Below are 56707 nucleotides of genomic sequence, written 5' to 3'. Positions count from 1 at the left end.
TTTAAGATTTTGGGGGAAAAGTACACTGGGGATTTAACCCAAGGACACTTTACAACTGAGCTATATCCCTAGTCCTTTTTCATTTTGAAATCGGGTCTTGCTAAATTGCTGAGTCTGGCTTCAGACTTACCATCCTCTGTCCTCTAACTCCTGGGTCACTGGGATTACAGGTATTCTCAGTTGTGCCTAGCCCCACCAGATTGTATCATGAAACTTATTTAAGTGATTCTGAAGTAAGGTAAAAGAATAAATTGGGGGCTGGGGCTCATTGGTAGGGCACTCGCCTGGCACGCATGAGGCACTGGGTTTGATCCTCAGCACCACATAAAAATAAAAGGAATTGTGACAACCTACAACTAAAAAAAAGTACATATTTTTTTTAAAAAAGTACAATAGACCTAAAAAAAAAAAAGAATAAATGGTTAGGGTATTTCAAAAAAGCAGGGAGGTTAGGACTTGGCCTGCCAAATGTCAGGACTCACTGTGAAACCATATTAATTAAAACAGCAGTTACTAGTAAAGAGACATAGTCTGGCATTTTCTAGTATTGGAAGGTTTCCATGTGACCTTTGTATTGCTTACATTGATGAAAAGTGGTTCAGTCCTTCAGAAAGCTTGGCATTATCTTTTAAAGTTGGCTTTTAGCACATCCTATAATTCAGAAACTTCATTATATACCCAAGAATAACTTGCACATAGATTAAACAGGAGACGTGAACTGGGAAGAATTCTCATAACACCATGTACAAAAACAGAAACCCAGAAATTACCCAAGCCCTCAATGAGGAAGAGCTGAACGAATAAAATGTGACATAGTTATTCAATGGACTATCACATAGCACCCAAAACTAATGATCCATACTGACACAAAAGATATAATGACACAACAAAACAAAAATATGGTAAACAAAAGCAAAAATGAAGTGTCTTAAAAATACAGTAAGGTTGGGTGCAGTGGAACACACCTGTAATCCCAGCAGCTCAGGAGGCTGAGGTAGGAGGATTGTGAGTTCAAAGCCAGCCTCAGCAACAGCGAGGCACTAAGCAACTCAGGATCTGTGAGACCCTATCTCTAAATAAAATATTTTTTAAAAGGCTGGGGATATGGCTCAATGGTTGAGTGCCCCTGAGTTCAATCCTGGGTACTAAAAAAAAGTATAATAAGAATTAACAATCAACGGACAAAATATTCCCTTATAAAAAGGTTGGAGGTAAGGCTGGGGATATGACGCAGTTGGCAGAGTCCTGGCCTCTCATGCACAAGGCCCTGTTCAAACCAAAAGAAAAACGTTGGAAGTATAACTCGGTGATAAAAGTACCACCACCACCAAAAGAAAAACGTTGTAAGTGTAATTCAATGATAAAGTACATAGCACGTGTGTGGTCCTTGGTTCAATCCCCAACACCCCACAGGAAAAGTTAGAAAATACATTTTCAAGTAACAGATGAAATTTATATCAAAAGAAGAGGTAGTGGTGAAAACTGTCAATATCCTCAGGTGGAAGGCAGCAAGGGATGGGCTAGCAAATGGGAACTTTATGGGGATGATAGCTTCACTATACTCAGACGACTAACAGTCAGCACTCTGCAGAGAATGTCATGAACCAAGGATTATGATTAATCCATTCTCTACCTTAAGTCCAAAGTATTAAAAAGTTAATTATATAGCTGACTTGATGACCACATTTGAAATTGGAGTTTATGCATGAAACTGCTGTAGAATCAGCCTCAATATTCAATTTGTTTTTCTTTTTTTGTCACAAAAATCCATTCATAGTCTGCAGGCTTCACTACACCTGAACACTAAAACCATAAATCACATTCTCTCATACTTTGTTCTTCATATATTCATTTGTCTGGAATTTCTGTGTCCAAGTCTAGCACAAAAATGTCTTTCCCCTAACATGAACTGCATAGTGCAATCTTGAAATTATTCCTTTATTCCAAGCATATGATACGAAAGCCATTTTTTTTCCTGACGTGGAGACGGTTTATACGTATCTGATAATGAATGGCTAAACTACCCTTTTTTTAAGTCTGTAAGAAACATCCAAACAGATACGCTAGAGAATTTAAGAAAGTCTTGGGTATTTGTTGTAGCATCTTTTCAGAGACTGGCTTCCTATTTTTTTTGTCCCTTCTTATTAATATGTAAGCATCAAGATTAATTCAGAAGGCCAGTAGAATGGAAAGTTAGTTAGGAATATGGAGATGAGATGGATAAAATCTAACAAAAGACTTTTAGCAACATCAGGAAATCTTTTGGCATCCCAAAAGACCACTAATATACTTATAATATTAAAAAGTGACTACCAGAAAAAAAAAGGGGCCATTACTGCTGATCCCAGGGACATTAAAAGATAGTAAAGAAATATTATGAGCAAAGCTATACCCACAGATTTGATGTTAGATAAAATGGATCCATTCCTTTGAAAGGCAACATTACCAAAAGTAGTACAAAGAGAAATTATCTTTGCAGGCTTGTGTCTATGAATCACACGGAGTATGGTGGCACATGCCTAGAATTCCAGAGACTCGGTAGGCTGAGGCAGGAGGATGACAAATTCCAAGGCCTAACTTGGCAAGACCCTGTCTTGAAATTTTAAAAAGGGTTGGAGTTGTGTGACTCAGTAGTAAAGCACCCCAAGGTTTGATCCCAGCACCCCACCCCACCCCACCAAAAAAGAAGAAAAAAGAAATTCAATCAATGGATTACATTCCAGAAAAAAAGAAAGGCCTTGGTGAATTCTACCAAACACTTCAGATAGAAATTATACTAATTTTTCTACATTCTCTTCCAGAAGGTAGAAGCAGAGAAAATACTTCTTAAATTGTTTGGTGAGGCGAGCATCATCCCAATACTAAAACGAGACAAAGACATTACAAGATAATAAATCTGTGATGAGGAAACTACATAGTCTCTCCCTCTGAGACTGAGAACAAGGCAAATATGTCCCCTCTCACCAGTCCTATTCCTCATTGTACTAAAATTCTCAGCTAATAAGAAAAGTAAAGCTGAACCGACTGGTGAGAAAGAAAAAAGCTGTCTTCATTTGCAAATGGCATATTGTCTATACAGAAAAATGTGAAAGAAAACAATATAAAAACTGGAATTAATAGGCAATTGCAGGGGCTGGGATTGTGGCTCAGTAGCAGGGCACTTGCCCTGCACATGTGAGGCACTGGATTCGATTCTCAGCACCACATAAAAATAAACAAATATGTACAACTCAAAAAAAAAAAAAATATATATATATATATATATATATATATTTAGAGTCAAAAAAATTTTTAAAAAATAAGTAATTATAGTAAGATTATAAAATAGTCTTTTCCATAAGCAATGAAGTAAAACTATTTACATAGCATTTACATTGTATTAGGTATTATAAATAATCTAGAGATGACTTAAAGTGCACAGGAGGCCAGGTGCAATGGTGCACACCTGAAATCCCAGAGATTGAGGAGGCTGAGGCAGGAGGAATTCAGGTTTGAGGCCAGCCTCAGCAACTTAACAAGGCTCTAAGCAAGACCCTGTCTCAAAATTTTGAAAGGGCTGGAGTAATAAAGCACCTCTGGTTTCAATCCCCCAGTACCAAAATAATGTAAATACGCTACATGCAAATGTTACACCTTTTTTAAATAAAGGACTTAGGCATTCTCCAATTTGGGTATGCAAAGGGGGTCCTGGAATCAATCCCTTGCAGATAACAACTATGTTAAAGGTCAAACAATTTCATGATGTAAAAATCTTCTCTCTTAAAGCTCTGAGCTCAATAAAGTTTATTGTACACATTTTGAAATGGACATCCCGTGTTTGATATATATACTGTACTTTTTTTTTTTCAGTACTGGTGTTCAAACCCAGGGCCTTTCATATACAGGCAAATGCTCGACCACTGAACCATGCCCCACACCCACCATACATTTCAGCATCAGAGGATATAGATCATGCAAACATGCATGGTATTTTGTTCTCTCAAAGGAGCTGAAAATTTAGAGAACATTGGAACTGAACTTAAGTAATTCAAGGACAAATGAACATTGTAGGGTGGGGGAAGGAAAATGGATGGAGTGCTAGGAAAAAGAGGCCCCTCCAATGCCCAGGCTGTGTCCACACACTGCTTATCTGAATGGCAACTGCCAGCTTCAACCCAAGATTCTACCCTTAGACAACAATCTAGGAAAAAGGAGACATCCTAGGCACTCAGATCTTTACTGCACCATTATTATTAACCATTTAAAACATTGCAACTTTCTCAATGAAACAATAAGAGAATAATGTAGAAAAGGATTGAAAAACTGAATCTAAATGAAGTTTACAAAGGTGGAAACATCATGTGCATACAAATAGTATGGCTGTTGGTTGGTGAAATTATGGGCAATGTTTTTTTCTTTAATTTTTTTTTAATTCTTGTAATGTACATGCCCAATATACCCCCTCCCACAAAGGGTAAAGAAGAAAAGAAAATAGAGTGTACTTGCAAGTTACTTCAAATGTGTTTTCCAAACAGTGAACATCTTTGGCATTTTCTGATACTATATATAATTAGCAGGTTGGCAAATCTTATTTTAAAACTACAAAATCATACTCCCCCTTCAACCATCTCATCCCTACATCTCTTCCTCCACATACATCTATCCCACCCTCTTCCCCAAAAAAAGGTTTTTGGTTTTCTCCTTCCATGGCTTTTATTTAGGACTTCATTAATTTGTGTGCATCCAATGGAAGTTCCTGGTCCAATTCCTGAAAAAGGAATTGAAGATGCCGAATTACCACTGTATTCCCAGAGTCTGACATTTAATAAGAGTGCATTGGCTATTGCTTTGTTTTCCTTTAGTCAATTGTTTTATATCAATTACTTAAATATTTAAAGCCTCTCTTAGTGGAGTGCCCCTGTAGTCCCAGCTACTTAGGAGGCCATAGTGGGAGGATCACATGAGTCCAAGAATTCAAGACCAGCCTAGCTACCATATCAAGACTCCCATCTCAATAAAATAAAAATTAAAAATGAATTATGGAACAACTATTCTGTACCAAGTGTTTTACTGGGTATTGATAAAACTGCACACAGAATAAGAAAAAATTCCTACCTTTAATGGGAGTCAGTAGGGCCAGTACAGAACATGTAAATAATTATCTGTCTTGCAGACCAAAAGTAGCTAGAACAGGGAGTGGTGTACATGCCTGTAATCCCATCAACTCTGGAGCCTGAGGCAGGAGGATCACAAGTTCAGTTCAAGGTCAGCCTCAGGAATTTAGCAACATCCTCAAAAACTGTATCAAAATAAAAATTAAAAAAATAAAAAGATCTGGGGATGTAGCCCAGTGATAAAGTGTCCCTGGATTTAATCTCCAGTACAAAAAAAAAAAAACAACAACAACAACAACAAAACAAAACTAGAATTCAGTAGGTACAAAGTATTGCCTGGAATGCCTTTTTAAAAATATTTATTTATTTATTTATTTACTTATTCTAATTAGGAATATATGACAGCAGAATGTATTTTGATTCATTGTGCACAATTACAGCACAATTTTTCATTTCTCTGGTTGTACACAATGTAGCGATGTAGCACCACATGTGCAATCATACATGTAGCTAATCATACAAGTCCATCTCATTCCACCATCTTTCCTGCCCCTACTTCCTCACCCCACCCTCCACTATGCCCAGTCACAGTTCCTCCATTTTTCCCCTGTCCTCCCCCCATTTTGGATCAGCATTCACTTATCAGAGAGAACATTTGGTCTTTGGTTTTTGGGAATTGTCTTACTTTGCTTAGCATGATATTCTCTAACTCCATCCATTTACCTGCAAATGCCATAATTTTATTCTCTTTTAATGCTGAGTAATATTCCATTGTATATATATACCACAGTTTGTTTATCCATTGATCTATTGAAGGGCATCTAGGTTGCTTCCACAGTTTAGCTATTGTGAATTGAGCTGCTGTGAACATTGATGTGGCTGTGTCCCTATAGTATGCTGATTTTAAGTCCTTTGGGTATAGACCAAGGAGTGGAATAGCTGGGTCAAATGGTGGTTCCATTCCAAGTTTTCTAAGGAATCTCCATACTGCTCTCCAGATTGGTTGCCCAATTTGCAGTCCCACCAGCAATGTAAAAGTGTGCCTTTCTCCCACATCCTCACCAACACTTATTGTTTTGTATTCTTGATAACTGCCTTCTGACTGGCATGAGATGAAATCTTAGAGCAGTTTTGATTTGCATTCCTCTAGTAACTAGAGATATTGAACATTTTTTCATATATTTGTTGAGCAAATATATATCCTCTTCAGAGAAGTGTCTGTTCAGCTCCTTAATCCATTTATTGATTGGGTTGTTTGTGGGTTTTTTTTTTTTGTGTGTGTGTGTTAAGTTTTTGAGTTCTTTATATATCCTTGAGATTAGTATCTATCTGATGTGAGTATGGCAAAAATTTGTTCCCAAAATGTAGGCTCTGTCTTCACCTCATTGATTATTTCTTTTGCTGAGAAGAAGCTTTTGAATCCATCCCATTTATTGATTCTTAATTTTATTTCTTGTGCTTTAAGAGTCTTGTTAAGGAAGTCAGGGCCTGATCCAATGTGATGAAGATTTGGACCTACTTTTACCTCTATTATGCGCAGGGTCTCTTGTCTAATTCTTAGGTCTTTGATTCACTTTGAGTTGAGTTTTTTGCATGGTGCGAGACAGGGGTTTAATTTCATTTTGCTGCATATGAATTTCCAGTTTTCCCAGCACCATTTGTTGAAAAGGCTATCTTTTCTCCAATGTATGTTTTTGGGACCTTTGTCTAGTATGAGATAGCTGTATTTATGTGGGTTTATCTCTGTGTTCCAAACTCATTCTATGAAACTAGTCTCATCCTGATACCAAAACCAGGCAGAAAGAAAATTTCAGACCAATATCCCTGATAAACATAGATGTAAAAATTCTCAATAAAATTCTGGCAAATCACATACAAAAATATTTAAAAAAATAGTGCACCATGATCAAGTGGGGTTCAGTCCAGGGATACAAGTTTGGTTAATGTACAGATATCAATAAATATAATTCATCACATCAACAGATTTAAAGATAAGAATCAGGGGCGGGGATTGTGGCTAGGTGGTAGAGCATGAGCCTTGCACTTTTGATCCTCAGCACCACATAAAAATAAATAAAGGTATTGTGTCCATCTACAACTAAAAAAAATTAAAAGTATATATATAAGAATCATATGATTACATCAACTGATGCACAGAAAGCATGTGACAAAATACAGCACCCTTTCATGTTCACAACACTAGAAAAACTAGGGATCATAGGAACATACCTCAACATTGTAAAAAATAAGTAAAAGTAAAATAAGTAAAAGTAATCTATGCTAACCTCAAGGCCAAAATCATTCTAAATGGAGAAAAACTGGAAGCATACCCTCTAAAAACTAGAACAATGCAGGGATGCCCTCTTTCACCACTTCTATATAACATAGTTCTTGAAACTCTAGCCAGGGCATTAGACAGACAAAAGAAATTAAAGGGATATGAATAGGAAAAGAAGAACTCAAACTATCATTACTTGCCAACAACATGATTCTATACTTAGAGGATCTGAAAAATTCCATCAGAAGATTTCCAGAATTAATAAATTAATTCAGCAAAGTAGCAGGATGTAAAATCAATACCCATAAATCAAATGCATTTCTATACATTAGTGATGAATCTCTGAAAGAGAGATTAGGAAAATTGCCCCATTCACAATTGCCTCAAAAAACAAAAACAAACAACAACAATAACAACAAAGAAAAAAACTTGGGAATCAATTTAACAAGAGGTGAAAGACCTCTACAATGAAAACTACAGAACACTAAAGAAAGAAATTAAAGAAAACCTCAGAAGATGGAAAGATCTCCCATGCTCCTGGATAGGCAGAATTAATATTGTCCAAATGGCCATACTACCCAAAGCACTATACAGATTCACTGCAATTCCAATTAAAATCCCAATGTTATTCCTTATAGATATAGAAAAAGCAATCATGAAATTCATCTGGAAAAATAAGAGACCCAGAATAGCCAAAGTAATCCTTAGCAAGAAGAGTGAAACAGGAGGCATCACAATACCAGACATTAAACTATACTACAAAGCTATGGTAACAAAAATGGCATGGTATTGGCACCAAAATAGACATGTAGACCAATGGTACAGAATGGAATTCCTTTTAATAAGGTGAAGAGTTCAGACATTCCCCTATTCCTTTTTTTCTACCAGAAAACATAGGGAACCTACCAGAGCAAGCCAGACCACCTACCACTGCCAGAGACTGCCCTTCATTCCTTCTCCCAAGGGCAGTCTTAAAAACACTGAAGTTCACTCGTGGCAGAGCCATTTAGGGCTGGAGGTTAGAATCAAAGTGCTGTACCCATATTGAGCAAATCCCTGGGTGATCACTGGTAAGGCTTCAGTGGAGGGGCACGGGAATCATCTCGGAGCCTAGGAAGGGGTCTCACAGCTATCCCTATGGGCAATATTCCCTTAGCTCAAGCCCTCTTAGCCCACATTATCCTGTGACAATCTTAAAGAATATATTGCTACTCCTTCCAGACTCTCCTCCTTTAAAGCCAAACTGCAGAGCAGCCTCTCTAACCTAGCAGTCTTTGTGTCACTTCTCAAGAGAACTTCACAGAACCCTTGCTCAGGCTGCCTTCAGCTTTTAATTTTGCTAGAATCTGCCAGCATCCAGGTCTTTTAGAAGTGTGCCTGAAACATTCACATAAATACCACATTTTCAGGCATGTCCCCAGTGTCCTCACTTGAACATTGTCACAAAATGTTCTAGTACATGAGTGATTAGGCAACACCTTGAACCCACACTAAGAGCCTGCCTTTCCCTTCTCTCTTCCCCCTTCTTTTTTTTCCCTTCAATCCTTTCCTTCTACTTCTCTTTCTCTTCCTCTATTCCTCATTTACACGAATCATTTACAATCCTAATACATAACTCAAATTATATGTTATTTGGTTTATATTTCACTTGTGATCTGCAAGTGATGACAGAGGAAGGAAAAGTGGGAGGAACTGCTTGGGGACTTGGGATCTGCTATTGACAAATGTGTGCTTTGAGAAAGAATAACTTAAAGTGATTTAGAGAGGAGGTCAGTGGGTGAGAAGAGAAATGGGGCAAGATACTGCAGGCAAAGGAGTAGCAATATATTCTTTACTTCAAGGTTGTCTATCACTATTATTCATTTTTTAAATGTTTAGGAAGGGGAAAGGTTACTTTTACAAGTCCTAGGATGATACTGCAACTTTTAAAAATATTCTTTAACTACCTTCCAGGGCTGGGGTTGTGACTCAGTGGTAGAGTATTTGCCTCACATGTGTGAGGCACTGGGTTCAATTCTCAGCATTGCATATAAATAAATGAATAAAATAAAGATCCATCAACAACGAAAAAATATATTTAAAAAACTACCTTCTAGGATTTGGGTTTAAAATGCCAAATTTTTTATTTTATTTTTATTTTTAGTCATTCTGCTTATTATGTCCAGTAATTCATTAACTTTTGACTGTAATGTTATGGGAACATCCAAAATAAATTAATTGAAAGTGTTTTAAATATAGGCTTATGTCTTGATAAACTATTGTGCACCTTATACCACTTGTAATTTTAAACTTGTTTTTAAAGAATGATTTTGTTAAATTTCTAAGAAATTGACATTTATATTTTAAACTTGTTTTCCATAGTGATGACCCCTTTACCTTAATAGTTTTCTTTTTGATTGCCTTCTTCGTGAAGAAAAGCAAAACCCAGAAATAAAGGAATAGCTGACTTTCTGGCTGGATATTCCTGATAAAACAAACAAAAAACATTGATCACTAACTGTGCCAGGCGTTATTTAACCATTACAGTAATAGTGGAATACATATTACTTTACCCCTATTTGAGAGATGATTAGAGAACTTGACCTAATGTCAATGCCTAATTAACTCTAGTCAAAGTGCATCTCCAACCGGTTAATCTGAGTCCGTTTATCTAAAATATCTGCATTGGAAAGAAGAATAAGGTCTAAGCTTTTCTTCCCTAATTTCTTTCCTCCTCTTTCATTTTATTTTTTTCCCCTTTTCTCTCTTTAAACACACGATATAGTCTTTGTTTGCCAGGCACTATTCTAACATTGTCACCTAATTCTTATATCAACTGTGTGAAGTAGTAAGTATTATCATCAACATACATTGTACAGAGAAGCTGAGACAGAGACAAGGCAACTTCATATTAACACTAGAATGTGAAATAAATAGGTGAGTTATATTTCCTAGACTTCCAAACAGGCGCGACTGCCCCTTCACCAATACACCACTGGAAATGTCACAGCAGAGGGATTAGCATGGTTTATGCAGGCGGAAAGTACGCAACTGGAAGCTTCTTCCAAAGCCGGAGGCAGTCTCTGGGGAGAAAGGGTCTTGTTTCCTGGGGGAGAACAAGAGCTCTGTTGAGCTGAAGAGCAGGCGGCAGCGGGGGAAAGGGGGGAGGCAGGAGTCACCCAGGGCAGAGGCCTTAATGCCAAGCTGGGTTTGTCCTCAGTAGAACCGAGGGCTCGAGCGGCCAATTCGAACAAGGTCTACCGAAGGTGGTAGAGTCACCGAGGGCGCGCTGCTGACAGCGGAAGGAGTGGGGACCAGGGAGCGATTGTGACGTTACGCGGATGGGGCGGGGCTTCTGGAAGGCGGGGCTACTTTGCGGAAGGGGCGGGGCCTTGAGAAAGCGTGGAGGTTGGGCATGCGAAGGGGTGAGACTCCTGGCGGGCAGGGCTGCTTGCGAAGGGGCGGGACGGGGCGGAGATGGGGCTTGCGGAGGGGGAAGAGCCCTAGGAGGGGAGGACCAATAGGAGGGCAGGACACTCGGGGGCGGGGCCGGGGCGGAGTCGGGGCGGGGCCGAGTCACCGTGTGGGTGTAGGGAGGTCCGGGACCCCGGGCCAGAGTCTACAGGGGGCGTGGCCTGGCCTAACTCCTGTAGCTCAGTCCAGTCACTCTCCTCTTACTCAGCCCACTGCTTGCTCCCCTACCTGGTGCTCTTCAGCATGTCTTTCATCCCAGTGGCGGAGGATTGTGACTTCCCCATCCATAACCTGCCCTATGGCGTCTTCTCCACCCAAGACAACGTGAGCTGCTGCTCTTCGACTCCGGGCGCGGGGAGGGCGTGGAGTGGAGGGGAGCGGGGGCGACTTGAAGGCATGGGTCATTTTTTCTTGAAAAGCGGTCCATGGAGAGTGCTGTGGTATCAAATCCCGCCTGGCTCTGCACATTGTTTAACCTCTCAGCCTGTTTCTGCAGGGTTGTGTGGCATTAAATGCAAAATGAAATAGAATTTGCAACTCTCCCTCCCAGACAAGTCAGCAAGTACGATTATTGTTGCGAGAAGAGGAAGCACACAATCCTGTTGCCCAATACAGAATTGCTGGGGTGTTTTCTTACCCCCAAAGAAGCCAGCTTACAGCTGATCATTCATGTCTCTAGTTAACTTCTAACCCCAGAACCCGGAAAGTATCAGTTAACCCCCAAGTGTGTGTGTGTGTGTGTGTGTGTGTGTGTGTGTACTGGGGATTGAACCCAAGGGCGCTTTACCACTGAACTATATCGCCAGCCCTTTTTAATTTTGAGACAGGGTCTTGCCAAGTTGCTGAGACTGGCCTCAAACTCGTGATCCTCATGCCTCTGTCTCAGGTAGTTGCTGCCCCCCACCACCTGTGCTTGGCTAACCCCAGCATTTTTAGCAGTTGAAAGAGATGCATGTATTTCCTGGCCTAGAACTGTGTAATCTAAGTGGTCAAGTCTCTGCCTCCATTTGGAATTCTCTCAGCTATTATGGGCTCCCTGGCTTCCCTTGTGGTTCCCTGGCTTCCCTTGCTAATTAGAAGCCCTTTGAGTGGGTGGGGGAAACGAACCTTGACTTTTAAATATAGTGTGGTTAGAAATAAATCTTTGAAAACTGGACGTTTATCAGCAAATATACAAGAGGGTCTCCTGGTGCAAAAAGCAGATTCCCTTGCTTGGATTTGTGAGTAGTATTTTGTTCTTAGGTCCCTGATCCTACTCCTCATTCGATTCTGGGAGCCGTAGAACCCCCAAATCTGCTTGCACCTAACAGTATTTAGGAAATGTTTGCTAAATGGAGCCCTGGCTGTTGGCCCCTTCCTGGAAACTGGGTTCCCTTCCTCCATGGCTGCTCATTGACTCCAAGGGTCCTGCCTGCAGTGAATGACTTAATCTAGAGGAGGTGACTTGTGGTTTTAAAACTGACAGATCTCATTGGATGTTACAAGGACACAAAAAGTGCCCTGAAGAGACACACAGATGAGACATGTTAAAGCTTAACCTGTGTTAGCCAACCAGTGTCTCTGATGCCAGTACCCTCCCTCTGCCCTCCTCTAACATTTGCCCTTAGCAAATAAGTCCTCACCTTTCCTGAGGGCACAAATCCCTTAAACCAGAACATTTCTGAGATGCTAGCACCCACTAGTAGGGAGCTCTGATTTGCTTTCCTAGGAGCTATCTGGAATTAATGCCTTTTGGTATGTGACTAGGGACCTTCAGACCTCATGCCCTGCAATTGCTAGAATGTTCAAGGCAGCCTCTAAGGATTTCTGGGAGAGAGCACCCCTTTCCACTGACCTCTGATAAAGAGTGCTGTGACAGAGAATTGGCCCATTTGACCTTCCAGAAGCTCAGGGCCTCCAAGCTTATATAGACCTTATCTAACTGTGTCACTTAAGTGATTGGAAACCCCATTTGTGGTGGCTGCCTCTCTAGGGTGCCCTGGTGGTCAAGGCAATAACCTCCTTTCCCCTAGGTCCATAGCTAGTCCTTAATTTGAATGGAACAACAACAACAATGAATTAATCTAGTTATCATTTTATTTTATTCAACCATTGCTTAGGAACCCCTAATTTGGTCCAGATGCTATGCTGGGAGTTGGGGATCAAAGATATAGGAGACACCTTCCCTCCAATGTCTGATTGCTCATGGAATACTAGTGAACACATAATGATGTTCTCTGTGAAAGCAGGGATAGGGGCCTCTGAGAAATGGGCCAGCAAGAGTCTGGAGGTTGATTTGCTTAGTGCCTTGGTAAAGCCCCTGATTTGGCCCTGCCTCTACTTCCTGGATTCTGTTCTTTTCAGCCTTAATGGCTACCTTTCAGTCTTTCAGACACACTGAGAGTTTCCTGCCTCAGGGCCTTAGCACTTGTTATTTCTCCTACCCAGACTACCCTTCCTTCTAGTCTGTATATCCTTATTTCTTCTCATTCTTCAGGAGTCAGCTTAAATGTCAGCCCCTCAGAAAATTGTCCCTAAGCATCCTGTGAATGAGCCCTTCCATCCATGGTTGGTATCTCCTACCACACCCTGTGTTGCCCTTTGCTTCTGGAGGGCAGGAACCAAGTTGCTCCTCTCTCTCTCTCTCTCTCGTGATTTTGCAGCATTCATGTAGTACTAGTGCCAAAGAAATGCTTCATAAATGTTTGTGCTATGAATAGTGTCTACTCATGTCTATTCTTATGTTAAGAGATTGACAGATACTAATTGAATTCTCACAACAAACCCCCATTATTTCCCCCCGTTTTACAGATGAAGAAACTAAGGCTCAGAGAGGCTAAGAATCATGCTTCGGATCTCATAGCCAGTAGAGGCAGATTTGGGATTGGCCTTCACATCTGTCAACCTCCCAATTTCATAGTTTCTCTTCCAATGATGCAAGTCAGGGGGGATGTCTTTTCCTAGTTTATTTGCCTCAAGTTGAAGGGGAAACTGAGGCTCAGAGCACCAGGGACTGACTTTTCCAGGGTGAATGGGATAGTAAGTGATGGAACAGGCCAGGAGCCCTTATAGTTTGACACTGAAGAAAATAATTCTAAAGGTTAAAAGTATATGGATCCACTCTATCAAACTGGTTTTCTGGGTCCTCAGGTCACACTTTGGAACATAAGGGCAATAACTTGCCATCTGAAGCTTCTAGGTTTTCTTCACAGTTTCCAAAACTAACAACCCAGTTTTATATTAGATCTTAAAGGTTGCTTAATACCTTCTTACCTTAAGCTAGATGTGAGGGTAAAGATCAGAAGTGGCTCTAGGATCTGCCTTGCACATTGGCTGAATGTATGGCCACTTGGATCTAGGTAGCTCAGCTCTGTGTCCTTCACAGCAGTTGCCATATTCCAGAGGGTGAGACTAAGGCCCAGAGAGTTAGCAGAGCTGAGAATGAGTAACCAGGCTCTCCAGGCAGCCTCCTCCAGGGCAGATGTGCTTGTGAACTCTGGGCTAGGGGAGGGCATGGCTCTGGTGTACCCTGATCCCAGGGGCTAGCGAGTATTCTCTCAGTCAACCAAAATGAGCAGCCAATGGAGATGAGGCCAGCCAGGAATCCCACTTCTCAGCTCTCTAGAACTAAAAAGGCAAAGGGGATGGTTTAGGAGATCTGGAAGCTGGCTGAGGATAAATAGAGCCCTATCGGGTAGAGTCTGTAAGCAGGCTCTCCATTCCTAGTTGACTAGCAAAGTTCAGGATTGTGGGGTCAAAAACCAGGTTTTGCCAAATATTTGAAGCATCTCATTGGTCAGAGCTGATGCTGAGATTTTATGGTGCAGAAAAGAATGCCCCTGACGTGGTCTGCACAGTGTGGCTTTGTGCAGCTTCCCACGACCTGAGCTCTCCTCTATTTGAGCCCCAGCAGAGCTTGTTATTCTGTGCCATCTGGCTTTCAGCACTGTGCGTGGAACACTCACTGCTCTGCTGCACAAATGAATTGCCCTGAGTAAAGGCCTGGTCAAAGCAAAAAAGAATCCAGCTGCCTGGTAAGGTAGTGCGCTCCTCACCACTGGAGGCATTTAAGCAATGTCTGGGGAACTTTTCAGGGGAAGTTCCTGAGACTGGAAAAGGGGCTTGGACCAGGCTGCCTGTTCTCACTCTACTCCAAGGGGTAAGATTTACTTGACTTGATTCCCCATTGAGGGAACATAGATTTTGGTTTGTTTTGTTTTTGGTACCAGGAATTGAACCAGGGGTGCCTAAGCACTGAGCCACATCCCTAGTCGTTTTTATTTTTTATTTTGAGACAGGGTCTTGCTAAGTTGCTTAGGGCCTTGCTAAGTTGCTGAATCTGGCTTTGAACTTGTGATCCTCCTGCCTCAGCCTCCTAATCCACTGGGATTATAGGCATGCACTACCAAACCTGGCAAGGGAACACAGATTCTTTTTCTTTCTTGTCCTGGAAACAGAGAAGGGAGCTGGGATAGGATGCTGAGGATCCAGTCCCTTAGTTTCCTCACCATAAGGGCAATCTAAAAGGGGGACCCACAGGCTTTTGACTAAATGCGCTCAGCCTACCAGAAGCTTTTGCCAGTACTGACTATGCCATCTTCCTCCCAGCCAAGGCAACGGATAGGAGTGGCCATTGGCAACCAGATCCTGGACCTCAGTGTCATTAAGCACCTCTTCACTGGGCCTGTCCTCTCCAAACACCAGGATGTCTTCGATGAGGTAAGACACTGTGACAGCTTGTCCCTGATCTCAGAAGTACTGCAAATAAACTAAATACTTTGCCTCCACTTTTGACAGAGGTGGTGCCTTCACAGGCCTCAGGTTTTACATGGATAAGGCTGGGGCTATTCTGAGACACAACACCTGGCAGGTAGTAGCCTTGGGATACCCCAGGATGGCTTTTCACCTCAAGGAGGGTTCCTAAGTGAAAAGACTATTGGTGTCTCTGCAGCCTGGGTCTTTCCCAGCGGCCTTTGAGATGAGGCTCTTCTGTAACTCTGGCTCCTTTCCTCATCAAGCTGTCCTATCGGGACAGGCAGACCACTGAGGGAAGGAGCCATGAGCCCTGGCCTCCAGGTCTACAACACAGCCTGGCAGGAGTCAGTCTGATGTCCTTGTGTGATGAATATGAATCTCCTTGTCAGAGGTCAAGTCCTTTGATATCCATCTCTGTGATATCACATGAGTAGGAAGCGGAGTGGGATCTATCTGTTGAGCTCCTTTTTCTTGCCGGGAGCTTTACACACTCCTATCCTTCAGTCCTCCCAACCACCTTCTGGCACAGGAATCAGAATCATCACTAGATGGATGGAAACACCTGGAATGAGGCATAATTCTCCCAGGATCTGCGGCTGGTAGTATTAGAACTGGGACTGCCTTCTGACCCTTAACATCCACAGGTGCTGTCTCTACCATGCCTCATTGGCTAAGAAATCCCTTCTTGGCTTTTCAGGAGCCTTGGGGAGAGGATTTAGGTTGTTCCATGCATCTGTACACTGGAGGAATGGAGTCCCCTGTAGCTATAGACTAGGCTGGGCTTAACAGGCTAGTTTCCGGAGAGCAGCTCATGGGCTTTGACAGTTGTGTACACATCCATGAGGGGATGAAGCAGTGTCAAGAAAGGTGATGGCTTTCTCCAGCTTGATACATAAGTGACAAAATCAAAAGTAAAGATCCTGAGCATTTGAGTGAACAGAGGAGTCAGGGCCCAGGCAAGGTGGCTGATCTCTCCTGGGCAAGAATGCTTTCCCATGCATGAACTCCTTTCTCCCTCTTTTGGTCCTAGCCAACTCTCAACAGCTTCATGGGCTTGGGCCAGGCTGCCTGGAAGGAGGCAAGAGCATTCTTGCAGAACTTGCTGTCCGCCAGCCAAGCTAGGCTCAGAGATGACATGGAGCTTCGGAAGCGGTGAGGAACATATGGACATTGGTGGGAAGGTGGGACACTGCAGGGGAGACAAGGACTGGGGGATAAGCAGCGCCACCGAGTCATGACACGGCTGCCTTCGCCCTTTTGAGTCAAGCTGGTCTCCATGCAGCCCCTGCTGGACTGCATATTTGTGGGAGGGTTCTAGTATCTGGATGGGAGCTGCCAGGTCAGGCCCAGAGGCCCTCTCCCTTCCTCTTTGGCATGTCCTTGTCTGGTTTCTAGAACAGAAGTTCCTACCTCCCTATTCCTATTTTCTAGAGTACAATATAGATATAAGACATTTTGACTCCAGTGCCTCCTTCATGGTGGGGCCTAGTCTAGCCTAGAGGCACCCACTGGAGATGGTGATCAAGATTTGGGGGATGGGCTAAGCCTGCAAGCGGGCAACCAGAGCAGGGGCCCCACTTTACTGTTTGCTTGACCTTGAAGCCCTGGTTCTATGTTTCAGTGCATTCACCTCCCAGGCTTCTGCTACGATGTACCTTCCAGCCACCATAGGTGAGTACTGTCTCCACTCAGGCAATGTGAGCAGTTTAATGAGCTGAGAGGGCTGGCCAGGTGCCTTTGTCCCCTATTTGGGTTGGGGAGGATCTGGAGTAAGTTACCCACTCCAACACTGACCAGTCTCACAACTCAAGCCAGCATTGGCTCAGGCTGTCTCAAAGCTTGCACTCTCCTAGGCGAGTTGCAGGCTGCTCAAGTTCATGACTAACCACATGGCTTCCTCTACCACGCGGCCTGCGCAGTGGTTTCATTAATGAGGTTCTGGCATTCAGTTAGTTAGAAGAGATCAAAATAAAACACACAGACAGTACCTTATTTTAATGCTAGGTCCGAGACGGCTCGGTCTCCCTGTTTCCCTGCCTCCAGCCGCTCAGCAGGGCAGCGAGGATTACTCTGGGCTAGCAGGAGAGAGAGAGAGCGAACACGCCGGGGATCAGCCTTTTATTTGGGGGAAACAAGAGATTCAGGGGAGAATTCCATCCAATGAAGGTTGAGGGGGGGCTGTACTCCAAGGTCAGGGTCAGTGATTGGGTCTCCAGGGTCAGTGGTTACGCACACCCCCACACGGATGGGCTCTCTCATCAGGAAAGGGTCGGGATAACTCCGACACAGCCAGAGTGCCTCAGGCCCTTAACGGGAGTCACCCAATCACGTGTCAGAATGGCTCCCCACATATTCCCCCTTTTTATTCTTAACAATGAGGCGGCGGTTCACTCTCTGGAGTCCCCGGATTCTTGATTGGAGGACTCGCCATCCTATAGTTACAATACAAAAGAGAATTAACAGCAAAGAGAATAATCCAATAATGTACCAAGCGGAGTGTTTAAGAATATTTCCAGGGTTGAATCCATTTAACTCCTTCAATATTTGATTAGCCAAAGAAGAAGGATCTGAAAAATCAGCTCTATTATTTTGAATGTCTTGGATATGGTGATGAAGTTCCAGAATATCCAAGCTATTATTACTATTTTGCCAAATACCTAATAAATGGTTTTTAACCTTCTCCCAATCCCAGAGAGAAGCATTGTACTTGGCAGCTGTAACACATACATACTTATAATTAGCATGGCATTTAAGCCTTTCCTTAAATTTTAAGGCTGAAAGTTCATTACCAATGTTAATAACAGTCGCCTCTAAGGCGTTTAACTTAGTCTCAATCCTTTCATCAATATTTACTTGATTACGCAGAGCCTTGGAAGTATTTTGAGCTAAATTATTAAGAAATTTTGCATGCTGAATATTCTGAGACAATGTCAGAGATGCAGAGACGGTTGAGGCAATAAATGAGACCAGTGCTAAGACACCAACAATTATGACTCCAATAGCACGTTTAGGTCTTGTTAGCTGGGCATGAATTTGCTGCAGGACTTGTAAACCAGCATCAGCATACCATGGCTCTGAAATATTAGCAGGTAATAAAACAAAAGAGGGCTGATGAAGTATCAGCACTCCTTTTCCTCCATTATACCTAGAAATACAATTGGTTAGGTTGCACTTATTACAAGTAACAAAATATCTATCACCTATCCATCTAACTTTTACATTTCCAATAATTAAAACATAAGGAGATTGGACACAGGCTCTTAGGCCATAGCAAGATCCCTCTTTACAGTTCTTGCCGACAAATTTTGGTAAAGGTTTGTCTGAAAAATGTAAATACTCTGAGGCAGCAATTAAACGCCAAATATCTCTTTGAATGCCTCCTTCACTATAAGTCAAAATATTACTAACAAATCCTGCAGGTGTTATAGCAGAATTTCTTCGTAATTGTCTCTTATCAATTTTTGGAGACCAGTCTAAAATATACCCACTAGCTTTAGACACCTTATGTAGTACAGGAAAGGTATTTACACAATCCATCCATTTAGGAAAGGTGCCAATTTCAATTATAGAACTATTTGGACAGTGGGGTACCGGTGGAGGTTTTGCAGAAATGACTGGCTTGTTATGGGAAAGTCCCATCTTAATTATTGATCTAGTATTAGGTTTTAAGTCTCCATAAATAGAATTATTTGTCAGTCTAGGTTTACCAATCGCTGTCTTTTCTTCAAATGATACTTTCAGACAGCCAGCATGTTTATCATGTGACCAACATAAAGGTAATTGGGCACTGTAGCCAGAATAATTAAATCTAGTCACATGACTGGGAGTAATATGAGTATCTGTAAATCCTCCCATCATGAATGAGTCATTAGTAAATACTGGAATAGATTCTCCAGTCCACACAGCTGGGTGTACCAGGGGTGGATCTGGGAAATATGTCCAATAAGTGTCTACTTGATTCCCTTTTACCTGACAGCCCAGTAGGGCAATTATTGTCGCTACCATCAAGACTGGTGTCCTGTTCTTTCCTAGGCGTCGAAGTATTTGGGAAGCCTGGGTTGTCAATTTCTTCACATCTTTCCACGAAATCAGCTTCTCGGCTGGTTCAATCTGGTCTTTCTTCATCTTTTTCCGATATCTCCTCCTTCTGGGTTGTGGCTCCTCCGTGTTTATCCTCAGTCGCTTGAGTCTGGGTTCTATTTCCTCCATGTCTGATGGCACGTTCAGGCACCCAGATGGGACGAAAAGCACCTTCTGGAAAAACACAAGCATGCCCTCGGCCCCATGATATTACCGGATCTGGGCCCTTCCACTGACCAGTCTGTAAATCTTTCCACAGAACTCTGCCTAATGGGCCTGTCACCGAGGGAGACATTTGCCTCTCAGCAGCAGTGTGACCTTCTGTGTCACAGTTTAAAAAATTTAAAACAAATAAGGCATGATTAAGGCTATTTTGGGGAGTCATTATCTTATTTCCCCTTTTTAATTTTTGTAATTGAAGCTTAATAGATAAATGAGCTTGTTCTACAATGGCTTGACCTTGGGGGTTATAAGGAATTCCTGTTTTATGATTAATTTGAAACTCTTGGCAAAATTGTTGAAAAGCAGAGCTTACATAAGCTGGAGCATTATCTGTTTTAATCTGCATAGGACATCCTAAAACAGAAAAAGCTGCTAAGCAATGAGAAATTACATGTTGAGTATTTTCCTTAGTACGTGCTGTGGCAAAAATAAATCTAGAATAAGTGTCCACTATGACATGCACATAACATTGCTTACCAAATTGAGGAATATGAGTTACATCCATTTGCCATATCTGATTTGGTTTTAATCCACGGGGATTTACCCCTGATGGTAGAGATGGAGTGTAAATAACACACTTAGGGCATTGGCTTACAATCTGACGAGCTTGTTCTCTGGTAATACTAAATTTTTTACGTAAGCTAGAAGCATTTTGATGATGCAAGGAATGGGAAGCTAGGGCACAGTCATATGAAGACATCTGTTGACAAAAAGCTACTAATTTATCAATATTATCATTACCTGCAACCAAAGGTCCAGGGAGGCTAGAATGTGCTCGGATATGTCCAATAAAATATGGGTACTTCCTCATTAGCACTGTCTTTTGTAAATTATGAAATAATTCAAATAACTCCTGTGATGAAGTAAACCCAATAACTGAGGTTTCAATATTTTTGGTAACTCTGACTGCATATAAGCTGTCAGAATAGATATTAATAGGCTCATTTGAAAAATAATCTAAGGCCAAAATCAGGGCTTGAAGTTCTGCCCTTTGAGCTGAAGTATAAGAAGTTTGTATTACCTCTGTGTGAACACGGCTGAAGAAACCTGCCTTACCAGAGCTGGAACCATCTGTGAACACCGATAAAGCTCCCTCTATTGGATGGGAAAGTACAATCTTTGGAAAAATAAGTGATGTTAATGATGCAAATTGTACAATCTTATCACGAGGATAATGGCTATCTATCTGGCCAGGGAAATCTGCAAAAGCTATCTGCCATGAACTAGAAGTTTGAAAAAGCCAATTAGTCTGTTGAACAGAAAATGGAATAATTATGATATCAGGCTCAGATCCAATTAATTGTAAAATCCTAGTTCTACCCTTAATCACTAATTGAGCTGTAGAATCATGAAAGGGAATTAATGTCTTTTGAGGGGAATGAGATAAGTAAATCCATTCAATAACTCCTAATCTTTGCCATATGGCTCCTGTTGGGGTATGCTCAGTTGGAAATATTAATAAATACAGTATTTCTTTAGGATCTATTCTAGTAAGCTGTGCATTTTTAATTGCAATTTCCACTTTCCTTAAGGCTGCTTTGGCCTCCAAAGTTAGTTGACGTGGAGAGGTTGGAGAAGGATTTCCTTGTAATATCTGAAATAAAGGACTTAACTCAGAAGTAGTTAACTTTAAGGATGGTCTTAGCCAGTTAATATCTCCTAATAGTTTTTGAAAATCATTAAGGGTACGTAACTCCTTAACTCTTATCTGAAGATTTTGAGGACGGATTGTACTCCCTTGAATTATCTGACCTAGATATTGAAAAGGAGATACCTTTTGAATTTTTTGAGGAGCTATACTTAAACCCAATGTTGTAAGTGAGGTCTCTAACTGAGTAAAAATTTCTGAAAGTACTTCTGAATTAGCATGGGCCAATAATATATCATCCATAAAATGAATAATGTATGCATCAGGGAAGCTATTTCTAATGGGATCTATTGCCTGATCAACATATTTTTGACACAGGGTAGGGCTATTATGCATTCCCTGAGGAAGGACTTTCCAGCAGTATCTTTTAACAGGTTCCTTAAAATTAACTGCTGGGACAGTGAAAGCAAATTTTTCACAATCTTCAGGATGTAACCTTATAGAGAAAAAACAGTCTTTTAAATCTATTACCATCAAGCTGTAATCTAAAGGAATGGCTGTGGGGGAGGGAAGTCCTGGCTGTAATGATCCCATAGGCCGAATTGTCTGGTTTATTGCCCTTAAATCCTGTAATAATCTCCAATTTCCTGACTTTTTCTTAATAACAAAAATAGGTGTATTCCAAGGGCTAAGTGTTGGTTCAATATGACCAGCTTGAAGTTGTTCCTCAACTAATCCATGAATTATTTTAAGCTTTTCCCCTGAGATGGGCCACTGAGAAATCCAAATAGGCTCTTCTGTGAGCCACGTAATTTTTTCAGCTGTTTTAAGGATCGGGGAAGTACTCAGTGCCCCTAATAAAAATTTTGTCCTGAAGTATTTACTAATCCTTGCCGTGTAGACTGGCTTGTAAACAGATATTCTTCCTGAAAGTTTTCCCTATCATCTCCAGGAAAATACCTCTGATTAATTTCTTCAACTGACCTTATAGAATTTGGGGTGACTAGTAGCAGTCCCATTTTGGCTAGTATATTTTTTCCCCATAGATTAGCTGGTAAAGACTCTAACACATAAGGCTTAAATATTCCACTGTTCCCATCAGAATCTTCCCAACGGAGATAGTTAGCACTTTGAGCAGGCTGTGAAATTTTTCCTATTCCTTCTAGATTAGCTGAGGCTGTATGCAGAGGCCATGTCCTGGGCCAAAACCGGCTGGACAACACGGAGCTATCAGCCCCTGTGTCAATTATTCCTAGGAAATTTTTATTATTAATTTTAAGTTTTAATAAAGGGCGTTCTTGTCGCACTAACTGGGACCAATATACTCTGTCCGGCGGTTTAGAAACTGAATCTGCCGGCAGGTGCCTTTCTGAGACACAAGGCAATAATATTAATTGAGCAAAAATATCCTTTGGGGTGAGTCTTAGGGCATAATTGGATCTTACAGTAACATATAATTGCCCTTTAAATTCTGAATCTATTACGCCAGGTATTACTTCAATAGCTCCCTTTAAATTATTACGCCCCAAAATTAAACCTACAGTATTTTCAGGAAGCGGCCCGAAAATCCCAGTAGGGATTTGTGTTGGTCCCGTTTCAGGATCTAATTCAACTGTCTCTGAAGGTCCTAAGAAAACTGTCTGTGATCCATGTCTCTGTTCCGGTAAAAATCGCGGACTGTCCTGGTCGGCGCCGCTAGTGACGTCACACTGTGCGATGTCTCCCCATATTGTTTCTGGGCCCGGGGAGGGGCCGAACGGAAGTTTTTTGTCCCCTCGCTAGGAGGAAATACTTGTGGCGAGAAGGCGGGCTCATCCGCGCCACCCGAATCAACCACGTGGCGCCGAGTCCTGCAATATCTATTATCGCCAGTAGATGGAGCCCTAAACCTAAATTTGCGTTGGCGACATTCGTAGGCGAAATGACCGGGTTTTCCGCAAACGTAACACTTGCTGCGGGACTTCTGAACTGAATTTTGTGGCCCCAAAGTTTCCTTTAATACTGTTGCTAAGGCTACCGTTTGCAACTGAGTGGAATCTAAGTCAGAACACAAGCGAATATACTCAGAAATTGTTCCTTTCTTACGATGGGGGCGGAGAACATCTTGGCAAATTTTGTTTGCGTTCTCAAAAGCCAATTGTCTAACTATAAATTCGCTAGCTCCTGGGTCTCCGATGGACCTGTTCGCAGCCTGATATAGTCGGGCTACGAAATCTGAATAAGTCTCACTGGCACCTTGTCTGATTTTGGTAAGAACTAAATTGGACTGGTCCTTGGGGACAATTTGCCTCCAGGCATGTTTTGCACAATCAGTTATTTGATTGTACACTACAAAATCATAATTTAACTGTCTTTCTAAATCAGCAAAATCTTCAGTCCCTAAAAACATCGTTACTGGCGTTTCTATGCCCTGTCTTCTGTTTCTTTCTGCCTGTTCATTACAAAAATCAGTCCAGTAAGTCTTCCAAAGTAAGTAATTTCCCCCGCTCAGACAAGATCTGGCTAAAAAAACCCAGTCACTAGGAGGAAGGGGTTGTGAGCAGATATTTTCTATCAGACTCTGAACAAAAGGCGAATTTGGGCCGTACGTTTCACATGCATTTTTTAATTCCTTGATAGTTTTAAATGGAATTACAGCATGAATTCTAATTCTCTGATTTTGCTCATCAGTTTGCTCAAAAACTGGAAAGAGGTGAAAACCAGTAGTATCCTCCCCCATTTCTTGAGCCTTCTTAATACCTTGCTGAACTGGGGTAAGAAAAGTCATCTTTAATTTAGCACACCTGTTAAATTTGGTTCTTCTAGCAGGCATCGGCCGAATTGTAAAGGCTTGGGCAGGTGGTGCTAAATGCAATCTATTAAAATTTCTCTCTAAGTCCTGAGTTTCTATGTTTAATTCTTCTTCCTCAGACTGCGAGCTGCTATCAGACTCTGTACTATCACCATTTGGAATTTGGGTTTCTAACTCACGTGGCTGAGAAGAAACCTGAGCCCCGCTAGGAGTTTCCTTTGTATTTTCCTCTCCAGGAAGATTGGTTACCACTTCTGGAGGGCTCTCCAAGATTAGAGATGCTTCTTCTTTATCATGCTGTTCTGTATAATCTGTCTGCGGGCTAGCTTGCATATTTCTAACCTTTGTTTTAGCTCCTAGCGCTTTTGTTTTAAAACGGCTCAAAGGAAAGGAAATTAACTTAGCCTCAGGCTGATTTTCCATTTGAATAGACCTAATGGCTCTTTGAATACCTTTCAGAAGCTCTTCTGGTGGCCACGGACTCTGGTCCATGTATTCAAAGAGACAAATTTCTAGGGCCGTCCAAGTTTTCTGTATATTCTCTATGCCTCCAGGTATTTCAGTAGAAAGATAAACTCTCTGTAACTTTCTTCCTAATTTCTCCCAAGTAAGTAAATTTGGAGACTCTTGGTCACAAAACCAAGGACAATATTCACCTACAATCTTTAAGAATTGCAATAACTGAGTTTTCTTTATCTGTTTTCCTTTCTGATTAATTATACTGTCTAAAATAGTTAGATACATTTCCTTATCCGAAGAAGTAGAATTTCCCATTTTAAGTAAATTAACGTCTCTTTCCTTCAATATTTTCTGGTACTTTTGTGACCCAAATGTCATTTCTTCCTTTCTCTTATCTTATTTCTTATTTTCCTTATTCTCTTTATTACTTTTGTGACCCAAATGTCACTTCTTCCTTTCTCTTATTTCTTTATCTTCCTTATTTCCTCTTTATTTCTTTATTTCTATTTCCTTATCTTCCTTTCTCTTTATTTCTTTCCCTTAATCTTTTTAGCGCGCGCTCCCACTCAATCTAACTAATTCAGAATGCCCCACGTTGGGCGCCAATTCTACCACGCGGCCTGCGCAGTGGTTTCATTAATGAGGTTCTGGCATTCAGTTAGTTAGAAGAGATCAAAATAAAACACACAGACAGTACCTTATTTTAATGCTAGGTCCGAGACGGCTCGGTCTCCCTGTTTCCCTGCCTCCAGCCGCTCAGCAGGGCAGCGAGGATTACTCTGGGCTAGCAGGAGAGAGAGAGAGCGAACACGCCGGGGATCAGCCTTTTATTTGGGGGAAACAAGAGATTCAGGGGAGAATTCCATCCAATGAAGGTTGAGGGGGGGCTGTACTCCAAGGTCAGGGTCAGTGATTGGGTCTCCAGGGTCAGTGGTTACGCACACCCCCACACGGATGGGCTCTCTCATCAGGAAAGGGTCGGGATAACTCCGACACAGCCAGAGTGCCTCAGGCCCTTAACGGGAGTCACCCAATCACGTGTCAGAATGGCTCCCCACAGCTTCCTGTGCAGCAGATTGTTTTTTCTTCCCAGAGAGCTGTGGGGAGTGTGCTCTGAGCTGTTAAGGGTGAGTAGTTTTGAGGAAGGCGGCCAGAGGGCTGTGCAGGACACATTTGTGTACTTGGTAGGCTGTCTGGTTGGACTTTGAATCAAAAAGTTGGAGTGACTTAGCCTGAAGCAAGGAGAAGCAGATCAGCCTGTGGCCAGAGGCACAGGGGCTTCATTCTTGTCTATCAGCCCTGGGGGAGGCCACAGCTATTGGGTTTGCCTGGGCACCAGTGTGCTAAGAGGCTGGCTGGCCCTGCCCTCCAGAGGACAGGACTCTCTAGGCCAGCTCTTCAGTTGACTAAAGTCCTTTGTGCTGGAGGCTTGGCAAATGCTGGGTGGAGGGTGGGGTGGGCCTGGCATGTCACTTGCTTTCCCCTCATGCACTCAGGGCAGCGTTCTTTTTGACAAACTAGTTGTTTTTCAGGGATTCCTTATCATTTCTGGTTGATTGATGGTCCCATTCCTTGTTTATTTTGTCACTGACTTATTCTTTTGATAAACATCCCAGCTCCTGTTTCTGTGCTTTGGTACTAAAGGTGGGAAAGAGCAGTCAAGACTCAGTCTGTTCACCCCTTGCTCAATCTGCCTTTAGGTTTTGCTTTCTTCCCTCATCGTTCCCCATTTATTTCTATGTGTTGTCTGGACTGATGGATTGGGGTTCTCATTGTGGGTTTTTGTTTGTTTGTTTGTTTGTTTGTTTGTTTTTGTTTTTTTTAATAGGAGATTTAGGAAGATAAACAAGCAAACCTTCCCAACTAGATTTTCCTGAAGATTTCAGTAATTCATTCCCCGAATGAGAGAGGATGCTTACAAGCCACTTTGTTTTGTTTGGTTTTTGGGTTTTTGGTACCATGGCTTGAACCCAGAGATGCTTAAGCACTGAGCTACATTCCCAGCACTTTTTATTTTTTATTTTGAGACAGGATCTTGCTAAGTTGCTAAGGGCCTCACTAAGTTGCTGAGACTGGTCTCAGACTTTCAAGCCTCCTGTCTCAACCTCCTGAGTCGCTGGGATTATAGGTGTGTGCTCCTACGTTTAGCACAAACCACCCTGTTGAGTTCATGGGAATCAGCAGGCACTGACTGAACACCTTCAGTAAACAAAATCTTATTCTTAAGACTGAGGGAGGGGCTGGGGATGTGGCTCAAGTGGTAGCATGCTCGCCTGGCGTGTGTGCGGCCCGGGTTCGATCCTCAGCACCACATACAAAGACGTTGTGTCCGCCAAAACCTAATCAATAAATAAATATTAAAATTAAAAAAAAAAAAGACTGAGGGAGAGTCAAACAAAATAAAATCTGAGCTGGGGCTCCCTGAAATGGCCAATGTCTAGCAAAGATATGCACATATGTAACTGGTGCATCAATTGGAAAGGAAGCCTGCCCCAAGATGGCTCGGGTGACAGGATTTAGAAGAGGTAAGGATCCTGCTAGAGAGAGTGGGGAACTTCACACAAGGGTGGCCTCAGTTAGTTGCTAGGATTTGACCACACAGAGACAAGAGAGGTGGCTCCAGAGCGTAGGTTCAACTTAGGCATAGGGCAACCAGGGCTGTTCCCTGTATGGAGTCACAAGCAGTTTTGTGTGCGTAGCTGAGAAGGAGATTTGAACTCCTTCTCAGAACTCTGAGAAGGAGATTTAGCCGCTTCGTATTCAAATTCCACTGTGTTTCAAAATGATTTGGCTCCCTATTTCTTATTTTCTTCCTAGTTGTGGGGCACGGGAGTGGGGTCTAAAAATGAATCTTAGTGAGGCTACTTTGTGCTGCATTTGGTGCTATTGCAGCCAGAAGACTTTGAGCTTTGGGATGTGCATACTTGTGTGGGCATGCTTACAGCCCCCATCCTGGGAACTGAATGTCCTCCATCATCAGGGTCACTGATGGCCTGCCTTGGGTCTTTCTTCTGCAGGAGACTACACTGACTTCTATTCCTCTCGGCAGCATGCTACCAACATTGGAATCATGTTCAGGGGCAAGGAGAATGCACTGATGCCCAATTGGTATGTCCTGGACCAGATGCTTGGATAAGTTCAAAGTCTGTCCATTTCCAACAGTTTGTTTGTTCCAGGCCCTCTTAGGTCAAAGCAAACTGGGGATGTAAACCAAAAATGATGAAGATGTTGCAATCTGTGCAAACAATGGCCTCAGCCTCTAGTCCTTTCAGCATGAACTGTGGACCTGCTGTGGGACTATGGGGTGGTCCTTTAAACTCCTATTCTCTAAAGAACAGAGATTAGAATTACATTCCCTGAATCTCTGGGTCCTTCTATGTTCTTTCATTTGTAAGCTATTATGGTTCTATTGGCATATCTTAAATCCTTGCATTCTCTATATTTTCATGTTCTGATGAATGAGAATCCTTAAGTGTTCAAAAATTTGATCCTCTAGTAGTTCTTTAAGGGCATTCAGGCCATGACAATTTTTTCTTTTTTTTAGTTGTAGGTGGACACCATAACTTTATTTTGTTTATTTATTTTTATGTGGTGCTGAGGATCGAATCCAGTGCCTGACAGGTGCGAGGCAAGCACTCTACCGCTGAGCCACAACCCTCCCCCCTCAGGCCATGACTATTAACCCCATTTTCCACCAGAGGAAACAGCCTCAGAGAAATATTCACTTACCTGTGGATAAACAGGAGACTTGCTCTGCCCTGGGAGAGCCAATGCCCAAGCCGAGAATCCAAGCCTCAATCCTTGCCACTTGTTCTGTGTTGTCCTCTGGATGTTGACAGTCAGAACTGAAGAGGGCCAGGACATGGCAGCAGGCATACTCCCAGAGAGGCCATGCCAAGGGGAAGGACCTGTTAGACCAAGCTAAAGCTTGAAGAGGGGAAAAGAGAATAGGATAATACCCAAAAAGTCAGCAGCAAGGACAGAGGTGCAGAGCAAGGCATGGGTAAGCCCGGGACTAGAGCCCAGGCTCTCAGCTCCCACTGAGATGGGCAGATATTAGAGACTCTGGCCTTATGCAGGCTCTGGGCTGCCTTTGCCCCCACCAATCAGAACCTGTCTATTTGTAACATCCTTGGAGGTGATGACCCAGTGAACTGTCCAACTCCGAAGGAGCTAGCTGTCACCAGGGTGCCAGGACTCCAGCAGGCAAAGGCCAGGGGTGGCAGGAAGTGAATGGGTTGGAACTGTGTCTGGAACCAAGTGGAGAAGTCTCAGCCATTCACAGCCCATTTCCTTCTGCAGAATAAAAGCAAAGAGGTTTTCTCTAGTGATGTTTATGACAAGGTGACCTGTGGCTGTGCCTTTTTTACTTTTTGTACATATTCTTTATTGTAAAGGTAGAACAGATTGAATATCCCTTATCTAGAATGCTTGAGATTGGACGTGTTTTGAATTTCAGATTTTGAAATATTTGCTTATACATAATGAGAAAACTTGGGATAGAACACAAATCTAAGGACAGAATTCATATGTGTCCTATATACCTTATAAACATAGTCTGAAGGTAATTTTATACTATATATTAAAATTTTGTACTATACATAAATATATATATGTATAATTGTTTATATTTATATATATTATATATAATATCCTTTAAAATTTTGTATGATACAATATGTATATGTATAATTGTTTATATTTACATATAATATGTATAATGCCATATATTATACATAATATATTACATATATAAGATGTTATAAATAATATATAACATGGGCTGGGATTGTGGCTCAGCAGTAGAACGCTCGCCTAGCACGGGCGGGACCCGGATTCAATCCTCAGCACCACATAAAAATAAAGGCATTGTGTTGTGTCCATCTACACCTAAAAAAAATAAATACTTAAAAAAATAATAATAATATATAACATATTATATTATAGCATTATATTATATAATAATTAAAATTAATAACACAATATATTATAATATTAATAATCAATAATATAATGCATTATGATTAATAATAATTAATTATATAAATTAACATGAAATTTTATTCTATAATACATTATAATACTTAATATATTATAATGATTAATATAATATATAATTATACAATATGATATTATGTATTATATAATTATATAATGTTAATTATAATATATGATTATATACAACATATAATTATAAATTTTATATGTAAAAATATGCATATATATATATGTGTGTGTGTGTGTGTGTGTGTGTGTGTGTGTGGTGCTAGGGATTGAATCCAGGGCCTTGTGCATGCAAAGCAAGCACTCTACCAACTAAGCTATATTCCTAGCCCTCTATAATTTTTTTATGTTTATGTATATGTATAATTTTTTTGGCAGTGTTAAGGATTGAACCAGGACCTTAAGTATGCTAGGCAAGGGCTCTACCATTAAGCTATACCCCTAGGCCTATACAATATTTTCAAAAATTTTGTTCCTAAAAGAGTTTCACCAGGCACGTTGGTGCATGCCTGTAATTCCAGCAGCTCATGAGGCTGAGGCAGGAGGATCATGAGTTTAAAGCCAGCCTCAGCAGTAGACAAGGCTCTAAGCAACTCAGTGAGACCTTGTCTCTAAATAAAATACAAAAAAGGGCTAGGGATGTGGCTCACTGGTTAAGTGCCCCTGAGTTCAATCCCTGGTACACTCACAAAAAAAAAAAAAAAAAAAAAAAAGTTTCATGCTATGGAATTTTCCACATGTGGTGTTATTGGTTTTTAAGAGTTCTTAATTGTAGAGCATTTCAGAATTTTAGTTATTGAATTAGGGATGTTCAACTATATGTTTATTATGATTAACCCAAACACTACAGAAAATACATAAAGCAAAACATTTATAATTTAAAATGTGTACACCCTTTCACCCACAATTGTGCATCTATCCTACAGACTTAAATGCACTAGTGTGATTATATTCAAGAGCAAGAATGTTTCCTAGCAGTGTTTCTAGTCCTCAAAGCTAGAAGCAATCTCAATGTTTGTTGGTAGAAGAATAGTTGAAAAACTACTCTCTTCCCTTATGAAGTCCTTTGTAGCTGTTGAATTATTTAAATAGAGACGTGAATGATATACATTAAAATTTCATTTAATGAAATTAAATTTAATAAAAGAAAATTTTAGAATATTACATAAAGTGTGCTCTCATTTTGATAAAAAGGCAACAACATATATGCACATATACACTCTTTTAGTTTCCTGTAGCTGTTATAAACAAACCTGATGACGTAGACCAACAGGTATACAGTCTACGTAGTTCAAAAATGAGTCTCTGGGCTGGGGATGTGGCTCAAGTGGTAGCGCGCTAGCCTGGCATGCGTGCGGCCCAGGTTCAATCCTCAGCACCACATACCAACAAAGATGTTGTGTCTGCCGAGAACTAAAAAATAAATATTAAAAATAAAAAAAATAATAATAATAAATGAGTCTCACTTGAGCCAACATTAAGATGTAAGCAGGGCTGGTTCCTTCTGGAAGCTCCAGGGAGAGCCTGTTTCCTTTTCAGTTTTGTAGGCCACCTCTTCCTTGCCTTATGACCCCTTCCCTTTCTCCTCTCATATCTATTCTCATAGTTCCTACATCCTCCTTTAACCTTCTACCCTTTGACTTATAAGGACCCTTAACTTAATCATATCCTTTTTGCCATATAAGGTAATATCCATGGGTTCCAGGGATTTGGATCTTCTGAGGGGAGCCATTTCTGAACTTAATACACACACACACACACACACACACACACACACGCACACGCACACACATACACACATGTGCACACATACACATCCATGTATATTTTATATATTTTTATGGACATATTTATAGGATACATACATATCTGAGTAGGCTGGTCTGAGCAGAGAGAAAGGCACAGAATAATAGCCCAACATAGTTCTCCTCAGGGTAATAGCTGGATGGGGAGAACAGACCAAATATTCCAAAATCTGAAGAAAAGTTGAAATCTGAATTGCTTCTGGTTCCAAGCATTTCTGATAAGGAAGTCAACCTATATGTTTTCCTTTAACTTGGCTTTCTCTCTAGATATAGCGGTCTGCATTTTTACAAAGACAAACATGTTATTTGTTCTCTTTATGGCATTTACTTTATTGTCATGTTTAGAAAGGCAATTTTGAAAATATTTTTTGTATTTTCCCCTAATGCTTGTAATACCTTTCTTTGTACATGTAGATCTCTAATCCATCTGGAATGTCCTTTTATGTTCAATGTGGGCTGTGGGTCTGTATTTGTTTCCTGGGGCTGTTGCAAAAAAAAAAAAAAAAAAAATACCACAACAGGTTGGCTTTTAACAGCAGAAATTTATTCTGTCACAGTTTTAGAGGCCATAAGTCTGAATGAAGGTGTCAGCAGGGCACCCTCTGAAGCTCCCAGGGAACCCTACGCTCCCTTGCCACGCCATCCTGTAGCTGCAGGCATTCCTGTGGCTACAACCCTCCTATCTCGGCCTGTCTGCACATGGCCGCCTCCTGTTCTCCATGCTCCTGCCTCTTATAAGGACACTTTGGGTATAGGGCCCACTCAGATAACCCAGAATGACCTCATCTTATGATCCTTTACTTAATGACATCTACAAAGACTCCTTTCCACATTTTCATGGGGGTGAGGATGTGGCCATGCCTTTTGGGGAACTTCCATTCACTGCACCACAGAGTCTAACTTTTCCCATTGTCCAAAACATTCACCAGTTTTATTTATGATATACTGCATTTCACCTCCAAGTGGCTCTCAGTGTATTCAGTTGACCCCCCACCCAGTGCTATGCTATTTTAAATCTCTTCCTAGTGTTTTGATATTTATTTCCTCCCCCACATTTCTGTCTTACAAACAGAGCCTCTGGCAGTGTTCCCATTGCCTGGGATGACTCTCACTCTGACCCTAGTTCCAGGGTCCCCTGGGATTAGGTTGGGAATGGACCACAGAGGAAGCAGCAGAACCTTGTGGTCAGAGAGACCTGGATTTGAATCGCTTTGCTACCTTTTCAAACTGGGTGACCTCAGCCAAGCCAGGAGTGTTCTTAGAGCCTAAGTGTAATTTTGGTTTTAAAACCATATGTATATATTGACTCTATGTTCCTTTTTAAAGTTTATTTTAAAATAAGTATGAGCCAGGTGTGGTAGTGCATACCTATAATCCCAGCAACACAGGAAGCTCATGAGTTTGAGGCCAACCTGGGCACCTTAATGAGACCCTTGGAAACTTAGCAAGGCCTTGTTTCAAAGTAAAAAAAATCAAAAAGGACTGGGAATGTGGCTCAGGGTAAAGTGCCCCTGGATTCCATCCCCAGCACAATCAATCAAGAAAGAAAGATATGTAGCTCTATTAATAAAGTGCTTGCCTTGCATGCACAAGGCCCTGAGTTCAATCCCCAGTACCACACACACACACAAAAAGAAAGAAAGATATGTAAGAGCTTTGATGTCCTGCTCTCTCCCTCACCTTCCTTTATCAGGCTGCACTTACCCGTGGGCTACCATGGCCGTGCTTCCTCTGTTGTGGTGTCTGGCACCCCAATCCGAAGGCCCATGGGACAGATGAGACCTGATAACTGTAAGTGACCCCCATCTCTAGACCCTGCCTGTGCCCAGCTCTCTGTTCTCACACAGTGGGTTCTGCAGCTTGGCACTCACAACAGCTCCTTTTATCCTGATGTTATTCCAGCCAAGCCTCCCGTGTATGGTGCCTGCAAACTCCTGGACATCGAGTTGGAAATGGTAAGCTGGGCTTTGCGGTGTGTTTGTTGTTTTGGGCAGTGCTGGGGATGGAACCCAAGGCCTTATGCATGCTAGGCAGCTACTCTTCCACTGCATTACACACCTACCCACCCCACCCCTGTGCTGTGTTGTTTTATTGACATAGGGATCTCCTATGGCAGGAAAGTGTTTGGTGGGATGGTTGCCCTGCATGATGAGCTGTCCACACACCTTCATCCACATGGGTAGCAGTTCTGCTGTTGGAAGTAGAGTCAATCTGGGTCATTCACAGATTCCATATTTCCAGATTTACCCACTTACTGAAATTTATTTGTAACCCCAAAATTGACACTCAAGACCTTTTGTGGCCACTCATGCCCATGAAAAGAACAGTGAAAAATTTTAGTCTCCTAGAGTGCAAGTTCCCTGCTGAGGTTGAACTTCCTGTTTCTGCTCTCATCCTATAAATGCGTTCTTTTCGTGGTCTATTTAGTGCCATGGTTTTCATATTTTCATGCTTTTTTGGGTAAATTTGTTATTTATAACAGCCCCCGCGTACAGTACCCAAGTGCTGACTTGTGTTCCTAAGTGCAGGAAGGCTGATGTGCCTTACAGAGGATGTGTGGGTCAGATAAGCCTTTTTCAGGCATGAGTTCTAGCGTGGAGGGCAGGGGGTTTGATGTTAATGAATCAACAATATATATCAAATAAGTGTCTTTAAACAGAAATACACATACACTAAGGCTTTATAGTTATGACCAATTCATAAAAATGTGATTAGAGGCTTATAGGAACCTAACTGTGTATGCCCCTTAGGAACATTGACTCAGTGATTGTTAGTTCAGTGTTCTGGTGACTTCATAGAACATAACTACCTTGAATTACAAGAATCCACCAGAGGGCTGGGGTTGTGGCTCAGAGGTAAAGCGCTTGCCTAGCATGTATGAGACCCTGGGCTTGATCCTCAGCACCACATAAAAATAAATAAAATAAAGGTATTATGTCTAATTACAACTAAAAAATAAAGAAAGAAATAAGAATCCACCAGAACAGCCCTATTGCATTTATGGTTAGATCTATACAAGCTCAAAACAGTGGTCATTTTGAGACTTCACTTTTTTTTTTTAACTTTTTGAGATAATTATTTGAGATCTTTAACATGCAGTTGTAAAAAGTAATACAGAGAGAGCCTGAATACCCTTCATGCATCTCCTCCTTGGTAACATTCTGCATGTCTGTGGTACCATATGCAACCAGGATATTGATGTGGGTACAGTTGGTTCCATCACCCCCTCATGCTGCAGGACTGTCCTTCTTAAGAGGGACACTGAACTCAGAGCAACCCTCAAGGTGAGCAATCAAAAGAGGAGCTGAACTGGAAGAAGGAGGGCAGAGGGGACATTGGCAGGGTCCTTACTGTCTCTTGGGTTGTTGGATGATAGATGGAGCTGGGCCCAAAGCAGGAAGTGTAGGCAGGCAGACTGAAGGGTTCTCTCACTGTCAGTACCCAGTGTTTTAGCGGTGTCTCAGGAAGCTCTAGCATCTTATCCTTGCAGATGTAAGGGAAGGAGCCAGGGGGCCACCCAGGCAGGCTGTGGCAGTGGGAATCCGGGTTTGGTTAGATGCAAGCTGGAGAACCAGTGGACTTCGCTAGAGCTCCTTGTAGCTGCCATCCTACCCTGAGATTTCTTCAGATTTGGATCTGAGGAGGGAAATGGATGGTCATCTACCAAATAGTCTCCCCATCAGTAAGGGTGTTCCCCACCAGCTCTCTGCCTTCCACAGCCTTTTTGAGGGAGTCTTTGGAGACTCCAGGAAGAAGACCCCCCTGCCCCAGTTAAGATGCCTGAGCCCAGGTTTAGGGCCAGATTTTCCTTCTGGGAGAATGAAATACTCATGGGCAGATGCTTCTCCTGTTTGGGTCTCTTTTGGTGTTGGGCAGAGAAAAGACAAAAAAGTTTGAATGTGGATAAATGGTTGGAGTAGGAGGCACAGATAGTCTGAACTTGAAAGTGGTGGAGTTCTCTGTGAGATAGTGCCTTTGGGTTATTTTTGTTTGTTTGTTTGTATGTTTGTTGTTTTTAATCCTGATGAAAAATTTTCAGTGTGTAAACACTGTCACAGAACAAATTAAACTGTGATTCTAGTTGACAAAAGTAGCTTATTTTATGTACTTTGGAAAGAGATTCTCCTGTTTTTCTCTTATAGATGTCTGGCTATTCTACAGGCTCACAGACATCATGTTGGTGCTGTTTTCTTCTGAGGCAGTCGGGTGACAGATTGGGCATGAGATGCGCCTATCAGACAGGTTGCACTGCATTGAAGGAGCAACCTTTTGATTTTTTGTGACATGAAGACAAATCCTAGTATTTTCATTTTTCACAAGCCACATATAGCTGTCAGATCTTAAAATGCAAAGCACAGGGCGAGAGGCAAGGATCAGAATGGCCTGGGATGTGCTGAGTAAAGGGAAGAAGCTGCTGCAGAACTCAGGGTGTGAGGAGGCAGGCACTGGCACATTGCCACTCATGCTTTCCCAAGGTGCAGTCCTTGACTTTGAGATAAAGTGAATTCATGCCAGGCCCCTGTGTCAGGCCTTGATCCCTGGCCATGGTTTGGAAATATTTGACCTTCACTCTCTAGGTGACAAGTGATCTGAGGTGGCAGGTCAGCTGTTCTAATTACCTTTCCCCATATCAGGCTTTCTTTGTAGGCCCTGGGAACAGATTCGGAGAGCCGATCCCCATTTCCAAGGCCCATGAGCACATTTTTGGAATGGTCCTCATGAATGACTGGAGTGGTAATTACTGGTGGCTGAGCTTACTGTGAGCGTTGTGTTCTGAAGGCAGCTGAGGAGGGGGTGGATTGGGACACTGTCCCAGAAGCTATAGGTTGTTTCCTGGGTCCGCTGTTGGTCACAGGCAACAGGTGGTACAATGACTGAGGTGTGGATTTGGGTATCAGACAGACTTCCTGGCTCTGAGAACTTGGGCCAGTCACTTAACCTCTCTGAACCCCAGCTGTCTCAAATGTCGAGAAGCAACCTAGCTGACATAACTAATATTTATTGAGTGCTTACGTGTTAGATCCTGGGCTCAACACCTGACGTGTTCTCTCCCACGGATCCCTATAGGCTATTAGTAGTATTGTGCTTCCCCCTTGGTGAACAGAGGCACAGAGGGATTGCAGTTAGTTGCTGAGCTAAGACATGAAGCTCACCAGCCTGGCCTCTGAACCTGAGCTCTCAACACTTTTGCCATATGTCGGAGGAAGATGGTGCCAGAGGTCCTACAAAGTACCTCCCCGCCTCTGCCTGTTCACGGGAGATATCCTGACCATCCATTGGCCATTCTTCTTTGCAGTAAACTGGCACCTTGACATTGAATGCTCTAGCCCCTTTGTCCTGGGGCAGCCTGCATGAGGCCAGAGCCCCCATGGGGAGGGCTGTGCTGAATGTCTTTGCTCCCTAGTCAAGGGAAGGAGGGAGTCCTGGGGCCAGTCCCAGTCAGCCTTGGTAAGCCTAGGCCTGCCCTTCTTCCTTTAGCTCGAGACATCCAGCAGTGGGAATATGTTCCTCTTGGACCGTTCCTCGGGAAGAGTTTTGGAACCACCATCTCTCCATGGGTGGTGCCTATGGATGCCCTCATGCCCTTTGTTGTGCCCAACCCAGTACAGGTAAGCACACCTACTGCAGGAGGCTCCCAATCCAGGGCTCAACTTTCTGGAAGCCTGCTGCCAGCTGAGCAGGCACACCAGGTGTAGAGACCATTGAGAGGGAAGCGTTGTGCCCACAGTGTGCCCACATTGTGTCCACAGTGGAGTTCCCTGACCATCCTGGTTGCGGTGACCTCCAGGCAGTCATTCCTCCAATCATTCTCCCTTGTGGCTTCCCTGCCCTCTGCACAGTTCTTAGGAAAAACAGAGAATTTTGTAATCTCCAGAATCCTCCCAGGCCAGAGGATCCCAGCTCCTACCACCTCATTGCACAACTTCCCAGGTTACCTTGAAATATGTCCTGTACCAATGGCGCCCCCTGGAGGCCAACTCATAGAATGTGGTTTGGAGTTGAGCTTTGATGGTGGGATCCCTGCAGCCTCCTGTCCTCAGCACCCCTATCCAGGCCTGGGTTTGTGGTCTCACCCCTCACTCCTTAATCTGCCCCACCTTCTTGCCAGTGCCTCACTAAAGTCACCTATGACCTTAGGGCCAGGACCTCTTTGCAGTTCCTTAGTCCCTTACACTTTTCTTTCTTTCTTTCTTTCTTTTTTTGAGTACTGGGGATTGAACTCAGGGACACTGGGCCACCGAGCCACATCCCGAGCCCTTTATTTTGTATTTTACTTAGAGACAGGGTCTCACTGAGTTTCTTAGCACCTTACTTTTGGTGAGACTGGCTTTAAACTACTTGCAGTTCTCCTGCCTCAGCCGCCTAAGCTGCTGGGATTACAGGCATGCGCTGCACCTGGCTTCAATCCCTTACTCTTCCTAGGCATTTTCTTACCCTTGACTTCTGGGGATGCATCCTATCCCCCTTTATCTCTGGATCCCTGCAATGTCTCATTCCAACTCTATCCTCTAGGGAGAACAGAGCTCCCAGTCCTTTGTCCTGCTCCCTCCACACCCTCCCTGGGGCCATCTCATCTACCTTCTCTCATACCCTCTGCTGTCATCTCAATGTTTGCACTTTTTTTTTTTTTTTTTGGTACTGGGGATCAAACCCAGGGTGTTTAGCCACTGAGCCCTTTTTTAAAAGTAATTTTATTTACTTATTTTTTTATGTGGTATTGAGGATCAAACCCAGTGCCTCACACATGATAGGCAAGCGCTTTACCACTGAGCCACAACCCCAGCCCCTCCCTAGCGCCCCCCCCCTTTTTTTGAGACAGGGTCTCATTAAGTTGCTTAGGGCCTTCCTAAATTGCTGAGGCTGGCCTTGAACTTGTGATCCTCCCTCCCTCAGCCTCCTGAGTTTCTGGGATTATAGGTGTGAGCCACCGCACTTGGCTTCAACATTTCCTCTCTTAAAAAACAAACTGGAGTCATTCCCTGAAAACCAGCTCCTCCTGAAGTTCCCGTGGGCTCTCACCATGCCCCTGCTCTCCTCAGCACTCCTGCCACAGCAACCCCACCCTACCATCATTTTCAGCTACCAGGACCTGGCTCTCCCTCCCTCTCAATGAGTCCTGTGGCCACTTCCTCTGTAGCCATGGTAGCCATGGTCAGTTGCTTTTCTGACCCACCAGGGACCACCTGGGCTACTACCTCCTGCTGCCTCCCCCCTCCAGCCTCATCCTTTGTCAAGCTGTCTTCAAGGGCACTGCCCTGTCCTGAGATGTCTGGGCTCTGCCTACCTTGGCCAGCCCTTCCCAGTAACTGTCACCACTCTTGTCCCTTCTGAACTATATTTATTTAACATTTTTCTCTAAAGCAGCTCCCAGTTCAAAACTTAAGTAATGTGTTGAGAAAAGGAAATTTATATCCCTACCAGCATCCCTAGCCACATCATTAATCATAAAAAGAAACACAGGGGCTGTGGCATGGCTCAATGGCAGAGGGCTTGCCTAGCATGTTCAAGGCCCAGGATTCAATCCCCAGCCCTGAAAAAAAGAAAAGAAACAAAAATAACCATTCAAATCACCAAACATGATCTCATGTCCCTCAAGGGATTCCTATGTCACACTTTGGGGAAGTACTGCTTTTGGCCAAAGCGCTGTCTTTCTGGCACAGCTGTCAAAGCTATCCCCACAGCTGGCTCCTGCACCAGGCAGGACTCTGCTTCTGCTGGCTGCCCCGACCCTCTGTCTTCCGGGAGGCTCACCTTGCCCTTTGCCTTGCCCTAGCCTTTCCTCACAGGCTTCTTTCCCCATCTCTGGCCTCCCACTGTCCCCTTTCTCCAGCCCTCCCTATCCTGGCTTTCTGGAGCATCTCTGGGTTAGACCTTATAACTTTACACCTACTGATGCCCATCCCTTGGCTTCTCTTCTTAAGAACCTGGCACATATGACAACCCTGACTCCTACTGTCCAGCTAAGGTCCCAGAACATGGTGTTAGGTCCCTAGGAAGGAACACTCCTGCCACATGGGGCCTCGGTGAGCTTTGTCCACCTGCCAGCAACCTCTTTCCTGTGCTTTGCCCTCCCAGGACCCCAGACCCTTGCCATATCTCTGCCATGACCAGCCCTACACATTTGACATCAACCTTTCTGTTGCCCTGAAAGGTATGTTGTGGGGTGGGTGGGTGTGCACGGGGCTCAGTGGGCATGTGTGCCCAAGTGCCATTGTCCTGATGGTTCCTGAGCTTTGGCAAGGTGGAAAGGGAGGTGTCTGCTTCAGCCCTGGAAGCATGTATGGTTTTGTAAGGGAAATAGGGAGGTAGGGGACATCCTTATGCTCAAAGGGAGCCCCAATGGGCCCACGTCACATTGACTGAGATCCCAACTACTTGGGCCAGAAATCATGGAGCTCAAATCCCATCCTTCCCTTGACTCCCTTCTGCAGTCTCCCATACAGGGTTCTGGTCCTGCTCACATACTACTACTGACCCTATCTTCCATCATGTACGGTAGATTTCATCCAGTGCCTTTTTGAAAGTCTGGCCTTGAAGGCCTGCGGGTGAGAGACCTCAGCCCGCTGGGGCCACGCAGTCTCTGAGCCACATCCTGAGCCAGCCCCGAGAGCCTTGCAGACAGGTCCCATGTCCTGTGCTGCTCCCTGGACTCCATAACAGATCAGCAGAATCTTATTGAAAATGAGTCAACTCTGTGTACCATGGTGGGGGGTCCAGGCTTGACCCTGCTCCTGCCCAACTTGAAGCTTAGGACCAGTTACCAAACCTGTCTTCCCTAGTTCGTCACACGAAGTGGGATAACAGTGGCATCAGCCTGTGGTGCAGTAGTGAGGGCTGTGTCAGTCAGTCCATGTGAGGGTCTGGACCGGCATCTGTGCTTAGGCAGAGGCAGGGTCTCTTTCCAGGCCCCACTCTGGCCAAGTCTCCATCTCCCTCAGTCTCTCCCTGGAGTTCTGTGATCTCACATTGGGCTCTGCTGTGTCTTTCCCACTGCTGGCCCCAGAGGGGGTTCCTAGCAGGAGACTCGGTGCCCTTCTCAAGAAGCAAGGAACAGGAGGCCCCTAGAGCAAAGCGCCTTGTGGCTGCCATGGCCCTCCAGGAACTTAGCTGGTCCTACTCTGTCATGTCACCAATTGGGAAACTGAGGCTTGGAGAGGAAAAGGAATTCACCCTGAGCCATTAGCAGGCTAATGGCAAGGCTAGGACTAAATTCAAGGATTGCAAACTAGGCTACACACATGCATGCTTGGGGTCCCTTTTAGTTTGGTTTTTTATTCTTAGTGTTTCTTTCTGCCTAGAGGTGAGCCCACCCAGGGAGAGTGTTGTTGGGGAAGGGACAAGGTGATCAAGAAACCAGTGACCAGAGATACAGTCCTGAATTTGCAGTTTTGATGTTCCAAGTTAGGATTTGGGTGGAGGGGTTCAGGAAGAGTGACTTGGGGACCCTGACCTTCCTTGGGGATGAAGAGCACACCTGCTACTTGCTGCCTTGGGGGGAAGCCAGAGGAGGGGAGAAGCCAGATTTTGAGAGAATGGAAGAGCTTTTTAATTATTAGTACTATTCAGAAATGGAACAGCAGTAGCCTGGTACCTAATAAATTTTGTAATAGGTGTTTACTAGATGTTGCCAGAATAATGAACTAACATTGTTAGAGGGCTTCAGCAAGGGATTGATAGCTCCACCTTTCCAAAAGAATACCAGGGGGATAGCAGGCTATCCTTGACCAAAAATCACAAATAAGTTTCAGTGGGCATATTATTTCCAGTTGACTTGTGACTTCCAAGCATATTGTGTTAAGAAGGATTCTGAGGCTATATCTAGACTACGAGGACACGTGTGCTGTGGTTTTGGGAGAATTGAAAGTGGTGGCTTGCACTAGACCATCTCTGTGGAAGTCTTCCAGCCCAGTACCCTGTGAGTTTATTGTTTCACAAACTCTTAAGTGAAATCATATTAGACAATGGGAAGCTTAAGCCACAGGTCAGTTTTAAAAAATTTCTTCCCTAATTAGTGGAATTAAAACTTCATCTTGGGGCTGGAGTTATAGCTCAGTGGTATATAGCATGTGTGAGGTACTATGTTTGATCCTCAGCACCATTAAGAAACAAATAAACAAACAAATAAATGAAATAAAGGTCCATCGACAATTTTTAAAATATTTTTTAAAAAAGACTTCATCTCAGAACAAACATCATCAAAATGGCGATATTACCAAAAGTTCTCTATAGATTTAATGCAATGCCAATCAAAATCCCAATGGCATTTCTTGTAGAAATAGATAAAGCAATCATGAAATTCATATGGAAAAATAAAAGACCCAGAATAGCAAAAGCAATTCTAAGCAGAAAGAGTGAATCAGGCGGTATAGCGATACCAGATTTCAAACTATATTACAGAGCAATAGTGACAAAAACAGCATGGTACTGGTACCAAAACAGGCGGGTGGACCAATGGTATAAAATAGAGGACACAGAGACTAACCCACAAAGTTACAACTATCTTATATTTGATAAAGGGGCTATAAGCATGCAATGGAGGAAGGATAGCATCTTCAACAAATGGTGTTGGGAAAACTGGAAATCCATATGCAACAAAATGAAACTGAATCCCTTTCTCTCGCCATGCACAAAAGTTAACTCAAAATGGATCAAGGAGCTTGATATCAAATCAGAAACTCTGCGTCTGATAGAAGATAAAGTTGGCTCCGATCTACAGATTGTGGGGTCGGGCTCCAAATTCCTTAATAGGACACCCATAGCACAAGAGTTAACAACTAGAATCAACAAATGGGACTTAATTAAACTTAAAAGTTTTTTTTCAGCAAAAGAAACAATAAGAGAGGTAAATAGGGAGCCTACATCCTGGGAACTAATTTTTACGCCTCACACTTCAGATAGAGCCCTAATATCCAGAGTATACAAAGAACTCAAAAAACTAGACAATAAGATAACAAATAACCCAATCAACAAATGGGCCAAGGACCTGAACAGACACTTCTCAGAGGAGGACATACAATCAATCAACAAGTACATGAAAAAATGCTCACCATCTCTAGCAGTCAGAGAAATGCAAATCAAAATCATCCTAAGATACCATTTCACTCCAGTAAGATTGGCAGCCACTATGAAGTCAAACAACAACAAGTGCTGGCGAGGATGTGGAGAAAAGGATACACTTGTACATTGCTGGTGGGACTGCAAATTGGTGCGGCCAATTTGGAAAGCAGTTTGGAGATTCCTGGGAAAGCTGGGAATGGAACCACCATTTGACCCTGCTATTGCCCTTCTCGGACTATTCCCTGAAGACCTTAAAAGAGCATGCTACAGGGACACTGCCACATCGATGTTCATAGCAGCACAATTCACAATAGCTAGACTGTGGAACCAACCCAGATGCCCTTCAATAGATGAATGGATAAAAAAAATGTGGCATCTATACACAATGGAGTACTATGCAGCAATAAAAAATGACAAAATCATAGAATTTTCAGGGAAATGGATGGCATTAGAGCAGATTATGCTTAGTGAAGCTAGCCAAACCCTAAAAAACAGATACCAAATGTCTTCTTTGATATAATGAGAGCAAGTATGAACAGAGCAGGGAGGAAGAGTAGGAAGAAAAGAGTAACATTAAACAGAGACTTGAGATGGGAGGGAAAGGGAGAGAAAAGGGAAATTGCATGGAAATGAAGGGAGACACTCATTGCTAAACAAAATTACATATAAGAGGTTGTGAGGGGAATGGGAAAATAAACAAAGAGAGAAATGAATTACAGTAGATGGGGTAGAGAGAGAAGATGGGAGGGGAGGGGAGGGGGGATAGTAGGGGATAGGAAAGATAGCAGAATACAACAATTACTAATAGGGCATTATGTAAAATTGTGGATGTGTAACTGACGTGATTCTGCAATCTGCATTTGGGGTAAAATTGGGAGTTCATAACCCATGTCAATCTAATGTATGAAATATAATATGTCAAGAGCTTTGTAATGTTGTGAACAACCAATAAAAAAAAATGTAAAAAAAAAAAAAAAGACTTCATCTATATTATTTCTCTTTCCAACAGGAGAAGGAATGAGCCAACCAGCTACCATATGCAAGTCCAACTTTAAGGTAAGCTTTGAAACTGTCAGATTGCTTCTTTGAAGGAAGGAAAAGAGGTAGATCTCTCTTCTTGGTAGGAACAAGAGAATAGCATCCATTCTGGGATATGATGGTAGGTCAGCTTGAGGCCCCAGAGCTTCCATGACCCTGTCCCCTTCTAGAAATGGCTATAAGGTCAAGTTACCTTGAACAGAGTCTTCCCAGATGTGGTCAGAGATTTTCATGGGGGCCTTAGGTCTTTTTAAGGAGCAAGGTCCTATTCCCCCTGTCCTGCCAGGGGCTGGATTGATGAGAGTGTCTTATTTTTTTTTGTAAGTGAACTTTTAATTGAAGCACAACACACATAGATACAAATACACAAACTGTACATGTGAAGCCCAAGGAATTCTCACAAATGAACCTTGCTGTATGACCAGCACCCAGGTAAAAAATAGGAAATCTGTAGCCCGCAGGAGTCCCCTGTGCTCCCTTCGGGTCATCACAGCCCCGGCAAGGGGTCAGCTCTCTCCAGCCTCCTGCTGCAACATGTGAATTGTGTCTCTGTCCCAGTGTTATGGAAATGGAATCTTTTCTGCCTGGCTTCTTGGTTTCAACATTTTATTTGTGAGCTTTGTCCATGTTGCCATGGGTAGAGACAGCTCGCTTTTCTTTCTGTGTAAGTGTCCCACTGAATCAACATTCCAGACAATTTAGCCATTCCACTCTTGATGGACATTTGGTGGTTCCCATTTTTTGCCCATTATACGATTACTATGAATGTTCTAGTACACATCTATTGGTGCATGTATGTGCACATTTCTTTTGGGTGTATCTTCACAAATAGAATTGCTGGGTCATAGAGTATGTATGTATACACTCAGCCTAGGAGCACTTTTTTTTTTTAAGAGAGAGAGAAAGAGGTAGAGAGAGAGAGAATTTTTAATATTTATTTTTTAGTTATCAGAGGGCACAACATCTTTGTATGTGGTGCTGAGGATCGAACCCAGGCCGCACGCATGCCAGGCGAGCACGCTACCGCTTGAGCCACATCCCCAGCCCAGGAGCACTTTTTTTAATATTTATTCTTTAGTTTTCAGTGGACACAACATCTTTATTTTATTTTCATGTGGTGCTGAGGATCGAACTCAGCGCCCCGCGCATGCCAGGCGAGTGCGCTACCGCTTGAGCCACATCCCCAGCTCCTAGGAGCCCTTTTGAATAGTTTTCCAGGGTGGTTTTCCAACATTTTAGCACTTTGGCTATTCCATATCCTGGCCAAAGCGAGGTGTCTTTGCCTTTTCCTCTTAGCGGTTCTGGGGTCATGGTTTCAGTTGTACTTCCCTATGACTAACGTAGCTGGGCATCTCTGGAAGTTGACCATTGGAAGATCCTCTGATCCTTTTTCCTTTAGAGTCCCTTCTAATTTAAGACTATCCTGGGCTTATTAGGCTACAAGAAGAAATGAAGGGGGTTCCTTGTGAGGGAGCTTCCAGGCAGGAATCTGCTTCTGAGGCTCACTCTGCCTGCCTATGTGGCTGTAGGAGTGTCACACCCTAAAGGCTGTAACCATGCAGAAGCACAGTTGTGCTGTGCCTCTAAGCATCTCAGGGGCCCATGACACCTTGGCCCCCTCTCCCTTGGTGCTCCTTTGCAGCCTGTTCTGACATCTGTTTGGGTCATTTGCCTCCAGGACTTGGCATTGGTTCCAAGGCCTGGGTGCACGAATATGAGGCCTATGCTCAGAGAAACTCTGTGCTGTGGGGAGGACTAAAGCCGCAGGGCAGGGCTCTAGGGCATTGAAGGAAGAGAGTGATTGTGTGCATTGGGCTCTGGGCCCGTGACAGACAGAGGGCTGAACTGGGAGGTGGGCTTGGAGAAGGTGGTGGGGGAGGGATGAGATCATACAGGATCAGAACCTGGGTCTAGTGCAGGAGATGGAGGAGCAGTGGGACTTGTCCTGGGTAGCTCCACAGGAGGACAGCATGTCATTTCTATAAGGAGCCTGGAGAAGTGGCTGGGGAGCCTGCAGGGCAGGACAGGGAAGGCTGTGGAGAGTAGGCATGCCCACATCTGCTCACCCTGCCAGTGTCCCTCTCCCTCAGCACATGTACTGGACCATGCTGCAGCAGCTCACTCACCACTCAGTCAACGGCTGCAACCTGCGGCCTGGGGACCTCTTGGCTTCTGGAACCATCAGTGGATCGGTGAGTCTCCGGCTGCATGGATGGCCATCCATAGAGAGCATCCCCATCTCCACACAGACCAAGAGCCTTCAGCTTGCCGTCGAGATAGGATTCAAGCCCAATGTGGGCAGACCTCACAACCCCATCTTTCTCCTACCTCCTCTTTCCCTGGCACAGAGGAAATTCTCTTCCACATTCAGACTGAAAAGAGACTGGCATGAACATGGGGCTCTGGCACTCTGTATCCAGAGGAAAGAGTCAAGAGATAGCCACGGTGTCTTTATTGTCACTGTCTCACTCTGCTCCTGCCCAGGAGGAGGTGGCCACACTGCTGCCCTTCTCGTCCTTCCCTGTGCCTCTTTGAGCCTGGTATAGGGTCAGGGAACCTTTAGAGATGAGGACCAAACCACAGGGTGATATGTGTGCCAGTCTCTCTCCTAACCATGCCACCTGGGAGGTCTCTTCCCGGTGGGAGGGTGTTGTGCTTTACAGTGTTCTGGTTCCTGAGCTTCGTCCTCCAGAGCTGGGAGGTGCATTGAAGGAGGTACCCAGCACATGGCCAGGGATTCACAGAGTCAGGTCCTGGACAAGTGAGGACCTTAGAGGGAAGGATGAACAGGTGGTATGTGGAGACTTCAGGATGTTTCTGCAATGGTCCCTCCAAGCTGAGGCAGGGTCACCATCATCAGATTCCCTGCCCTTGCCTGGGGCTCCCAGGTTTCAACAAGCACAGTCCACGCCAGAGCTCACATCCCACCAGTATAGAACTCCTGTGACCTGTTTTCCTCCTTCCCCTTAGGATCCAGAAAGCTTTGGCTCCATGCTGGAGCTGTCCTGGAAGGGAACGAAAGCCATAGAGCTGGGGAAGGGGCAGACCAGGACATTCCTGCTGGACGGGGATGAAGTCATCATAACAGGTAAGGGCTGCCAGGCTCAGCGGGCTTCGTCTCTCTCCTAGCCTGCGGGCACTGCTGTCACTGTGAGACGTACCCATCTGGCCACCATGCCATCTGTCCTCATTTGCTCTGACTCTGTCATTCCCAGGTTCTGAATCTGCAGGTTGGGTGCTTTGCTAACAGGGGCTTCAAGTGTGAATGTCCATCAGAAAGATCAGTTCTGCTTTGTCTCCATAGAGGCAGGTATCTTCCTATTCTGGCAGCAAATGCCTGGTGCAGAGCCCATGATCAGTGACGGGATTCAGGGAGGCTAGAGCTGCAGCTGTGACTGAGACATCTTAGCAATCTGTTCCCAGGTGGCTGGGTGCTGCATAACTCTTGGGAGGTGGGCATTTACCCTTCACATAGTATTAATAGTGAGGAAGGGTGCCTTAGTGCTTAGCAGCACGCTCATGAAAATCAAAAAGACTCTCAGGTCCCCACTAGCTATGTGACTTTCATCAAGTTATTTTACCTGAGACTCAGTTTTCCTCATCTTTAAGATGGAATTAATATCACAATGCTTAACCTCACAGCAGAGTTGCAGGAATTATGTAAACTGGTTTATTCCTCCAGTAGACATTGATCGAGCCCCATCCTGGGGTTCCAGTGCTGACGAAGACAAATGGATTGTCTGCTCTTCCGGGCTTTACCCCAGTGTCATACCTGCACCATCTTACAGATGACACCATGGAGTATAACAGGGCTGAACAACTTGCCCAAGGTCTTGTAGCCAGTTAATAATGAAATTTGTTTTCCCTTTCTGGCAGCCAATCTTCAGAACCCCAATATTTTTTTATCTTTGCAGGACTAGGGATTGAACCCAAGGCCTCATGCTTGGCAAGCATTCTACCACTGAGCTTCAGAACCCCAATTCTTGGGAGGTTTTTGTTTTCCTTTTTCTTCTTTGTTTTCCTTTCTCTTCTTTCTATATCCCCAGTCCTTTTTATTTTGCAACAAGGTATCACTAAGTTGCTGAGGCTGGCCTTGAACTTGTGATCCTCCTGCCTCAACTTCCTAACAACTGGGATTACAGGCCTGTGCCACTGCACCTGTGCAGAACCCATGCCTTCAGTATATCTGGAGCACATAACAAAGTGCATGTTACATAGTAAGCACTTAAAAATAGAGATGATCTTTGTCGAGGACTTCATTGTCATTGCCATGTTTTCCAGAAGCCAGTTCTAAGAAGGCCTGGCATATTCAGTGGGATCCCTCTGTAAAGAGTATGAATCAGAGTGTTATGCTCTGCCCTATAAAGCAGCCCTCAGGGATGAGGTGGTGCCATCCCCTGTGCTCATGCTCCATATCCTGCTCTCAGCCTGCTCTGTGACTAGAACCCTGGACCCATTTCATCAGCATAGCCTCCTGAGCATCTTTTTAAGGTGCCTTGCCCTCTTTGTGCAACTGACCTGCCCTAGACCACCATCCAATCATGGCTGGAATCCTAGCAGAGCTTTTGCACCAGCCCCCTGCAATCCACCCTGCTCCTGGGGCTTTAAAAATGAGTCTTCATGTTTGCTTTCCCTCTGTTACTCTTTTGCTCAAGATCTTCTCCTAGTTCCCCTTTGCCTGTTTTGTTGAGCTCATATCCTTTTCTCATCTGATTCTGTCCGATTTGCTCAGCCTCATTCTCATACATAACAGTGGCGATAGAACTGCTTTTCTCATTGCCTGTAAACCCCGGGCTTCACCCTGGCTCTGCCCAGTAATTGCCTTCCCTGGTCGCTCTGGTAGAATCAGTCTATCTTCTCTGCAAGCAATTCACCTACAGGGTGGAATTCTAGTCATTGTATATGCATCAGTTTCTGTGTTCCTAGAAGTTTTCTGTGACTGCAATAACAGATAACTATGAACTTCATGGCTTAACAACAGAAATTTATTCTCTTCCAGTACTTAAGGGCAAAAAGTCTGAAATCTGAACACTGACAGGCCTCACTGTTTCCAGGGGCTCTGAGGAGCCTCTGTCCTTGCCTCTTCTAGCTCCCAGGGCCACCAGCATGTGTTGACTGTGACAGCATCTCTCTAGTCTGCCTCCATCACCATAGCATCTTTCTTCTGTCTTCTATCTCCCTCTGCCTTGCTCATAACACACTTATGGTAGATTGAGATCTTACCCAGATACCTCATGTTAAGATCCTTAATCACATTTGCACAATCTTTTATCATGTAAGATAAGATTCACCGATTCCAGGAGTTGGGACCTAATGTCTTTGGGGGCCATAACTCAGCCTAGTACAGAGCACATGGAGGGCATGGTTTAGACTGAATGGCACCTGCACGTGAGTACTCAGCAAGGCTCTTGGTTAGTAGATTAAACAAAGTGGATTTGTCAGAAAAGATGCAGGCAGAGCTGAAGGCTGCAACAAATAGTGCCCAGGATTAATCAGTAAATACTCACTTTCTCCTACTATTTTCATAGCGTTTCTTATTCCAGTTTAACCATACAGTTGCCTCACAATTGGAATCAGCCATTTGCAGATCAGAAATATGCAGAAAAGGGCTGGAGTTTTAGCTCAGTAGTAGAGCGCTTGCCACGCATGCGTGAGGTGCTGAGTTCGATCCTCAGTACTACATAAAAATAAGTAAATAAAATAAAGATATTGTGTCCATCTACAACTAAAAAAATATTTTTAAATTATGCAGAAAAATAATTGCAATTGCCCTGAACATCTATGGACTTATTCCTTATAAGTTTCTAATGGCCCGCTGACTTCAGCGACACTTGCTACACTTGCCCCTGGAGTGCTTCCCATGCGGTCCCTTTTACACCTCCGTAGGGTAGGCACTCTAGCCATCCCCTTCTTTCAGCAAATCGGATAGAATCAGATGAGAAAAGGATATGAACTCAACAAAACATCTACGGACTTAGTTCTTAAACAATACAGTACAACCATGTACATAGCATTTGCATTGTATGAGTTATTATGTCTTCTAGATGATTTAAATGGAAGGTTGTGTAGGATATATGCAAATCCTACACAACTTTATATAAAGGACTTGAGCTTCTATAGATTTTTGGTATCAAAAGGGTAGCAAGGCTATTAGTTAGGTTTCATTACTGTTACCAAAATGCCTGAACAGAACAACCTAGAGGAGGAAAAGTTTATCAAGGGCTCACTGTTCTAGAGGTTCAGTCCATGGACAGCTGACTCCATTGCTCTGGGCCCAAGGTGAGAAGAACATGAAGGTGGAAGGGCATGGCAGAAGAAAGCTGCTCAGCTTATGGTGGCCAGGAAGCGAAAAGGGGAAGCAAGGGACAAAATACAATCCCAGAGACATGCCCTCAGTGGCCTCCTTCTTCCAGCCAGGCCCCACCTGCCTGTAGTTACCACCCAGTAATCCATTTAAATTATTAACCCATTATTAATCTCTCTAATAATCTAATCATTTCACCTCTGAACATTCCTACATTTTTCTAACATGAGCTTTGAGTATGACACCTGATAGCCAAACCATAACAGAAGGTCCTGGAAACAGTCCCCCTGCAGATACCAAGGATCAACTGTATTTATTGAGCATCTACAGGGGCCAGCCACATCATAGGTATGCCTACTTTCATTCTTTCAGCTTGTAATCAACAAGGCTCTTAGGCTGTGTCCACCTGTGGAAAGGGCAAGGCAGGACAGGTGGCCTGCTGCAAGGACTGTTCTGCTACCTCCTTCCATGGCCTCTCTGGGCACCTGACCCTGCACGGCGGCCTTCCTTCTTGAAAGCTGTACCCAGTGTTTTCATCTATTTCCAGTCTTTACTCCTGCTTCTCTGACTGGACCTGCTCAGTGCCTGTATGGCCACCTAATCATTTTCTTGCTTTATCATTGTGGATGACAATTACCCAAATCAGTTTCTAATGGCCCACTGACGTCAGTGACACATGCAGCATTTGCCCTTGGAGTGCTTCCCATGTGGTCCCTTTTACACCTCCATGGGGCAGGTACTCTCGCCATCCCCTTCTTTCAGATGCAGAAACCAAGGCCCAGACAGCTTTGCGCACTCAGGATCACAGATGGTCAATGGCAGGGCCAGGATTTGAACCCAGATGGTTGCTCCAGGCCCTGTGCTCTTAACCACCGCACACCTTGTCTCTCCAAAGGGTGCAGCATGATTCTCACTTCTGAGGGAGTCCAGAAAGCATAAAATGGGCAGCAGAACAGAAGATGAACTTAAACAACAAAAATCCAAGCATTTGGATGTAACTCATCTAATCCCCAGTCTTGCTCTCTTGCCCCATCTGGTGTTCAGTTTATGACTTGCAAGAACATGTTCTGGGGACATTAGCACTGCTTGGACTGTGTGATATATGCCTTTCTCACTGTCCTTCAGATCTTCAATATGTAGATAGTTATGGTCAGTTGTTTTTCTTTCTTGGTATCTGGAATTAAGTGGAAAACATATCCTAGCATCTCCTCTTTCTTTCCCTAAGAAATGCATATTCCACCCTGTCTGCCTCTGTGTCTCCATTTATTCAATTTCTCACCATCATTGCTATTTGCTATGCTTGGTATAGAACTGCTCAACAAGACTGGCCAGGAGTCCCAGGGTGTAGAAGCAGCAAATCTTCATCCAGGACCATGGACAGTGGCCTAGGCGACTGTAGGAGGTAGTCTTGTTCTCTTTTCTTGCTTTGGAGTCCCAAAGAATCAGACCATGGTTATGTTTTTTTCTCTGCCCTTCTCCTTCTCCAAAACCTGGCTCAACCAATGATGTCTAATTCCACACTTTGACCTTGACCGGCCTATTGGGGTGGGGGCCTCCTCCATCTATAGAATGGAGAGCTCTCTGCTAACTCCAGATACTTGTACACTTTCTTCTTTCTGCCCAGGTCATACACCTGTCCCACCTTCCCCTCCCCACCATTCTGGATCCTTCATGTCTTCCTAAGGCCCCACACAAGTCCCACCTTCTTTAGGATTTCTGTTCCTCTCTCTAGCATTGATGTAGACTTTTCCCTTTTATTTGTATTATACTTCCATAGATTGCTATGGAGTATAAGAGAAAAGGAAACAGCTAATGTATAGTCAAATCCCTATCTTGAACCAGAAGTCTATCTGCAAGCTATTTAGCTAAAAGAAGATCCATGATGAAGACAATTGCATACATAACAAGGATTTATCATGGTGGCATATTTCCTATGTGCTAGGCACTGTGCATATCACTTGATGTATTTAATTCCCATAGTACCATTGATCTCATTTATGTATGAGCCACTGGAGGTCCAGAGAGGTTAAGTAGCTGACCAGAATCACACAGCTAGCCGATGGCAGCCATGGAATGCAGTCCATCTCCCTTGGAATTCAAAGCCCACCACCTTTACCTCCCCAGGGATGCAAAACTTTCCCATTTCTACTCCCAGATCTTTCCCTTTGTTTTATTTAGTAGCATAAGGCAGGTGGACTCCCCTGAAGCTCTAGTGGCAAAGAAATCCCTAGTTTCAATCCTGGCTCTGCCACTAATTCACCTGGGGCTGGCCCTGTGTCTCTGGGCCTCAGCATTTCCCCCACTGTTTGTAGTGAGGGTCTGCACCCTGACACACTGGCAGATGGGGCATATTGGAAAGCTAGAAAACAGCTATTGCTGTGGATTCCCATTTCTGTTGCTAGATGGTGTGGGGAGCAGGGTCAGGATCCAGGAAGGGCCAGTGATGTGATGGGCTTAGCTTCCAGAGGAGATGGTGCACTTTGACCTCTCACTTCCAGAGTTGATGGAGCCCACCCCAGGGAAGCAGGAGAGCTGTCTTCCCCTTTGCTGGGACTAAGTTACATGATCTGGCTTGGGTGTGCACTTTCCCTGTCCTTGTCCCACTTGGGGCTCTGTCCCTTGCTGAATGCGCCTTTCCCTAGCTTTCCCTCTGGATTGGAGCACAGCAGATGGGGGACATGGAAGACTCTGAGGTTCCTTCTCAGTATGTGCAGAGGGTAGCTCCTTTCATTCTCAAAACAAGCATTCTCAACTGAGGGTACCTATGCTGTCCTGGGGACTTTGGCAACATCTGGAAACAATTTTGGTTGGCACAGAGGTGGACACTAGCATCCAGTGGGTAGAGATGAGGGATGCTACTAAATATTCTACAGAGCACAGGACAGACCCTCATCAGAAAGAAATGCCACTAGTTCCCAGATGGAGAAGCTCCCTGCTGTGCCAACTGGGAAGTGGGAGGATGACTGTCTGCCTAATGGTTTTTTGAAAAGTGATTGGCTGATTCACCATGTACCTTCATCTTGGAAGCAATCAAGGTCTTAGAGGAAGCAGCAGTGCCAGTGTAACTCCTGGTCCAACAAGGAACAATGCTGATTTCTTGATGGTGGCATGGAGGAGGGGGACATCCCATCTGTGTTTGCAGCATGCCAGAAAGAAGGCTCTTTGATATTGTTTAATGAATTCTGACAAGAGTCAGTTTTGCTTTAATTGGCTTTTTTTTTAACCCATTGAGCTGCATCCCCAGCCCTTTTTGATTTTTATTTTGAAACAGGATCTCACTAAGTTGCTAAGGGCTTCACTAAATTGCTGAGGCTGGTCTTGAACTTGTCATCCTCCTGTCTCAGCCTCCCCAAGATGCTGGGATTATAGGATTGTGCCACATCACCTAGTTAATGGACCTTTTTAAAATTTCCCCAGTGATATGGAAATTTGTGAAGTTTGAGATCCAAAAGTGACATAAAAATAGAATAGGCAAGGTTGTTGCTCTCTACAAAGGGTGTCCCTGAGTATTAAGTGTCAGTGTACAGGTCATGGGATGCCCTGGGCCACAAGTGGCTGGCACAAATGTGCTGAATCTTGAGAGGGCAAGGGGCTAGGCTGGGATGGGCCTCAGGACCAAAACCCCTCGGGGAAGCCTCTGCAGGCTGGGTAAGCAACCTCAGAGCTGGCAGGTGGTGCTGAGGACACCCTGAAGGCCTTTTCTCTGGGGCTCTCTCCAGCTTCTGGGGAGGGTTATTGATCTGTGAAGACTTGTGTTGGTTACTCTGATGGTCCTCTCCTGAATGGGCCTAGCTGTGCTGACCGGCCCTGCAGCTGCCTGGGTGTTGGCTGGGTGAGGCCAGGGGCTCCATCTCTGATCCTGTCCTCATCTGTTATAGGACACTGCCAGGGGAACAGTCACCGCATCGGCTTTGGCCAGTGTACTGGAAAAGTGCTGCCTGCTCTCTCGCCTGCATGAGGCGCTCTGCCATCCTGGAAGCAAAGGCCCCCCCACCCCTCCAGGCCTCGGTGACAGGCTTCCCTCTGTGGCGCAGGTCTGTTCTTCATTCAGGAATGAATAAAGCCGCAGTGTTTTGTCCCCATGCTCCGAGGCCTGCACTGCAGTAGGCCCAATGGCATCCGTCATATTCCTGATTTGATCCAGTGGGCCAGGGTGCGTGCTGTTCCTAGGAGGTGTCCATTCATTGACTCTTTTTCACGAGTGAGGTCTTGGTAGAGTTTTCTCATCAGAGATCCCAGGACTCCCAGTATTTCCTGAATTGGTCAGGGTTCTCCAGAAAAACAGAACTGACAAGATGCACGTGTGTGAATGTGTGTGTGTGTGTGTGTGGAGAGAGAGAGAGAGAGAGAGAGAGAGAGAGAGAGAGAGAGAGATTGATTTACTTCAACGAATTGGCTCATGTGATTCTAGAGGCTGGCAAGTCCAAAGTCTGCAGGGTGGATTGACTGGCAAAATCCCCTGTTCCCCTGGGGCACCAGTAATTTTTCCCTTAAGGCCTTCTTCCTTCATGGAGGGTCCTCTGTTTTGCTCAGTCTGCTCATGTAAATGTTAACCTCATCTAAAAACCACTTTCACAGAAACATGTAGAATAATGTTTGACCACATTTCTGGTACTGTGGCCTGACTAAGTTGATACGTAAAGTTGCACATCACAGCACTCCTAGGTGTCCAGTATCTGTTGAGGCTGACTGATCTAGGCACAGAAAGGGCACAGACTTGGTTCCAGAACCTGTGGCTGTCATCATGTGATAAACCCTGGGAAGGATCCCCAGTCCTTGGTGCACCTCTGAACTGTGATGGGAGAGGAAGGAACCATGGGGTAGCTTTCCTCCTTTTGAGCCCACCAGAGCCAGGAGAGAGCCTTGCCCCCTCTCTCTGCCCCACTCATTGCAGACAGACAGCCTGGGTCCTCGCCTGTTTCCTGGGTGACCACAGGGGGAGAAGGTACCCAGCAGTGACCTTTGTTGGGTCTGATGAGCCTTACACCAGGGCAGACGGATGAGGATGCAGGTCCTGCACATTAGGTCATGTCATCCATTCATTCATGCAACAAATATTTATTGAACACCTTCTATGTGTTAGGCACTGATCTAGGGACAAAAGACACAGCAGTTACTGGAATAGCCCACCCCCCTACCCTTGGGAAGCTTACATTCTAGTGGAAGGAGATAGACAACAAATAGGGAAAGGTATGTGGTCGGGCAGATGGTAAATTCAATAGAATATTAGGGGATATGCAGACTATTATAGGTATGCTGGTCAGAGAAGGCCGTGACGCCTTAGGTTCTTAGTGCAACTCTGTCAAAGAGCTGAAGGAAGTCAAGGAGCAAGCCAGATGGATATCCAGTGTTCCAGGAATGGGGATCAACCCTGAGGACCAAACTTGCTTATCATTTCTAAGGAGCACCAAGGAGGCTGGTATTTCTCTCTCACATGAAAGCATCTAGGATTAGAGAGATTAGGGAGTTGGTATAGCAGCTCCACAAAGTCATTAAAGATATTTCTTCTGCTCTGCCATCTTCGGCAGGTGATACAAAGAGGCTACTGGAACTCCAACCAGCACACCATAGTTCCAGCCTAGCAAAAGGAGAAAGCAAAGAGGTGATATGAATTAAATAGTCTGGGGCTGGGACTAAGCAGTTTTGTTAGATCAAGCTGTGTAACACAAGCTTAAGAACCCCTTGAAAAATTTCATTCTATTGTATCTCAATCAATAATCAAAGACATTCATTCACTTTTGTCTCTGAGGAAAGTATGGTACACTTTTACTGCATTACCTCAGAGATTTCCAGGTATGCTCTCATGTCCTATGGGTCCCTGATCATCTTGACAGAATTTCATGGATGGCTGTTGTGTTATGAGTAGGAACTAGCAAGCACTGAAGGACACATGCTGGCCAGAAGGGGAGAGGAACCCCCCTCCAACATCTGTGGAATCTCAGGGAGCTGCCACACAAGGTTTTTTTTTTTTTAATTTTAGCAGCCTGGGACATGTTGGGATATCCCTCTAAGATGAGAAATGTGTTGCTTCACCTTGCATAATCCATCATGGAGTAAGAGGCTTAGTGGTTAATGGGTCTCTTTGGATTTTTGAGGCAATGCATAGAACATGTTGTGTGCCTATCTGATGCATTTGCTGGGTGTGTCATATTGCTGCTGGTTTTGAATGGGGCCCAGAGTAGCAAAGGGCTCTAGAACAGGTCGGTACTATGACGTAAGATATTCTGCCATTTAGGGCCTAAAGAGTCAGAAGACCTCTGGTATTGGAGTGTCTGTGGCAGATGAGGATGCTGTATGGAGCTTCTACTCATCCTCAGAAGGAGAATTTCAATGCTTACCTCACTGTGCAACAGTGGAAGCCTGCCCACTAAATGCCAGCCAGAGGGCATCCACTGCAGAAGCAGTTCTCAGTTATCAGGTGGATGAGGTGATCCAGTCTTGGGTGCCACAGCTCTTTCCCTGTCCACTGTGGGTTTGTTCAATGGCACCATGAACAAAGTGGCCATAGTGGAAGGGATAGAGGCTATACGTGGACTCAATAACATGGACTTTCCCTCACCAGGTCTCAGCGTTTTCTATCACTTTGGATTTGCAATGGGGATGAAATTTCATCAGCATATGGTCACTTAAGAACCTACAGGAAAAAAAAAGCCTACAGAACTACATGCCTTGGAAGGATCTAACACCCCAGTCACCTGCAGAGGATCTCCCTCTGGCCTTGCCTTAACCACTGGGCATTCAGTAACAGACTTTAGACAGGTGACCTCTCAAGGGCAAGGCCTCTCAAGGCCACAGCTGTC

The 56707-nt window shown here is 43.8% G+C and overlaps 1 protein-coding gene across 1 annotated transcript; it reads left to right on the top strand.

The window, feature by feature from the left end:
* The first annotated feature begins 10948 nt into the window (after nucleotides 1–10948).
* FAH (fumarylacetoacetate hydrolase) lies at nucleotides 10949–54018 on the top strand. Its single transcript, XM_081292408.1, has 14 exons — nucleotides 10949–11148; nucleotides 15412–15522; nucleotides 16589–16710; nucleotides 17180–17229; nucleotides 27716–27806; nucleotides 33201–33298; nucleotides 33410–33462; nucleotides 36142–36241; nucleotides 36986–37116; nucleotides 39584–39659; nucleotides 43575–43621; nucleotides 45694–45795; nucleotides 46574–46691; nucleotides 53786–54018. The coding sequence occupies exons 1-14, from the start codon at nucleotides 11068–11070 to the stop codon at nucleotides 53863–53865; spliced, it is 1260 nt and encodes a 419-aa protein (XP_081148534.1). The 5' UTR covers nucleotides 10949–11067; the 3' UTR covers nucleotides 53866–54018.
* Nucleotides 54019–56707: the final 2689 nt, after the last annotated feature.

Source organism: Spermophilus citellus, assembly GCF_964194105.1.
Source record: "Spermophilus citellus genome assembly, chromosome: 4".
Taxonomy (NCBI): Eukaryota; Metazoa; Chordata; class Mammalia; order Rodentia; family Sciuridae; genus Spermophilus; species Spermophilus citellus.
Note: the sequence above shows the minus strand (reverse complement) of the source record. Positions and strands in the feature narration are given on the sequence as shown.

What these genes read in the sequence shown, in the direction of transcription:
- FAH (XM_081292408.1), top strand. Translation starts at nt 11,068, where the DNA reads ATGTCTTTCATCCCAGTGGCGGAGGATTGTGACTTCCCCATCCATAAC. An exon ending in GACATGGAGCTTCGGAAGCG is followed by an intron (nt 16,711 to 17,179) that starts GTGAGGAACATA and finishes TCTATGTTTCAG; the next exon opens with TGCATTCACCTCCCAGGCTT. An exon ending in TGGACATCGAGTTGGAAATG is followed by an intron (nt 33,463 to 36,141) that starts GTAAGCTGGGCT and finishes TCCCCATATCAG; the next exon opens with GCTTTCTTTGTAGGCCCTGG.